Source organism: Mugil cephalus, chromosome 16 (genome assembly GCF_022458985.1).
Source record: "Mugil cephalus isolate CIBA_MC_2020 chromosome 16, CIBA_Mcephalus_1.1, whole genome shotgun sequence".
NCBI classification, from domain to species: domain Eukaryota; kingdom Metazoa; phylum Chordata; class Actinopteri; order Mugiliformes; family Mugilidae; genus Mugil; species Mugil cephalus.
In genome coordinates this window covers 13,756,400-13,821,666 of record NC_061785.1, presented here as the reverse complement: position 1 = coordinate 13,821,666, position 65,267 = coordinate 13,756,400, and the positions used below count along the sequence as shown (strand labels likewise).

Sequence of the window (65,267 nt, the reverse complement as noted above, 5' to 3'; positions counted from 1 at the left end):
CCCTCTGTAGCTGTAGCCACTGAGCCAAAGCAGTTCATTGTGTCCCATTTGAATACAGTGTGTTGCGGTTTTCCACCAAGTGATAATCATCCAGCCAATTAAAATTAGTTTGACAAAGGTATCCCTCAGGGATCAGTTGAGGGCCCATTGCTCTTTACTTACACACATCTAGTTGATTGGCAGATCAAGAAGCAACGCAAACCTCAGACACAGAAATGGCAAAAACTATGAAAAAAGAAGTGACTGCAGGTTCAGTGCTAGGCTACTTTCTCCCTTTTTTCTTCAGTCTTCTTCAGCGAAAGAACGGCTGATAGAAAGATTACATTGAACGGTTCACGTGTTATCCTATCCTGATCCGCACTGATTTCCCCATAGTGACTGCGCAAGCCTTGCATTTCTTTTTCATTTGAGCTGACTTTCCTCCTCACTTCTACGACACACACTTGCACTAAGAGTAAGGAAGAGATCTGCACAGAAAACCACTAGCCTCAGTCTGCTGTTCATTGTTCCGATTATAGCACCTTGAATAAAGACGGCGTACATCAATCATTCATGCTTCAGTGACTTGCACCACTCCGGCTGACGTTTATGCAAACTTGTCGCATTATATTGCGGCGCAGAAACAAGTACACAGTTTAATTACGGCAGCTCATAAAAACTGTGTCATGGAAATGTAACATCGTTCTCAGGGTAATTTGAAGTGCGGAGGGACAGGAGGAGGGAGAGGGGCCGGTGGCGAACACTGACTTAGTGTGTTGATGATATGCGTTACATCTCAAGCAGTCAGTCAAAATTAGCATACATCATCATATTGCATACACAACAGTATATCACGGCCACTCAAGGACATTGTTTTCATTTCTGCTCAGGCAGACGACGCTGAAAGCAGTTCTCATCTGCACTAAGAACGCGTGATAACCATGCGGCACTTAGCGTGACGTTCTGAGTTCTGTGAAAAAAAACCAAAACAAAACAAAAAAAAAACATTTCTGCCGTAATTAGGATGTACAAAGCGGTAGCAGTTGCCTCTTTAAACCAGCAAATGTGTGAAAATAATCTCACTGGCGGTGGAGTTCATTAGAAATTGCTCCCTGGAGGACACAACACAATTCAGCAGCAACAAAGCCGCCAAAACACACCTCTACAATAGAGCTTCAACAGGAGCTAATCGTTATGACCTCCATGAATTTAATGCTTTATTAGCAGCGATTGCACAAAACAGGATAGCTGAATTTTCATCTGTAGTCTCAGAGATGGCTGCAGAGCTATGTACTTTCACAGTCTAAGCAAAATAAAATAGAATAGCCTCAAAAAAAACAAAAAAAAATCAAAATAAACTGTGATAAAGTTGACATTTATACCGGCAGTACCGTATGTGTATGGTCTATGGTCGATACTCTGTGGAAGAGTATTGTGGCTTAATTAATAATTAATATTGAAATTGTATACAACTGCACTGTGACTGTTGCATGTCAACAGTGGTGTGGATATTGTCACACATTGTTGCCTTGTCTGCTGAGGGAGGGAGGGACTATTTCAACTTTTTTCTCAAAAATTTTGAGAATTTCAACTTTTTCTCAAAAATTTTGAGAATTTCAACTTTTTTCAAGTGCATGAGGAAAAAAATACAGTGGGGGAAATAAGTATTTGATCCCCTGCTGAATTTGTAAGTTTGCCCACTTCCATAGAAATGATCAGACTCTGGTTTTTATGGTTGTTTACTGGTTATGGGTATAGATAGAATATCAATCGAAAATGCATAAAAAACACACAATCTAAAAGTTATAAATTGTTATGTATTTTATTAAGGGAAATAAGTATTTGATCCCCAACAATTCACTTAGAATTCAGGCTCCTACAGATTGGCTGGTGCGCATGTGGCACACAGCTGTGCTCAGTCAACTAATTACCAATACTCCTGATCTTAACTCGTCATGTATATAAAGCACACCTGCTCTAAGAATCAGTTTCTTACATTCCAACTTCTACAGCACCATGGGCAAGACCAAAGAGCTGTCAAAAGATGTCAGGGACAAGATTGTAGACCTGCACAAGGCTGGTATAGGTTACAAAACCATCAGCAAAAGGCTTGGTGAGAAGGTGACAACTATTGGTGCCATTATTCGCAAGTGGAAGACCCATAAAAGGACCGTCAACTGTCCTCGGTCTGGAGCTCCCCACAAAATCTCGCCTCATGGAGTGAGGATGATGATGAGAAAGGTGAGGGAGCAGCCTAAAACAACACGGCAGGAGCTTGTTAATGATCTGGAAGCAGTTGGGACCTCCGTCACCAAGAAAACAGTTGGCAACACACTGCGCCGTTATGGATTGAACTCTTGCAGTGCCCGCAAGGTCCCCCTGCTCAAGAAGGCACATGTACAGGCCCGCCTTAAGTTTGCCAGTGAACATCTAAATGACTCAGAGAAGGCTTGGGAGAAAGTGCTGTGGTCTGACGAAACCAAAGTTGAGCTATTTGGCATTAACTCGACCCGCCGTGTTTGGAGGATGAAAAAACGTGAGTATGACCCAAAGAACACCATACCCACGGTTAAGCATGGAGGTGGAAACATCATGTTTTGGGGCTGTTTTTCAGCAAAGGGTACAGGGCAACTTCACCGCATTATGGGGCCAATGAATGCAGCCATGTACTGTAACATCTTGGACAAAAACCTTCTTTCCTCAGCAAGAACACTGAAGATGCCTCGTGGGTGGGTTTTCCAACATGACAATGACCCAAAACATACTGCCAGGACAACAAAGGAGTGGCTCAAGAAGAAGCATATTAAGGTCATGGAGTGGCCTAGTCAGTCTCCAGACCTTAACGCGATCGAAAACCTGTGGAGGGAGCTGAAGCTCCGAGTTTCCAAGAGGCAGCCAAGAAACTTGAAGGATTTAGAGACTGTCTGTAAAGATGAATGGGCCAAAATCCCTCCTGCGCTGTGTGCAAACCTGGTGACCAACTACAAGAAACGTCTCATCGCTGTGCTTGCCAACAAAGGTTTCTCTACAAAGTACTGACTTGTGTTGTGCTTGGGGATCAAATACTTATTTCCCTTAATAAAATACATAACAATTTATAACTTTTAGATTGTGTGTTTTTTATGCATTTTCGACTGATATTCTGTCTATACCCATAACCAGTAAACAACCATAAAAACCAGAGTCTGATCATTTCTATGGAAGTGGGCAAACTTACAAATTCAGCAGGGGATCAAATACTTATTTCCCCCACTGTACATCCTCTAATTTTTTTTTTTTTTTTTTCTCTTGGGTGACCCTAATACCCTTCTGTACAATTAAGACTATATACACACTGAGAAATAATGACAGAAAAAGATAGAGGTGATACCAATGAGGGAGGAGTCTAACGACAGGAAGTAAAACTACCTGAAAGAGTAAGGGACCGTTAAAATGAAACGGGAACACCAAGAAAAACCAAGCATAATGCAAACTATAATTAAACTGTTTAAAGTTCTTTATCATCACATTTAGATACGTGGTATTAAAGATCTTCTTTTGTCCACTGACCAGAAAGTGTTAGCAGATGAATTAATGCACATTAAACCTGATATACCAGACAAACATAGAATCATGATAAAATAAAATAAAATAAAATAAAATAAAATAAAATAAAATAAAAAATAAATAAAATAAAATAAAATAAAATAAAATAAAATACAGAACAATAGCATCTCTCTGTTGAAAACATGTGAGGTAAAAATAGGCACGTGTTTCATATTTGATCTTAAGATTAGCATGACCCGCAGCGTAACTTACGAACTAATTGGCAGTCTTTGTGATATTAAAAGTGGTAAAACTGGTAAAAGTCAGATTGAATAGGAGCTACAGGGGTAGATCATTAATGGCTTATTCTTCTAATAATGAAAATAAACAGAACAATCCTGAAATATTTATATAGAATATAATATATAAATACGGGTTTATATCCTCCATTGCTTTGATATAATTCTGTTCTCCTCACATTTTTCGTACCCGGTCTTATTGTTATGGCTGGAGGGAGATCCAATTACCGTTAACAGGACTCAGATAATGTGGGAGGTCTGTAAGAAAAGATCAGAAAAAATGATCTAAATGTAAATTCTGACGTGATGCTTAGTACGTAAGGATTCTAACTATGTCCACAGAGAATTGGTGTGCCCCCCCCCCATCCCCCATTGAAGATCAGCTTGAAGGCCCTTTCTTTTCAAAACATCAACTGATATATCGGGCATGGTCCTCAGAGAATCTGACAGCAGGAGGAGATAAGAAACAGAAATGGAGTTCGAAAGCGGGGCAGTGGGTGGGTGAGGGGCGCCTCACTTTATACAAACTTTTTTTCCCCCTTTGCGTCACTTTCTCCTTCAGTTTTCTTTGTTTAAAATCACCCTTTACACATGCGCGGCACGCAAAGGAATATGTTTGGTTCATAAGCTGAACCAAAAGAGCAGTGCTGTAAGTCAAGGTTTTACATGACAGCCAGTGTTTGGAGAGGGGGTGGGTGGTGCTGCATTAATGATAAATCGGTGCACCTGCTGCAAGGCATCCATCCATCCATTAGCTATAAACAGCTTATCCTTAGAGGGGGGTGGGTGGTGTTGGTGGTGGTGGCTGGAGCCTATCCCAGCTATCGTCAGGTTAGAGGGCTAATGCAGGAAGACAAACACCCATTCACACTCACGCCTACGACCAATTTGAAGTCCCCACTCCATTTAACGAACGTGTATTTGGAATGCGGGTGGAAACCCACGCAACAGTTGGAGGCGTTGAAACACAATCCCTTTGGCCTGAGCAGCGGGCTTTTAATTACTGCCAGCAGTGCAACTTTCCAGATGGCCTACAATCATTCATCTGAGTAACAGACTGATTAGTGAACAAGTTCCTGGAAGTTCCAACTCTAAAGAGACACAAAATGACCCCGAAGAGACACAAAATAACCACAGTAACACACCAAAGAGGAACAAAATATCAAAGAAACACAAAATGAGCAAAGGACCACCAAAGAGACACACAGGAAAGACGTACGAATTGATGCCAAAAAGAAACCTCATTCAAGCTAAAGAACCACAATGACACCAAAGAGTGAAAACACTATATGGTGTTTTCACTCTTTGGTGTCATTGTGGTGAAGATGGTCGCCATGTTTCAAGTATAGACTGTGTAAAGATGGACAGTGTGCCTCCACTTCCTTGCATTGGCCAAACTAACGCTATTTTTCCTGGGGATACGTCATCTTCAGATTTTTGAGCCAATTTTTAAAAAAAATGTACAACTCTCCTGGCCCTTCGTTTGTTCGTCCAGAAATTTGACACTTTAACATGCATTAACATTGTATTAACTAAAAGTACGTAAAGTGTTTTTTGGGGAAAAAAAAAAAAAAAGATGAATTTTGGTGCTTTAGTTTGGTGGAGCTCATCCATCTTTGAATACAGTCTATGCAACGACGGGACAGTTGACTCAGCGTAGAAGAAGAGCAATGGCATGAACGCGTGGCTCACTAGCTGCCTCATCTCGTGCTTTTTTCAGTGCAGCTTAATGTCAGATCAACGAGACTAAATGTGTTGGCATGCAGGTAGGGTAGGGATGTCTGATTAGTGTAGTTTAGTCTAACTTCCTCCAACAAGTCTGATGTTTTGTGGGAAAAGAAAATCTCCGAAGCCACTGGGGCGCCGCAGAACAGCTGGAGAGAGAAGTGCTTTACCACAGACACACTGCGAAAATGTGAAATTTCTAGTGTGTGTTACATAGTTACTGGCTATTATTGTGCCAATCTAAGTTTTGGTAGTCCGGTTTCACCACTGGAGTTGGGGCAATGCCTTACAAAGGGGACTAAGGAAGGAATCCTTTTGTGCCCTATTCAAACACAGTGTTCAGATGCAGTGACAATCAGTGTCTATCCATATGCCAACGACTACTGCTGACCCCCCCAGCTTGCAATAATATGTTTCTATCACTCGTAACCTGTTGTTTTCAATGTCTGGGGCAGCCATTTAACTAATGATCAAGACATTCCTTTTTACGGCTGAATGCGGCGGCCATGGTTTGTCCGTGAGTTTTGCATGTTTTTCTGAAACTTCTCTGGTTTCACATCACCGACAAGGTAATGGACATTTGTGCTGCTTTGAAAGACACACACAAACACACAAGGAGTTGAGAACAGGAAACTGGAGAAGGACGGAAGAAATATACAAGGATAACAGGCAACGTGCAAAAGGAAAGGCACAGCTATATATACACCCACATGGGCAGTAAGTAATCAGGGCGGAGCACACCAGGAGAAACCCATAAAGCAATCAAGGGAAAACACAGGGAGAAACAAAAAAAACAGGAAACCGAGGGATTTAACAAAATAAAATGGGAAACTCACGAAAAACATGATCACGGAAAAATACGGACACAGAATCATGACTATCATCAAAATTGGATTTGCTTCATCTAAAAAATGAACTGAATGTGATGATTGCGAGTAGCCCACGTATTTCATATTAACGCTAAAGTAGCACCCATCTAGTGGCCCCTGGTGGTATTGCTACCCGAGTTAAAAAGTAAAAACAGTTGTTCAATGCAATTTGACAACGTCAAGCTAACCTGCTGTTAATTTACATTTTAAATTTGAATGGATCACTTTAGACATCATCACAACGTTTTCCATCATCGCCAGCATTGATCCCTGCACAGCGATGGTGCCTTGGTGCTGTTCAAGGCCTCAACCAGCAAGCATACTAGCTCAAAAACATTCATTTTGTCTTCTTTAAACTTTCAATAATTAGGTTATTGAAAGACAAAAGGGATAGGTACAATCCTGTAGGCGTGGAGGAGAGAGTCCTGTAGCAGAGCATGAATGCTCACTCATCCCGACTCATGGTCCGGTCCGCCTGCTTCCTGATCTCGACGGCCTCCGTAATCCAGTGTCCAGGTCACGGTATATCCAACAAAAACCCCCAAAAGCTTCAAGTTTCTTCAAGATATTTCGTCATTTATCCAAGTGGCTTTGTCAGGTCTTAAACACTGGTTGAGAGTCTTTGGGTGTTAGTAGATTGCAGACCACTGTTAGAAATTTTAGAAGTCATGTTGCCCTTGTTTCATTATTTTTTTCACATACTTTTGGCTCAGACAATATTTGTAAAAGGTCCAACAACCTTTTCTGTCCTGCTGAATCTCCATCAATGAGTACAGTCTAAGAGGTATTGATTTCTCTCTCTCTTTTTTATCCATTTTCCCATAAAATCTTTATGTATGGTGCAGCTGTAGACTAGTGCCAATGTTGGCGTACATGGTGCGGCATGTGTATTCGTGAGCATGGCTGTGGTATATATCAGAAAGGTCCAAAGGGATAACATGTGATTCATGAGTGCACATGGTTATATTTTTCCTTCACAGTTATTATTTCCTTCTCCCAGACGTACACCAAACCTCACACCTTCCCTACCCGCTTTAAATAAAACCATCGTCACAATACACAGCGTAACTGGCCAAGTCCCCTTCACATGTTACATTCCACACATTATCCACAGCCAAGGTGAGTATTTAAATCAATGAGGTGCACTAGAGCAGCTCTCCTTTTTTTTTTTTTTTTATACCGGGTCTCTCCCTCAAGGAGAAAACTGTGGAAAGGAAGCTGAAACATGAAAAGAATGGTAATGACACCGCATTCAGTACAAAGCGGGTGATAGACGGCACATGGACACACACACAAATGTCCACTCGCTTCTTCATCCTTGCTTTTTATCACCGTGGATGTAGAAGGGATGCCAGGTCTGCAGGTTTTTTTTTGTTTTTTTTTTAAATCTCCAAACTGTAAGAAAGTTAATTCACCTGCCCCGACGCTGTTACTCCTCGCTCTCTGTAAAACCATAAAATAACCGATTCAAGATTGTAATTGAAAAAAATACTACTGAAAAAGAAGTAATTATGCCGACACTGAAACAACCTGAGCAGCGTGGCCGTCGTATCTGCGTGGACTTTGGGGTTCTTGTTCCATGAAATTCAAACGCAGGACTCGGATGTGCTGTAAAGCTTATTTCTGTTTTATTATTCTGTCTGCTTGGCACAAACAGGGGCTGTGCCACTTCAAACAGAATTCGATTTACTTTCATACATAATGCAGTTATTTAAATACAGAAATCATCACTGATTTATCTGGCGCAGATAAATGACGAGCACGGCTCTGTGATTAACTTAATGTTAAGATCCTGAGGAGGCGCGCGGCACACTACTCCAGACTTGATAATTGGACTAAATAGTTCTGGTACTGTAATTAATTACTGCTATTCATATAGGTCAGTACTGGTGAATGAATATTCATGTGAAGCCTGGTGACAGTAAATTAACAGATAGAAACACAAAGCCTGGGTCTCTCAGGATCCTGGTTTTCATTAGTCATTGTACAATTCATTATAATGAGAAAAAAGAAAATGTATACGGAGAATAAATGGAGTTCAGTTTTATGTACTCCACCATAAGAGGCCCATTATTCGATGTTTAATATAATCCTGTCATACTGTATGAGTTAATTTCTTTTGCCTTACTTTCCTCATACTCCCAGTGGAACCTGTTCACTTCTATAATCTGTCCTCATTCACTAGTGGGCCATATTAACCCACCACAAGTTTATTTTACTTGTCAAAATGCTGAGTGTAATTTATACCATGTATTAGAGAGACAATGTTCTCACTTGTATATCCAAAACAAAACTGAACTTGTTTCACCACTCATCCATTCAGAGAGACTGGTGGGGGGTTGGGGTTGTAACAGAAGCCATTTGGACAATTTACACCAAAATCCAAAGTCCATTCACTGATGAGTCACAAATGTAGGTGGTCATAATGTCAATCAATGTATGTTTAGTTTTTTGCAAGTAAAAGAAATAAAGTAAAAATGTTTGGGCTGGTCCGGGCTCATTTAGACATTCATTCTGATCTTTTTTTAAGCTGATTTGTGGAAAAACTAGCCTCCTACTAACTATCTTACTTTATGAAACAGCACTCTATCTGCTCACAGGCCTACATGTCTCCAACTGGCTTCGTAGTAGCTCGACGTGAGTAGGCGCGGTGGTTCATGGCTGTCGTTTGTTGCTGGATTATTTCTTTGCTTTTATTACATCGCTTTTAATGACAGGATACGGTAGAGTAGGCAATCTGGGTGGTCAGAGCGCTAAGCAAAATGTTGATCTTATCTTCTGGGCGGTTTCGTATCCACTTTGCTGGAATCGCTTGCATTTGGCAACATGATCGTGCACTTACTGCTCCAAAAACAAATATATTTGTCGAAAAAGTGTTTTTTGTTTGCTTATAGTAATTTATTCTTTGCATGATGATGATCAACACACTCAGCATAGAGGCACAAATACAACTCCGTGGGTTAGAGGTGTCTGACGAGGGTCTTAGCGTACAATTTAAACCTTTTTTCAGTCATTTCTTCAATAAACAGCAATAAACAACGGTGTTACTGTTCAGTGCACTCGGCTTCAATTTAACTAAAGTAAGCACACTTAAATAGAGCAATGAGATCTGCTTGAAAATCCTTTCCACGACCTGCATGCACAAAGTCACGTCAGCTGATCTTCCCTCATTAGAATCCGAACAATCTGTACCATCTTCTTTCCAAACAATTTAGTTCGTAACCTCGCTTTGACCTCATCGCTGACAGGGAGCACAGACAAGAAGTCATCACTGTGCACGCTTGCTCCCTGCGGGGCCACACCTGCAAGCTAACGACTCCAGATTATTGCGTGGCTGTCTCCGTGTTCATGCCTTATTGATCACGCTTAACCATCCTTGTCCTCCTTTGAATAGCTAATCAGCTGTCTGCACAAGTTAATACATAACTTAAGCCTCACTGTGGGACTAATCCAACTTTTCCCTGCTTCGTACGGCTTAATTTTTCATTCCATGTCAAATTAAATTATGAAGCGCAGCGTTTACGCATTTTTGTCATGATGAAAACTCCTGTCAATTACAAACCAGACGTATGTAGTGTAACTGTGACAGTATAATGACAGGGTGTGTATTTGCTGTCAGGGTCTTCTTTCCACACTATTGATCGCATCACACCCACACACTGCTAGGACACTGTGCTCATTTTAACAGGCCGCTGAGGCAGCTAGCTGATGTGAAGGAAATAGGACAGAGAGGCAAATAATCACTACTGAACTCCCACTTTTCACTGCGTTATGCTAATCATAGTCATAACTATTTTAACGCTGACGATCTACCATTTTATACACGCAGACCATGATGAAACCTCATTTTACTCTCTAAACAATACCTTCACACAAGGTGAAGAAGAGATCACCGCCCCATTGTTAATCACACAATATGTAATTATATATGCTTAAAGTTTTTTGTCTTCAGGGTGAAACTGAGAAACTGGAACAACATTTGCAACTAATAATATGAATTAACAAAAGTTGGGTTTGGGTTTGTCTCATTAGAAGCTGCAGCAGAGGTCAACTACTGCTATGTTTGGTTGGTTATTTAGGTGTTTTATTCCGCAGAATTTACACCGTCCTCTTTATATTTGCAAAGCCCAGTATGCTGCAATGCAAGTCCTTGTTGCTACTGTTTCCCAGAGTCAGTTGTAAAGCGGAGGATATTTGTCAAAGTATAAGAAGCAAAATAATACTGAACAAATTAGGCAAAAAATGAATTAGATGGAACCTTTGGAAATCAGAACTATGGTGAAATGTTGAAGCTAAGCCTCAATATTTAATACAGATAAATGGAAAATGTAAATAACTGTTCTAATTTAAAATTTAAAAATATATATATAAAAATGTCTAATCAACCAAGGATTCAGGGATAATACAAATAAAATTTTTACAATGTTGTATTCCACCTTGGGCAAAAATAAAAAAATCGAGACAACTCAACGCTACGTTCTTGTGAATGGTTTTATGTTTGGTCAAAGTTTTTGGGTAAAAATGAGTGTGTTCACACTGCAAACGGACCTCTCCAGGGACCAATTGCAAGTGGACTGAGACCACCCTCCTTAACCGGACTCAGTTAATTTGCAAAGTGTGATTGCTGTTTTCAGACCAGTCTAAATAAACCGACCTGAGGGGGAAGCAACCTTTGTGTGAAAGCATCCTTATGCTATAGGTGAAACAGATCATGGGACTACACTGGTCATTAGAAAACAGAAAAACAGAAAAAACACAACATGTTCTGTTTCTAAAGTTTTAAACTAATGCATCATTATTAAGTCATGTGTCTTTCTTGGACACAGAGTCAAAACTATGGCCCCTCACGTTGGACACCATTACTAATTGTCCCCGTCTTGCAGGAGTTACTTGGTATGGTGAATTTACCATATTTATGAAAAGTAATGACCCCAAACTCAGACGGGACAAGGTAACTGTCAGTGATGCCAGAGCACCAGGGCAAGACTCTGACTTCCAGTGGCTGAATGGCATCTAGTGTCTTTCTTCTGACAGTTGTTGCGCTCCAGTGGGTGAAGATACATGCTTTATGTCGGGGTTCCCACCCTCTGTCTCACCATTTGACACTTCTGTGGATACAAGGTACTCATGTTTGACAAGGTGCTGGAGCTGTGGTACACCTGCCATCAACAGCTTTCCTAGGCCCATGGACATACGATATGTGGCTGGTAACGTCAACCATATTGGCTACTTGTGTGGCAACATACCTGGTTGTCTATCCAGATATGGGGGCTGAGAATGGCTGTCACTGGGCTGTAGTTGGTGGAGATGTTTTTGACAACGCTGGCACAGTACTACTGTGCAACATCGTCACAGGTTAGCCAAGGTCCTTCATTTCCATGGGATGGTGGTGACATGTTTTTAACCCTCTCTTTGGCGTCTCACCTGGCACCCCAAAGCCCAGTGGCAGCCAAGCTTGTCTGAAAAAGGGATGACTGGGATGACACCTGCGTAGGGCACTCCACCATACAACATTTCCCAAAATAGGGCTGCAACCAGGTTTCATCAACAGTGGCTTTTGGGACAAGGCAAGGATTCTCCATACTGTCTTCTTCTATGGATCATGCCATGTACTCTCATTTTCTTAGTCTGTAAAGACCAGATTGACTGATGTTCATGGTAGAAAAAAATAGGCAAAAAATAACAAGAAAGAGTAAAAAGCAATGGGGGAAATTCTAACCTATCATTTCAGCAAGATTCTGTATAATTAATTCATTTATTTTAGCTGATTCAGAATTTTAACTGCTGTGAACTTATTCTAGCTAAGTTTTGTTATTCCAGCAGTTATTGTTGTCACATTTAGCACAGGAACATGACTACCTTAAATGAGACAGGTGCAGGGAGTGTACGTCTATGAAAAGACTTCTACACATAAGATAGTACGTACGATTTTCATATAAAATTGTTCCTGTAATGGAAAAGGAGGGCCTGAGGCTGCATTGTGCAAACCTGTGAATCATATTTTCAAGCTTTCTACGCGCTGAACTTCTGAACTCAACACCTACAGAAAGTGACTGAGAATGTCGACTTTTTATCAAGCTGCTGGCGGCCGGCTGGCAAAACGCTGCCATACATTATGCAGCGATATTACGTTTGACCCCATGATACACACCATTAAGCATTCCAAGCACCGCCACATCAGATTTATGATGAATGACAGAGACTGTGGAGGTAATCGAGGGACATTTTGATATTTGGTGCAAATATTCTGCAGTTCTGCTTGTGATGCATGTGATCCATTCATTCATCATTTCCTGTCAACTAAGAACCTTAAGAGAAACTTCTACTTCCTTTTCTCTAAATCAGGGTTTCTAAACCTCCAACAGGGTCTCAACAGGGGGGGGGGATTGTTTTCTTACATTACATTTCCCGCACTGGTAGTGTCATTTGCCCTAGAATACATTTTATGTGTCACATGAGTTTTTGGTTGGTCACGCACACCCAAGAAAACTCCACTATGCTGTATTTGTGCCAGAATATGACCTGGTATCATCAAATCATTTATGACAAGCCTTTCAAGTCATATTTTATGGTTTCACTATGGTTTTACTTGAGTACGCCACAGCTACTACTAAGGCCCCGACAGGTTCACATGAACCTGCCAGAACTGATCTGTCGATCCCTCCTCTTATATTAGACACAGATAACACCAGTATACACTGCGTCTACTGGTATATGTGTGACTAAAAATGTACTGACACATAGTGACATAGGTGTTGGAGACTGTGGGAGTTGAAGAGGTTTGGGGACTTTTGCAAAACATGCAACTGCAAATAATAATTAAAGAAAAAGACAAACCTCTTATATGTCTAAGGGAAAAATACGAGGCTGATATGTCATAGTATGTACCCCAAAAATAGCTCGATGGAAAAGCATTTGTCTGCTTATGTAAATACCTTAAACAAACCGCCCACACTATCTCCTGATAAAAAGGGACTTGATGTTTCACAGCCTCATGAACATCATTAAAAAAAATCTGAATATTTTAGCTCCTCTTGCCTACAAAGCCATTATAATCATTCTCTGTACTGGCTGCTTTAAGACCAAACTGTGATATCAGTTTTCTCGTCTAACATTTCATGATCATCAGTGTTAGTTTGAAAAGTTAATTTTTAGCAAAGTCACCCCTTTTGTAAGTGATGGTCCGACCTGCACAGGAGAAATAAGCAGTCATGAGGCTTAAACTTCTCAAGTACACGTATTGTGTAAGATGAGCCATTGCAGCATGCTTGTGCTTGTCTGTTCTTCTCTCGTTAAAATATGTGAATGATGCAAAGCGGTGTCAAAAAGTGTAATTGCATACGTGCACACTCTCCATATTTGCAATCATTGCGGGGCAATGATTTGCAATCCAAGGGGACTGATTAAACCAGTGGGTTGATGTCATACTGACATTACAAACTGTGCCTTCAGATAATTGTTGCCTTCACACTGTAAGGCGCGCAGAATAGCAATGACAGGGACAAACAAAGCATCCATGTCGGCCAAGCTCCTACAGGTAATTGGTGGGGAGAATTAAGAACTATGTCACGAACAGAGAACTGAATGATTACAACCCAAAAATACAACCCTCATAGGAACATGATGCAAATTCAGTGCTTGAAAAACAAACAAACATATCAAAATGGGTGTTTATGTAAATGTCAAACACAAGTTAAGCATTGGTTTAATTATTTGAATAGATCAACCAGCACAATAGCAAACTGACAAATTTCACTATTGAGATGTCTAAAGCAAATTAATGAATGTATGATATGATAGCTCATTGGCCACACCTGTTACACAACAATATTTGTTTTTGACTTTTTTCCATCACAGTAATGGAACTAAAATTAAATGAATATATGTAACTATGACAAAACCAAATTTCATACTGAGCTGAGAAAACGTTGGTGAAGGAAAGTCGATCTTTGTTGAAAAGCAGGAGGTAGAATATAATTTCAGGTGTAATGGGCAGGGGGAGGAAAATTAGCCATCATTCAGGCACAATAGCAATTTGAATCTATCAATCTATCAAGCAGGTGTAGAAATATTTCTCAGCATATGGGAAGATTTGGCCCATTGTTGGTGCTAGATGACAAGTCAGAGCACCACCGAAGGTTGCGAAAGCAAAACCCTCTAGTTAATATCTGTAACGGTTTCCACTTGCGTTTGCAATTTCTCTTTCCGCTGTCAAGACATTTCCTTAAAAAGTAAAAGTGCAACCTCATGATGGGGCAGGAGGTGTCGTCAGCACCTTGGGGCTGCTGCAGCTCAGTGGGATGGTGTGTTCACCACAAACCAGAAGGTCAGCGGTTCAGTCCATGTGGTGCATGGACCACATGTCAAAGTATGCTAGAGCAAGACACTGGATGATTGTATGAATGTGTGTGAACAAATGGGTAGCTGTGTCGCTGGGACTGTAAAGAGCATTGTGTACCAATAGGAAGGAAACACTACACATATGCAAGATCACTTACCAATGATGGACCAACATGAAAAGTCAGAAGATCGCTTTCACACCTCCCCAAGAAAAGCATGACATGATGACATGGAAACTGCCCAATGTTAACCTCACGGTGGCCTTAGGATACATCATCTGAGTACAATGAAGATTTCATGCTAATCTATCAAGCATGCGTAGAAATACAGTAAGTATTTTCTCACCCATCCTCATATCTGAATTCAGGAATTCCCATCACTTCCATGGTCACAGGTATAAAATCAAGCACCTAGAAATGCAGACTGCTACAAACATTTCTGAAAGAATTGGTCGCTCTCAGGAGCTCAGCGACTTCCACGTAAAATTACAGACCAACGTCAGCAGATGTTGAAACGTCTAGTGCTCAGAGGTCGCCAACTTTCTGCAGAGTCGGTCGCTACAGACCTCCAAACTTCATGTGGCCTTCACATTAGATCAAGAATAGTGCGTAGAAAGCTTTGTGGAATAGCCGAGCAGCTGCATCCAAGCCGTAGCATCAGATCCAAGTGTCAAAGTGTCAGATGCAGTGGTGTTAAGCACGACACCGCTGGACTCTAGAGCAGCGGAGATGTCCTCTGGAGTTACGAATCACGCTTCTCCATCTGGCAATCTGATGAACCCCTTCTTGCTCCAACATGACGGAGCACCAGTCATAAAAGCAAGGTCCATAAAGACGTGGATGAGTGAGTTTGGTATAGAAGAACTTGACTGGCTTCCAGGTTGAGTCCTGACCTCAACCTTACAGAACACCTTTGAATCAGTGTCTAAACTCACTAATGAGCTTCTGGAAGAATGGTCAAAAATTCCCATAACACACTCCTAATGGAACCTTCTTCCTGGAAGAGTTGAAGCTGTCATAGCTGCAATGGGTGGGGTGACATCGTATTAAACCCTATAGATAAAGAATGGTATGTCACTTGCGTGTAAAGACAGGTGAGCGAACACTTGTGGCAAAATAGTATATTTCACAAGACAGAGGACAGAAAAACTTGTGGCCTGTTGATAGCGCTACATGAAAAGTCAGGGCATCTCCTAAAGTCAGGAAGATTAAAAAGCAAAAATGCATTCTCACAGAGGCAACAGGAGAAATGACACAGCATCACAAAGTTAGTACAGTTCGTTTTTTCTAGGCCCCAGGGATAATTGCGCAGTATTTCATGTTGATCCAAAGATGTCAAGATAAAGTATTTGAATAATTTCTGTTTGGACCACCACCTGCGAACCACAATATTTTTAGATGATATTATTTCATGCAAAGTATTACATTTGATTTTTTTTTTTATAGTTTTTCATCAAGTTTTGCATGCTCTTGACTCTTGACTGCAGTGATACTGAAATTATTCACAGTGATCACAGGTTCATCCAGAGGACAGTTGCCAGATCAGACGAGTTCATTCTGAGCTGTCGAACTGCAAAACTTCAGCCATACGCGAAGGGATAACACTTTCTACCACCAATTGACCAGCACGGTGTCTGAGTCATTCAGGCCAAATGACAGGTTCACTGACACTCTCTCTGAAGCCAAACTTCAAGCCACTCTTCAAAATAAATCATGTATTCTCTAATGTATTCCATTTCATCACTTATCTGACTCCTAATATTTTCTCTCAGTCTATAATAGAAGGCCTGAAGAGGACTGATAATGCCCTTTGCTTCAATATGAAAAGCTCTCAGCTCAAATATTATTCAGCTTTGCACGGTCTTAGACACTGAGCTTCCAGTGCGTCTGCTTCAGCTGAAGGCTCTATCGCCCATCCTGCATTGATTTTGAGGCAGGGCCGACGCGTTTACCAACCGCAGGGGGGGCTATGAAAAAGCTTCACTCCGTCTCACTGGCATAGAAGTAAGGAAAAAAGAGCAACTTTATATCAGAATAAAGGCGCCAACAGTTTCATTATTTTCTCATTCCATGGAGAAAAGTTAGAGCTTTCGGCCACATAATGAACGTGGTTATAATAGTGGTACAAAAAATCCTTAACTTTTTCATGTTAGCCATTAGAGATGAGCAATTATGAAGAATCAAACTGCTCTCTTTTGAAACATGGCCTGGTTTTGGTGTTTCTAAAGACCTGGAATGTGGTCATTTCCTATTTCCTATTGAGCACAGCAGTTGCCTCTTTCATCCCAGTAAACAATGGTAATTCTGGGGATAGGTCTGATTGCGGACATGAACCCGCTAACAAATAAAGCACAACCAGGCTTCAGGGTCAGAGGATCACAACGGGTTTCCCTGCTGATTGCTATCCAAAGACACTGAAACGTACATTGAACGGGTATAACATTATGATCACCTGCCTATTACTGTGTAGATCTCCTTTGTGCCTCCAAAACAGTTATGACTCATCAGAGAATGAACATGTGTCTTCTGAGGGTGTCCTGGTGTTTGTCGGGCAGGTGGTGTCTGTGGATCAGGCTTGTTCCAGCACATCCCACAGATACTACCCACAAACTATCAGTTTGGGAACTAGTGACCTTATAGGCCAGGTCAACACCATGTGCTGTTTTTCCTGTTTGCTGAGTTGTTCCTAAACCGTTTTTGTGTCTGTGCCTGTGTCAGGCTGTATCCTGCTGGGGATGGCTGGTACATGTCTAAATAACATCCACATGAATGCCAGGTCCAAAAGTTTCCCAGCAGAACACTGTATTGTCACCAGATGGTCATTGGTATTTATGTCTGCACAATGTCTGTTGTGTCTGATCTGTGTCTGTGACGGTCACATCTAGATGGTCTAAAGTTTATGCTGTGAAATTCCAGACTTGGAGAGGAATCCACTGAGCCCGTTTAGATTTAATGTTTAGGGACTGAAGGACATGATTACTGCCTTAAAGCCAATGTGGCCTGCCAGACTATAATGAGCCTTTACAATAAACCAGAATTTGCGTACATAGGACTCTGCACATAAGCATCTGAGCAAGCGGAAGCTATACGCTCCATTTGCAATTGTGATAACAACATTCTTACTGATACAATCAACTCACCCAGCCTCTGGTGAATACATGTCAACACAACTGCCCTGTCCACACCCTCTGTGTAATGAATGAATCTCAGTTCAAAGATACAAAGATACTCAAAGAAGAACACTTAATCTGAACTTTCAACAACAATGACTGGACTGAACCCATTTGACCTCCCGATGAGAATTGTATCCCATGTTTACACAACTACAGAGATGTATGTATGTAACTGCCACTGCTAATTTACCAAAGGGATAGGGGAAATGAAAAACCTTCACCTGGAACAACCTTGGAAATTGACCATCTGGGTGCATAAAGTCGGCAATACAGCACATCTCTGAAGGCAAGAGCCCATTTTTGGTTATGTTGATGAATCAGTCACATTTATACAAATCACATCAAAAATACTTTAGAAGTTTTCTTCAACAAACTGTAATTTTGAAGAGAAACAAATGGACGGATGAACTTTTGACTGGTTCAAGGGAGGAAATCAGGGCCTACATGTGGATGTTAATGTGTCCATTAATCAGACTGAGCTGGGAAAACGCAGGAGAAGAAAGATGATCTTCACTAAGAAACAATATTTGTGATATAATTAACGTCTACAAGTGGAACGTGGGGTGTGTTTCAATAGAGAATCAAAATACCTGCATGCAATTGCATAGTCCTTGCAACAAAATATGTGTTGTCCACATATTTTATCCACAATATCAACACACTGGCGTGACTGGTTTTCAGGTGCTTTGCCGGAATATAGTCGTAGGTCTATATCTGCCCAAGGCAATCACTTCGTGTTAACTGCATTGACATCTGTACTCAATGTGAATGTACAGGTCACAAGAAGTTATTAGGAAAATTGAGTTTATTGCTTTTGCAAACGAATGGCTTATTGGCAACACTGCATTACAGTGCCTATGCTAAGCTAAAGCTAACAGATGCTAATGCCTACGCCGATTTAAAAATACTTTTTCTCACTCATCCAACTCTGGGATCAATACTGGTGAGTGCCTAAATTTCACATAGGGGTGGCATATCTCTTTAAAGCATTGTCCACAAATGCCTTAATCACTGTTAACTAAAAAAAAGGTATTATTATTAGCTGTCCTTCCTATAAAGTTACTCCGCTGTCAATATCTTTCACAATGGCAAAGTCTAAACAGTTTGCTTCTCCAAGGGCAGTCATTTTATTCTGAAGAGTTTCAACCCAATGGCACGCGGACGACGTGCATGACTACATCGACCACATAAAGCCAGACCATTCAACAATTTGACTGGCACAGCAGATCTTTGCCAGAGCATAAATAATTCCCAGTTGAGGCGTTCAAAACCAACTTTCTGCCGTGAAAGCTTTGTTGGCGAGGGAAGGCCTGCCTATCCAGCCTCAATATGTCAGCTCATTCTCTTCAAAGAAAATCAAATGTAGAATGACAGTAGAATTAAATACCCTAGTATCCTATGTCACAACCTAAAAGCTGAGCTCTAATAGGCAGAGAAAAAAATGTGAATGTGTTCTTCTACTAAAGGCTTTATTTTCTAACATAGAAACAGATATTGTAACCTTTCAAGGTTACGCAGTGAATGTAAAGCAATTTCTCTATCACAATAGAAATACTCAACTTTAGTCGAAACTGAAATGTCTCAGTAGATACGGGATGGATTGTCATGACACGTTTAGACATTTATGATCCACCAAGGATGAACCCCAACGGATTTTGTTATATGATGAGCTGACAAAGCTGAAGCAAGTATGAGCGACTGACACAATATCTGACTTCTGTAATAAAAGAGGAATAGTTTGTGTTAATCAAAGATGAAGTTGGACCTGACCACCAGATAACTACACTGGTGTCACAGATATTTGAAGGCCTTCTGATAGTAATGAGATACTGTCGAAGTAAATCACAGACTAAATAATCGCTGATTGCAGCTGAAGGAAAACCGCAGTGAGCATTTACAAATCCACCGCTCTTGCTTGACACTGATCAAGAATGTCAAAGTGAAAATAAATCACGCACTCTTCAGCGGAACGTAATACACAGACTGCATAAACATCAGCTCCCTTTAAAGTCACAACACATTTGACGACACGACATTTTTGACTGCAGTTTCAGTTTTGAAACAACGCGAGAAGACTGGCAAGAAAGACCAAAAAGCAGCTAATCAATTGACGCGTGTTGTCTTGTTCCAAATTCAGAAATTGTAACTCAACTCGTTATTCCAGCGCACATTCATTTTTTTTCCCCAGATATTTTCAGTTTTGCTAACAGGGAGATGATCATCACCCAAGTGGCAGCTGCAGTTTGAAGCAGGGCACATATGCAGCATGTTCCCATCTACCTTCACAAGCCCTCCACATCCTGTCAGATGAATATCCCCTCAGCATGTTGCTGCCACCACCAGGCTTCAAGCTGGAGATCGTGCGTCATTATGACTTTACTCTCGATATGAAACTGAACTCCACTTTCTAAACTGTCTAAAAATCTCCCAGTGTATTCTGGCAGATATCTAGATAGTCTACTTCCGAGGTACGTTTTTTCCCCCTGCCATTTGCCACTTTTCTGAAACAAGGCAACTGGTGCAGAACCCAGACAACTGTCCTCTCAAAACTATTGACAGTGACAGTTGTGGACTATCCTGAGTAACTGGGGGATAGTTTGTTGAACATTTCAGTCTGTATCTTTTAGTTATTTGATCGGAATACATGATATTATACTTATCTCCACTGCATTGGGGTGAGAGCACAAATATAGTCATAAGTCTCCTAGCCCTAGCCCTCCTGGATTTTGTTGAAAGAACCACATAACTTGATTAGATTAACTGTATTTTTAGTTTGTTATGCAACTTCTTTCTTCTTTCTTTAGCTGCATGTGCATTTTTGTGCACAACAGTGTTGAGAAATTCACAAACCATGGCAATAAAACACCATGGACAAGTGAACAAGTGAACGTTTTAAAGGCTTAATTTTTATGTAGCGAAACAGCACAGTCGCCATGGTGACTACAGAGACAAATTTAGCCAAGGAAATTGAGATGGATAACTTCCTTCTCCCACTCAATGTAAGTAGATGCCGTGCGTTTAAAAAGTTAGTACAGAGTGAGCATGCTGTGTGCTTAAGTGTGTTCTTTGATGTGTCCATGGGAGGGTGTTACGGCAGGTTTGTTCCTATAGTGTCATTGTAAGTTGTTAAATTATTGCCAGCAAAGAAATCTATCCCCCTCAGAAGTAAAAACAGCATCAGTTGCCTCAGTGAATGGCAAGAGAGGATATTTAGTTTTCACTGATGCAATAAAAAAATTATGACTTTACACACAAATAAAATCAACAGATGCAGATGCTGGGGTGGATGGATGGGTCAATAAAACAAAAAGGCTACACAATGGGAGATCTCTGTTAATTTTTCAACCTGATGGTAACAAGACCATAATCCTGAGAACAATAGGCTATTTATTTATTTTTTTTAAATGGCTGCTCACTAACGTCTTCAAATCTGGCACAGTGTTGGTTATTACTGTAACCCTTAATACACTACACCTAACAATTTACTTAACCTGATGAAACCTGATGAAAACCGTACAATTTATTTTGTCTTGGGCCTCAATGTAAACCTAGTGTGTAAATATAATAAACATAAAATGCAAGTAAAGCTTTATAGCCTGGTCTGAAGGTATATTTGGGAGCCATTGTTGGAAACAAATTTTCTGAGTTGGTAACATTAATTAAATTAAATTGTTTTCATTCACCATGAACTGCATAATGGTAAAATCATGTTATTCTAATTTGCCTTTTGGCAAACTGCCTAAAATAAAATAGTTATTTAACATTTACCACATTTCAGGTAAACGTAATTAGCATGGAGATAAATGAACGGGTTTATAATTAGGGTATCCCACTAATTAAAAAAACATTTTCACTAATCTCAAAGAGAATAATTACATTTTTTATTAAATACAGAATTCAGCTTATTAAGCTTCAGGGAAGCCAAACCTTGTTGCTACATCACACCTCACAGGTCTTTTTATTTTTATTTTTTTTAATTAGTTAACTTTTGTTTTCTGGACACAACCAGCTGGAGTTGTACAAATGCTAATGACTCATCTAAGAGTCTCCATCAAATCTTCTGACTAAAGGGAAATACTAGTAATTCAAATCTGATCATCCACTCCTAGATGTCAAATGAGGAATCCTATGAGATCCCACAAAAAAATAACTTATGCAGAGGTTTCATATAATTTAGCATTTGATATTTTGGTTAAGATGGCAAATACTTTTGGGGTTTGGGGGTTAGGTGCTTCCTCATGTCACCTCAGACATAGCGGGATGAGTACCTGAGACTTAGAGCCCAATAGTTTGCTTCTTTAACCACTACTCCCAGACTCATTTAAAAGTGAGTCTTAATATAAGTTTTACAAGTAAAAAAAAAAAAGTCAGGTTTTGGGCCGATCGTGAACAAGTTCCACACAGTGCAATAAGTTAGAAATGGATCATTTGGATTAACACAGTTTTTTTACTCAGTTTGTCCAATAAATTATCACTGTCATCTGATATACATACATAATGTGTATTTTAAGCTGCATTTAATTTTTCTCAGTGAACTGAGTAGAATATTACAATATCATAATATGGTAATATATAATATGGTGAAGTCCTTGCCAATACCTAACCCAAGTTTTAGACGTCATGAACTTGAGAACTTTACTTGCCTATCAGGTTTGGAGGAACTGACACCGATCATTATACCTAAATCCAACCAAGTTCAGTTGATTCAGTTTTTATGCTTTCACCTTCACGTTTATTGTATTCTTGAGCAAAGGCTAGCTGAACCTCATGAACCACATGGACCTCATTTTCAGCTGTTGTAACTTAGTCATATTGTTGTTGTTTTCGTAATATTAAACATTTTACAAGGAAAGTGTTCATAATCCCAACACGCTCATCATTTCGTTATGCCTTTCGATGCCTCCTGCATTACATTAGCTTGTTGTTGTTAGCTTGCTAAACTGTTAGCTTTAGCTAAAGCACCATTAAAGCACTTTCTGTACTTAACTTCCAATGTTAAAGTCACAAACTATATACTACCACTGGCTTGGGGCCGGTGATTCAATATCTGCAAGTTTACAGCTTAATTGACTGAATTAAGTGATAGCACAGCATCCTGCTGCTGCTCCTGCTGCTGCTCTCTCTTTATTAGCATCTCATCTGCTAAAATGATTTTTGGTATCAGTCTAATTGATAATTCAGATCGCATCTGTCTGGTCGGTGTTTCCCCTCAGAGTGGCTCGTTATATTCTGAGAATAAATACACACACATCTTTTGGGTACGTTTTTCAGGGATCATTTTGGATCATGACCAATATTTTGAACCTGAATATATATATTCATATTCATATATATGTATATATAATTATTAGTATTATTATTATATATAACTTTATATATAACAGCACTATAAAGGCCAGTTTTGTTATGCTGCTAACATTTACTTCTTCTTTTGTTGTCATTGCAGAGGGGGCTATCATGATGCAAGTGGATCCACTTTCCTACTAGCTGGAAACAATATCTGCTCATGAGGTCAAGTTAATTCATCATCAGGTCAAGAAGCAAAATAATCCAGTTTCATGGTACTCATAGGTGGCAGCATTGATTTTAATTAATTGCAATCAGCCAAAGAAGGAGCACAAAGAATTACTACCAGCCTGATACAACACCGGTTCTGTCCCCACCACAATCCCCATCAACAACACACTTCCTATTTCTGTCACTATGGGCTGTTTGTGCCTGAAGATCGCTATGGAAACTAGACACACAGGGTTGACATGCAGCTAAAACAAACATGCTCATGCAGGTTATCTGGGATACTGTACCTCTGAGGTTATGTAACATCAGAATCCAATCTCCCAAGTTTTCTTGAATAAAAGTGAGTTCAGCAGGAAAGAAAAAAAAGAAAAGACTAAGCAGAAGTCGACTAATGAGCCTGACCACTCAACATCTACATACTCGTATGTTATCACACAATCCGCAAAAGCACCTTGTAAATAATGGATCAAACGCTCGCTCTCATTTCCATCTGTGCTACTGTGAAACTAAGTGTGTGTGTCGAACGCGATCAAACAGCAGGGGTTGTTTCTTCTTGTGAAAAACTCAGAGGAAGCATCGGGTGTGTTGTCATTTTCCATTTTCGTCCGCTGTTTGTACAAAGTCAGTCAGACGACTGTTTTAATTAAAGGACTCTTCATTTTCCTGCTGCGCGGTGAAAGTGTCTTCGTGTCATTGCATGTCCCTTGTGGATAATTTACAGAATGTTTTGCCTCTTGCACTAAGACCATATAGTGGCAGAAAATAGAGTCTGGACTATATTGCACAAAGTCATCTCTGTACATTCTGTGTGCAGGGGCTCTTCTCAATTAGCAATTAGCATTTCTTTAGCAAAATAAAATATCACATGACTCTACTACTTTCCACCTCTCTCTCACCTTTGACATGAAGCACATGATATGTTTACCTCATTCCATTCAAGTTCTACTTTATAAGCACTAAGTTTGTATTTTAAGCCTGTAAGTAGCAAACAAAGCCATCCTCTTTGCCTATGTTGATACGTTGGCTCGATCCTAGGGCATCACAAACATGAAGTCGCTCTACTTCCTGTGCTGTTGGGTTTGAGGGTTGCTTTTTATCATGAATTATTGTTATCAGCATTATAACACAGCCATTAGCAGTTTCAGCAATGCAATGGGGAACTGGATTTAAATATGTGCCTCTACCAAAAAAGAAACTTTAGTCCCTCAGAAAAGGCTGCTGTGAACAAGAAGTACACTAGTAGACTAAATGAAGGTTCCCCAAGGATGGAACCAGCTTATCGGTGCCATTTCATGCATTAAATGACAGATGAGATGATTAAGGTCAGGACTAAGCATGGTACAGATCAACGCGAATGCGCAGTAAGGAAACAATGCATCAAAAACACATTATGAAAAATGATCATGGACAGTTTCTCTCATTGGGCGATTTCTCTATGGCTACAAACTGTCCAGACTGTTCTGATCTAGGTGGTTCTCATGCAAAGATAACTGTCTCTTTTATTTTAACTGCTCTTCTTGAGACAATTTGTATTGTTATTGACGCTATATAAATAAAATTGAATTGAACAGCAGCACAGAACAAAGAGAAGACGACTGAATAGAAGGTTGGTAGGATACTGGACAAACTTTCTGTGCTTGAGACACTGAATAAGGAAATTCATTTTGCCAAAACACGTAGTTACATTTCTGGAGAGGTGCAGGTCAGGTCTGCCATCTGGAACTAGGGCAAGTGATGCACAATGACAAATCAAGCATTAAACAGCTGCAACTGTTCATTTATTCTCTTGAATGCTGCGGCAGCCTGGACTCCTTCCATGGAGAGGGAACTAGTCAGGAACATGCAGGATTTGGCCGAGAGGGTAACTGAAGCTTGGAAAGACACCCAAACCAAAAACGTAAATGTCTTAATTCATAGAGCATTATCAAAACACGGTGTTGCCGCTTTTTGTCGTTGATTTGCTGCACCTTAAAAGAAATAAGATGATCTAAATACAATAAATGACAGGGGTTTGTGATGTCTACTAAAGTTTACATCCAAAGGTGCAGCCATCTAGTGGTCACTGGTGCTATTGCTACTTGAATTTAACATTTAAAAAAATATATTGTTTAACACAACCTGATAATGTATCCTGCTAATTTACCAATTGAATGTGTTAGCTTGACCAATATTGCAGCAGTGGCCCTTTCTGAAAGATTGAGCCGCCACTAATTTGGCCTATTAAGTTTTTTGTTTACTGATACCAGGCTGCTACAGGCTCACTAGGAACTGAGATGGTTCCTATTTTCTCTACTGTCTCCTTACTTTTTTTGTTATCTTATTGTTAAAATAACAGTTTAAATGCATGTGTCCTAACCAGAATTCATCACATCTGAAATGATCCTCAAGACAACCTGTACAGTGAAGCTGGAACCATTTTGATGTTATCTTTCCCTGGCTCTCCCACCTAGGGAGAACTAACTGGCTTGTTTGTTTTTAATAACCTTAGAAACAAGTCATTAGTGAGTGTGGCGAAAGGTCATAAGATGGGTCTGCAACACTTCACGCCGACACAAAGTACAGCGTGGGGCGAGGGTTCTCTGTACGTTCGAAAGGGTGTGCCACACCAAGACAACGGTTGGTAAGTATACACAGTGCTTCTTTTTGCTGCGTATTCCACTTGACTGGCACTAGTTGCACCTGGTAGTGGCTTGGAGTCGACAAAAGCACCCACACAAAGTCGAGAAAGCACAAAAATATGAATAATTTCACAAAGATATAGTCATCTGCAAAGAAAAAACAGCAGACCCACCAATCAGCGTAATTCAAGAGAGACGATCTCTGAGTTGTGGCTCTTAGGAAGCTGTGTAGCCTCCAGCTAGCCAGCTTCCTAGCAGGGCTGAGTGTTTGATTCTGATTCTTTACAGCGTCCCTGTTTTGTTTTGTTTTGTTGTTTATTCAAAATCAATCCATTTCCATATATTTCACTTCTGAAACATGATAACTTAATTATGAGAGAGATTTATTTTCCGAAGATTTGTGTTATTTACACAATATTTCGCCTCCAGCTGGCACATCTTACCTTGCGCAGTTCCTTGCTGTCGTTGTTTTTTACTCCAATCAGCTTTCAGCTGTCAGGGTTGTAGCTTCTGCCATGCTTTTAGATCTCCTACACACGTGGGCTAACCACTTTGAGCGATCTCACGAGATTTGTCATGCAGAGTCGGTCTCGCGATACTACAGCGAGAATTTAAACGAGAAGAATCTGGGAATAGCGTGTGTTTAATTGAGTATTATACAGTCTGTGGTATTTTTTTTAATCGATCTGAGGACTCTATGAATTGATATTGAATCTTTCAAATCAAGATCGAATTGAACTGGATTTAAAAAAAAAAAAAATAAAAAAATTTAAACCCAGTTTGTCCGGTCGGTTTCCTCTTTTGAAAGACAAATACAAACTACTGCCCCCTGCTGGTATGAAGAGCTATCTCGTCTCATAGAGGTGTACAATTCGCATAGTGGATAGCCCTTGGGGGTTTATCAGTATGCAAATTTGTACTTGTGTTCTTGAGAAGTTTAATGTGCTGCTGTCCAAGCACTGTTTCAATTCAAGGTGACCTGTGCATGTGACCAAATACCATCCAAATACCCAGATATGTTCTTCTCCTACCTGTTTTATCAATTGGGAAGTTACTGTTCCAGTTCCAGAATAACTGTCCCTTGTCCTGCAGTGTTTAGTAGTGATGAGCACCCTTTAACTGCAGTTGCTGTGGGTTTTTTTTAAGTCACAGACAAAGATGATATGAGGCAACATCATTACCTTTGTTGCAGGTATGTCAGCTTGGTTAGATTTCTTTAATTTAGATCCACTGTTAATGTAAAAGTTTTGATAATGCAGCTTTAAAATAAACTTTACATTGTTTGGTGACAAAGGAAACACACTCACAAATGCTTTGAACTGTTTTTTTTTTTTGGTGCTAAAAACTGAACATAAAACATAGGTAAGGTAACTTTGAATTCAGATTTGCACTGCCTCTGAGGCCCTACACCTCCAACAAAGGACTCTGTTCTGAGCTGATCTGCATCATGCAAAGGACAAAGGAGACAACAGCACACAACACATCGGGAAGGCTGACACCTCCTCTGTTTTCTACATCTTCTTAAAGATTCAGAGTTCTCTGAATCTAATTGTAAGAATCTCATAAGTATAGAGGGGTGCAAATGTTAACAGCGCAGGTAAGGACTTCAATTTTACGTTTGAAACTATGCCATGTGGCATCTCGAGGGATGAGGAGCGTGTGTGTTTCTATGCGAGAAGGGAGGCTGCACTGGAAACAGACTTTACAAAATCCCACTCTGTTAACTTCCACCTCTTTTATCCCCTTCCTCGTCCTTTCCCACTGCAGTCACAGTCCAACGTTACCCAGCTAATAACTGCTGTATTTCCAGCCAGATTGCTGCTGCTGCTGCTGCTGCTGCTGAGTCTTTTTTTGCTACGGGGATGGATGGTACAGCATCAGAGCTGAACTCTGAGCTTAATCAGCCATGGATGGATGAGTCCGAGAACACGAACCCTGTCTGGGAAAGATTATAGGGTCATCACTGCTGGCTCAGAACGCACTTATCGATTTGGGAAGACAAGAGGGGCTCCAAGAGAGCAACACCCAACTATAAAGTGTGTGTGTTAGTCACAACTTTGTGAATAATGGGAGATAAACATATTTAGCTCTTTTGCTTCCAAATACTTGACGCTTAAAATCCCAAACAAATTAATACTGGCAACCAAATACTTCTATCTAATGAAAGCAGGGGGTATTTTATTTCTTTTATAAGCCCTTGAAGATAAAAGACAACAGAAGAGAGCTTTACATGAGCAGGCTTGCAGTATTAAAACACCTGTGAAAGCTCAAAATTTTGAGGTGACCTTCCTGCATAAACCCATCCCAGTCACGAACGTGTTAATTAATGTGATAATAACTTTCAAGACCAAGAAAGAAAGAACGAAAGAAAGAGGACTTAATTGAATTTGTGGTACAAAGTCAGTGTGCCGGCGCCGATGACATTTTCTAAACGCGGCCACAGCAAAAGAAGAAGTTAATTATGCGTGCAGGTTGAACTCGACCTTATCTGTCTCATTTGCAGCGAGGATGAAACGGCAAGAGGAGAATTTGAGAAAGCGATTTTTTTTTAAAAAAATAATAATTTGCCCCTCAGGTCTGTGCGTAAAATTACTCATTGTGAGTTTTATTTTTAAAACCAGGCGCAGCACTCGAAGGTGACCGAAGTTTTAATAAAGCGTCTGAATCACTCATCTCGGCGTAAAAAAAAAAAAAAAAAAAAAAAAAAACTCCGTTCGGTGTCCAGACAATCGCGCACTCATCTTTTCTACCTCGGGGGTTGCTTCCCTCCCGTGAGCATTGTGTTTCCAGCTGCGCCATAGGGAGACTTAATGTCTTATTTGTTTTTGATATAAGATGTTCACCGAGGGCTACTGTGGTGACGTCAGGGGCAAAGTGGGGAGCGTGCAGTCAGGCGGTGAGCGCAGAGGCGGATAAGCGACACTCAACCTGTGCCGGTGCGCATCTTTCCAAACTTGCCCGGCGCTGCAGCACGGAGCCAAACGCCCGGTCCCGGAGGTTCTTCGGAGCGCACCATGAATAACAAGTCTTTGAACCTGAACGCGAGTCCCCCGCGGGTCTCCGGGAGCGTGGACCACGAGCTCGTCATCACCTCCACTTTCGGGACGCTCCTCTCCGTCGTCTATATTATCGGAGTGTCCGGGAATGTGTACACGCTGGTGGTGATGTGTCACTCCATCCGCTTCGCCACTTCCATGTACATCTCCATCATCAACCTGGCTCTGGCGGACCTGCTCTACCTCTCCACCATCCCGTTCGTCGTGTCTACCTACTTCCTAAAGGACTGGTACTTCGGGGACGTCGGGTGCCGCATCCTGCTCAGTCTGGACCTCCTCACCATGCACGCCAGCATCTTCACTCTCACGGTCATGTGCACGGAGCGCTACCTGGCCGTCACCCAGCCGCTGGACACGGTGAGGCGCTCCAAGAGTTACCGCAAAGCCCTGGCGTGGGGGGTATGGCTGCTCTCTTTGGTGCTCACTTTGCCCATGATGATAATGGTCACTCAGACCACCAAGAACACACCGGATGGGGGCGTAAAGAGGATGTGCGCGCCCACCTGGGCACCCCTGGCTTACAAAGTGTACGTGACCGTCCTATTTGGCACCAGCATCATGGCCCCGGGGCTCGTCATCGGTTACCTGTACGTCAAGTTGGCCCGCACGTACTTAGAGTCCCAGCGCAACTCCGTGATCAGCAAAGGGGGCAAGCGTTCGCCGAAGCAGAAAGTTCTGATCATGATTTTCACCATCGTGCTGGTGTTCTGGGCGTGCTTCCTTCCCTTCTGGATTTGGCAGCTGCTGCCCCTGTACCACACCAAGCCGCTGAGCTTGGCCTCGCAGACGCACACCTGCATCAACTACCTGGTGGCGAGTCTCACGTACAGCAACAGCTGCATCAACCCGTTCCTCTACACGCTCCTCACCAAGAACTACAGGGAGTACCTAAAGAACAGGCACAGGAGCTTCTACAGGTACACGTCCTCGTTTAAGCAGCGGCCGCCCAGCCTCTACTCCTGGGGGAAGTCTGCGTCCTCCAGCAATCAGTTCGAGTTCAACTCAGAGACGCTGGTCATGGGGGCACTCAAGTGACTAGCGGTCCGTGCGGGAGAGAGGAGAAAGTTTCTGGAAGCGGAACCACAGTAGGTAGGTGGAAACTTCTGTATCCCACGCAGGCACGCTCCGTGCGTAAAACGCGCGCCCTTGTGACAAAATGCAGGAGTGTGCCATTTATATTTCATGGTGGGCTGTTATTATTATTTTTAGCATTGCTGCCCTGTGGATACAGTGTACACTTGTTGCCAGAGAGAATTATAATGATATTCCAGCCGTGTCTGAGCGTTTTCGTCCTAAATCCCACAGAGCCCCATTAGCACTCTGACATCTCTCTGCTGCGCTCAGCGGAGAAATTGATCCTGCAGTGCTGTGTTAAACACAAGGCCAACGTGCTAATTACACAAGCTGAAATCTCTGTAAGACACAGAAGTGATGCGCGTGGTTTTCTTTTCTTTTTAACAATCAGCGCACAGTCAAGCAGAATTTGATATCAGTGAGCAGCAGTGAGCTCTGTTTAGATCAATGATTTATTTTCACAAGAAAACATGTAAAGGAAAAAAATCATGGCCGGATCAGTCTGCTGCAGGGCACACACTGACCACCCCCAACTACTGCCAAGGCTGGACTGCTAACTAAGCTAACCAAGCAACTGCTGCCCAGGGCCTCAAGGGGCCTTGTGTGTTTGTTTTGGATAAACTTGGCCCTGCCTATTCCCAAAGGCCTGCTTTAGAACATCAGGCCTTAGTGCACCTCCATCCCTGGCTCTATCGGACAAAGCAGGCCCCCTGAGTACCAGGTTTACCTCATACTGTTGGAGATGCTGTGCTTCAGAATGATCCGGTTCTCTGCTTGATGAGAGTTGTTCTTTTTCTGTCGTTGTGCCAAAATCTCAGTGTCAAGTGTTTCCCACAGGTTGAGGATTAACGATGAGCCTCACAGGCTCAGAGCTGATGTTCTTATAGTTAAAGCAGCTCAGGTGTTCCAGCCCTGGGACACTTCACTAGCGTATTGCGAGGTTTGTTATGCTTGTAGCATTTATATATTTTCTCCCTTTTATTCGTTTTCTGTTCCTGTAATAAGTGCAATTCGGAGATTGGCTTCACAGAGGGTCTTTCACACAATGTGTACAAAATGTTTTTCAGACCATTGTTTATCTATCTGAATCGTGCCAAAAAAAAAAGTCACCAATAAATGTTAAGTTCAGTGTTCCATGAATTGGGTTCAAGATAACTTTATTTACATAGTTCAGATTCAATAGAATTCATACAAGGGGTAAAGTCAAGGTACCAAACTTCCTGCAGTGCAGGTGTAACCTTTTATAATTCAGTGTTACTAAACACAAGCGCAAGATGGACTGGTCAGTGAATGAGCGTGCAAGCGTGCGATTGTTGTCACAGTTTGTGACAGGGAGAAATATGGGATGAGTGTTGGAGCCGATCATTTTGAGAGAGCAACAGCCAACGGGAAACAGTTACCAAGCAATGGTGTAACTTCATCACTCAGGCAGGCAGAATCAGACACTGGCGCTGCTACTGCTGACGTCCAGACAAGAAGAAAAATGAACAATGAAGGTAAGATCTGTCTTCATTTAAAGAGCCTCAAATCCCATCGTTCCATATTACGTAGGAAACCACTGTAGAAGAACATCAACTCTTAGAAGGACTGAAAGTCAGGCCTCTATTTTGGTTTACATCTGGCCTTTACAGTCACATAGAGAGAAAATATATAAATGCTGCAAGTACAAACTCATTTCGCAATTATCAGAACCGCTGCTTACCGTTGAACTAATAAGCTGTCCAGTCTCTGGGAGAGTGTAATTATATTCCTCCGCCACCGTGTTTCGGAGTGCAACCTGTGCTCCCATGCAGGGGGTTCAAACACACAGCCTGTGGGCCAAAACAGGCTCCCCAGAGGGTCCGGTGTGGCCTGCAGGAAGGAAAGTGCAAAAACTAGAAAAGGAAATCAGTAAAAAATTAAATAAATGTAACTGCTATTCCTAATTCTCCCACTAGGAGTGGTTTTGTGACAGGATAGTTTATTAAATATAAACATTTTCTTAATGTACTTTTTTGCACTGAAACAAAGGGGAAATAATAAGTTATTTTCAAGCTATTATGCTCTAATTGTGGTTCGGCTCCATTGCAATCAAATTGAGCCGTATATGATTCCTGAACTAAAATGAGTTTGACGCACCTTATTTAGATGGTTATGCATAAACTGCAGCAATTCTGGTTCCAGTCTTGGCAGGGGACTCCTGTTGTCCTAACTTTCTAACTGATAGGCCTATTGAAAAGGAATAAAGCACCATGGGAGCGCAGCATTAAATAATAAGCTTTTACAAAAGCCCATTACAAATGAGAACTATTTTAGGCAGTTAATAAGCCTATGTTAGCTAATAATGTGCAAATGCCTTAACAAATATGTAATTTAAGAAATTAGAGTAATCGACTGACATGGATTGAGGACGGGGCTTTTAATGTCCCCTGGGGTCTGCCCTGTTAGTGATTCGTACATGTGCGGCCCCTTTACGTTTTATGAACCATCCCTTCCCTGATTATAGCTCATTATAATCATAATCAGCAGTAGCATGGTGACTAAAGCCAGGTGGGCGTTTTGCTTTTTGACTGAATTTACCCTGCTGGATATAATCTGAGTCCACATCTGGACTCTGGCAGAAGATGTGTGGGGAGAAAAAAAGAAAAAGAAAAAAAAAAATCCACCTGCATGGCCAATTACTTCTACTGAATTTTCATGCATCCACCCTCAGAGGCAAATTTGCTTCTACTAGGCCGTGCCAGAACACCTACTGCTTTAACTGCGCTCTGTGTGCTCCGTTTACTAAACCCAACCAAGGCCCGCGTGCCTGAATCTGGAAAGCTGGAACCTAATCCCACTGGTTTGTTGCATCTCAACAGCTGATCACCTGATGTGCACCCCGTGAGAATTAAGGGAACAAGGTGAGCGGTCAGGTATCTTAATGGCTGACGCGTGAAAGCGCCTCATGTTTTACTTCATAATTCTCTAATTAAGATATAGCACTGAGAGGGAACCTTTTCACTTTAATCTGCCTTATTGGAGTCTTCGGCCACTCCGTCCTCTTTAGATTCACCAGTCACCTAGACTTGAAAACAAACAGTGTGTATAGAGCAAGATGGATGGGGATATTATGCACGGACACGGCGGCTGTGTTCCTCAAACATATACTATGACGGAAAAATGTCCTCGCTGTGTGATTTCCTGCATTTATAAAAATGATCTGAACAATATCAAGAGGTGTGACATTTACCAACTGTTTCCCCCGATGGGATGTGGTCCGTGTGTCCCGAAATTCATTGCAGCCGGCCCCTTGGCGCCGCAGGCACGGTCATGGCATGAGGGAAAATCTTCCTCTTTTTCTTTTTCCCTCCTTTCTCCGTATATAATCTGACAGCAATTCGTAGCACTTGCACTCTGCCTAGACTGGATACATTACGGTCTCCGTGGGACTCGTCAGTCGTATGAGGCCATGCACATCAGAATCATGAGAAATATCTTTGATTCCTTTCCCCTGCCTGCAAAATCCGTTCATCCCTGAGCTCAACTCAAGGCAGTTACTTTTGTTTATTTTTTTTCCTGCCATTTTGCTTTAATCCCAGAAGAGAAACGAGAATAGTAGACAGATGAATATAATAATAATGATGTTGTTGCTACTTTCGCCGATGATGGCGACTGATTGGTGTCTGAGAGGTGACGTTAAAAATCTCCTCCAAATGTCAAACTAACAAACTCTTGAACTTGTTGATTAAAAAAAGCAAAAAGACCTTTCCAAACAAATGTCAAGTACTCGCGTTTTGACCATTCAGTGACAAAATGCATTATTTCTTTAACCCTGTAAGACCTAAACATCTGCCTGCAGATGAAAAAAAAATACTTATGGTATTTGAATTACCGTAACTCACCTTTGGACAAAAATCAAAGTGTGGTTGAACAATGGGAAGTTGCACTTTCTGGGGGGAAAAAAAGCTGCCATTACGGTAATGATGACACACCACTGCTGTCAGCTGCAGGGTGGGGGGCGATGCAAGATCGGTGAGCCCCAGGAAGAGAGAGTTGTTTGGAGGAATTTGTTGGTAAAAACTGAGTTAGTTATACCCTGGAGATGTCACCAAGGTCTTCCAGACAAAAGCAAAACTTCCCAGTGTTCAGCCACTCTTTCATTTTTGTTAATAATCATTTGGTCCTGGGCAAGTGGCATACAGTGAATTTAGATTTTTTTTTTTGTTTTATGAGAGCAGCTTGAACGAACACTCTCCAGAGACATATCCAAACAACCCGTTAAAACTGAAGTCAGAAGAGCAATTTATGTCCGCATTTTACAAGTCAGACTTTCTGTCATGTCAACAGGGCTCTTTCGTGGGCCACACAGTGCATTATAAAATAGTTGAAAAGCTTCATTCCTTGTGACTACCACGCTGACTTTATTGTGTAAAAACAGTGTTACATTCTGCAATGAAAGAGGTGTTAAACCTGATAAAAGACACCATTACCTGTTCAGGAGGCGACCTTTCAATGAAAGAACAAGGTGTCAAAGTGTGTCATCCCCTCAGGCGCAATAAAAAATCCAAATCAGGTGATCTGTCAAACCAAATATGATGAGTTAAGCCAATAGCCCTCTTGTGCTCCTAATCTTAACATTAGTAAAGTTGAGATCCGTGTGCTTGATCTCCATCTAAATATGAGTAGGGGTTTAAGCTTGTGAATGGGGGATATCTGTCTCCTTGTGGAAGTTCTTTTCTTGTTAGTCTGGAGAAAGCAACTTTATAATAAGTCACCCTAAATGAGATATTGGGTTTCTATATTATAAAGACATAGATATCTAGACTGGTCATTTCTCTTTGGAATATTTTGATATATTTTCCTACAGTTGCGTGTGAAATCCTGACACTGGCAGACTCTTCCGAGAGTTTCATTAAACAAGGATTAGTCAAGTCTGCAGAGTCAGACTCCTCACGATGCCTGATGGATGCTGCTGTGTAATGGGGCCAGTTGGCAATCAGTCCCACCAGAGCAATTAATTACACAAAGTGAGACGTTGCATCTTGAGTCTATTATTATTTATTAAGATAACGGAATAAATCTCCTAATTGACGCCAAATCGCTGCCTCTGCCTGACGCATTCCACGTACATGTAGGGCAGTTTACCTGTTAATGAGCGCTCTAATTATCATTTACAAAGTTTTGGCCAGACAAGACAATCAAGTTAAGAGTCACTAATAGCTGTTTATTGCATCACTTCTAGACAAGGCCATGCTGCAAGTAATTTAGGATTAATGTTATGCAGTTTAGCTTACCTAAGCACCAAGTTAGAGAAATTGCTTGGAGCTTTGGTAACAGACATTTATAAAGATGAACAAACTCTTGGTTACACTGCCCGTAACTTAACTGTAGAGTAATTTTGAAGCTCTGTGTGGTGGCTTCGACCACTGCCATCATGGCAGTACCCAAGCCTCTGCTTATTCAGGGCAACGATCAATGTTGCTGCTGGGAAACTTTTGGACCTGACATTCGTGTGGATGTTACCAAAACCTGTACCAGCCACCTAGCCATCTCAAACTGATCAACCTGCAGGACCCAAAGAACCCCTAACAACATTCTGTTGCCACGCACTACAGGACACCCTCAAAAGACCCATGTCCATTCTCTAATGAGTCACAAGGGAGGCACATATTACACAATATTAGGAAGGCGGTCATAATGTTATGCCTGAACGGTATAAGGAATGGATTAACCAGTGAATTTAGCTGCCCTAATATAAGATGCAAATCTTGGCCAGTTTCACCCTCATTCATACCTTGAGACTGGGTATAAATAATGAACTGTGTCACTGTAGAAGCTCCAGGGCTGCGAGCAGCTCTAAAACAGTTTTGGTCTAATCCCATAAGAGACCGATCTCTGAAGGGCAGAGATTTTTGTCCATTTTTTCAATTAAACAAATGAAATGTGTTACACCATTGTTAATGGACATCGTTAAAGCACAGATGAATTAGCCCTACGTTATGATCGGGAAATCGTACCAGGGAATCTTGATGTGAAGTGTGCATTTGTGACTGTGTTTATATGCGGCTCGTATAACAACATGGCACACTTTTTTTAATTGATCATGGCAAAGCACTGGAAAGACCTTGAGATCCGAGAGATGCTCTGCATCTGCGGAGAGGAGGAGATTCGGTGCACTTAAATGTGTAATGATGACGTTGTCAATGCGATGACGTGTGAGAGGGTGGAAAAAAACAGGCATGCAGCTCACAGAGCGGGAGGTCAGATTCAGAACTGCTAGCAATGTGAAAGCACACCAAAGGCAGGTTGACCCAGGTCCGAAAATCCTGTGTCAACCCGGTATTTTCAGTGTGAAAGGGTTATATGAGTCCAGGTCCCCGTCTTTAAGGGTCTTAGATATAGTATGAACCAGATTACTGAATATTGAAGGTCATCTTTATGAGTTTTGGGGAAGTTTACACTCCAGAGACCCCATCCTGTAAAACAAGAACAATGCAGTTTCTTTCATTTTCTCGTCTATGCATTAGATGTTACTATAGGGAAGCAGGATTTTTATCTTTTTATCTAGTATTTTAGGATAATCAGTTATCAGCTGCATACAGCATTTAGGACTTTATGGTTGTTCTTGGCTGAATTTCCTTTCTAGCCAAAGGTGATAAAACATTTTAAGATAGCAAAGCTAACATTTGTGAGCATGAATTGGCTGCCCTGCCTTTGCCTGTGGTGGTTTAAAAAAAAAAAAAAATCCCAAAAATCTGTGTGGAAAGTCTCAACAACCGACCTGTGTGGAAATGTAGTTCTTGAAAAAGCAAGTCATGGCAGGGACTGCAACAACAGTAGCTAACAGCATTTAGAGAGAGGTCAATACTTTCCATTCTCCATGTCCTAGATCATGTGCAGTTTAGTCTAGTGTAAGGAAATCATTAATCTTGACAGCATTAAAGGTGTGTCAATAGACAACAGTGGCCCTTTGAGCTTTATATCTATAGAGACATTTGCTGATCAATACAACACATACATTTTTACATTGACCCGTGTGTACTTTGAAGGTTAAATGTGATTAATATCTGCTTTGATAGGAGCACCACACACATTATCTGATTAGATAAAAACTCTGAACCAGGTGCTGCCACACCTGACAGCAGTGAATGACCTTCACGCTAAAACCTATGCATTGTGTGCGTGGGTCGTAAGTTTACAATTCAGCAGCATCCTTATTTCCCAGAAACTGGCGTTCCTCCCACACAGCTTTCCTGCACACGCAGGCCTCCTACAACGCTCCTGTCATCACTAATGAATATTACAGGTCCCTGCGGAGCTGAGAAGAGCTATACGGTGCTGTGGGTGCAGTAGTTGCAGTGTATGTGTAGTACGTCTCTCTTATATCCAGTCATATATTTTTACAGCCACAGCAGAAATGTTCAAAGGGTCAGATCCTTAATAACACATCACTAAAACCATAGACTGTAATTTCCTTGCTTTGGTCAAGCTGACGCTATTTTGGTCTCGGTTTGGTCTCTTACTGCTCTAACATCCTCATTTTCAGCTGGAAAATATAGGTTTTAAAAAAAGTGGGCTTTTATCAGATAAAAAGGCAGATATTTCACATGGAGACCCATACAGGATTAATTTTCTTTTTAAACAAATCTTTAACTATGCAACAGTTTGCGAGCATGTTTAAGTTTAGGAGCCATCAGTGATAATAAAAAAAAACCTTTTTAAATGGGATTTAACAAAATTTAATGAAAACTTCACTGTAAGATATTACAAAACTCATTTCAAAAGTGAGTGAAAGATTGACAAATTGTATTAAAATTAACATTAGCTTCAATAAAAATGTGGCATGATTTGCACATTCCACATGTGAACTGTAGTAACCTGGGAAAAAGCATGCAACACATTGGATGGTCTTTGAGTGGAAGGAAGTATTTTAAACCGACTTTCATAATAGAGCTGCCTCTCTAAACAAAATGTACCCAAACACTGGCCTGTGTTAAAGAGCCAAAGAAAACAGATATAGCTAAGATTCACTGTGCGACTGTTTATCCATAATCATATGTGGAGCTTTTTTATATAGAGTAAACAGCTGGTTTGCTTTTCGCTGTGTTTACTGAAAAATTGCTCCATGTCATGGAAAGTAATCAGAATTCCATGCCACCAGAATAAACACTGGAGCTCAACCTGCCGCCGAGTCTCGACACATCACGTTATTTCATATATATGAGCTCACAGGACTAGAAACATTTAACACGACTATAAAGCTGAAGATTGAAGTGGCGTATAAAATATACATGAAACGATGGCTTTTAAATTCAATCTTCAGATTCTCTGAGGGAGAAGCGGAGATGGAAACGGTGGACGGTTAAGAGCAGCTGAGTGGAAAATAAGAAAGGCAATGAATTCTGAAACAGACGATAGCGTCTGATCGATCGAGCGTATCCTCGAGTGCTCACGAAGGAAGTGCAGATAAGACTCTGATATCAACAGATTTATACACGTGAATAATATCAGATGATTTAATTAAAATTGGATAGGTAGTTCCTTAGAAGACAAATGAGAATTTTGAGTACTAAAACGAGGCAAAGAAAAAAAAAGAAAAGAGGTTTTTACCTCAAACCGTTCTCGGCAATGACACAAAAGCTTATAGTAGCACAATATAAAGAACAATCACTTTCAGATAAGGAGAGGGTTCTTCTTAGAAGATAAATACCTCTTGGAGATAGCCAGTGCGGGGTTGATTATGCAGATGTTTCATCAGATTTCTAATTCTCTTTCAAGAAGTCTCCTTAAAAATCACAAACACACAATCCCTCTTTGAATCTGTTTCCGCAAAGACGTCCCCTGAATGTTCAAGAAGAGCAGACCCCCTCCCTCGACATTAGTGATTATGATGGTACAAGGGAAAAGGAAGCTGATGTTGAAAATTGAACAAAGGGTCTGGCATAAATAAGGGCACACCCCCATAAAAGACAGGGAGCTTTTTTGTTTTTCTTTTTAGTAAAGGGGACAAAGTCAATATCTGAGAATGAAAAGATCATTCCAGATATTAACTGTGCAGCCTCAGTGTAGAAAGTAAGACCTCTGTGTAGAATCCAACTTTTCTCCTTCCTTCCCCCTTTCTCATCTTTCCCCTTGTTCTTCCTTCCCCTTCCCGTCCCCCTTCCCCCCCTCCTCTCCTCTGTGTCACAGGGCTCCTCCAAGCCGGTGGAAAGCGTGACCATCCTTCGTCCGTGGATGCCTCAGGGCAGGGTGGGGTCAGAGATGGCGTGCGCGGGGTCGCAGGTGAAGGACACGGTGATGGCGTAACGCGTCCCCCACGTTACCCTCTCAACGCGGTGCAGGTTCTCCGAGCCAGAGGAGAAGAAAGAGACCCGTCCTGGGAGAGGGAGGACAGACAGGGACTCTTTAGGAGACAGGGAATCTTAAAAATGGCTTTAAGGACGTTTCACAATTTCAGGCGTCTTCTTTTTAAGACAGAGATGAGTGAATACAGTCCGTGTGTTACATACACAGCTCTGAAAGTGAGAGAAGATTGATATTAAGAAGATATTAAGTACATTACTGTTAAATGCAGAACTGAGATGGCAAAGCTTAGAAAACAACTTGGAGCCAGAGGAGGAAAAGCTTGGCTAAAAACGTCTCATCAGTTTAACCCAGGGGTGTCAAACTGTAGTTTGGGGGCCACATTCAGTCCAGTTTGATCTCAAGGCCAGACCAGCAACATAACAGCATTCTAGCATATTATAAACAGCAACAACTCTAGATTTTTTCCATTTGTTTTAGTGCAAGGAATTAAATTAGTAGAATGTTTACATTTAATAAACTATTCTTGAAAACAATAAATTCAATTTGAGCTCATTGTCGTCTGCTGTTTAGCCCTGAGTCTCAGTGTTGTGTGTTATGTCCACTTCTCTTGGTAAAACAGTGAACAAATTAGGAACAGCAGTTATCTTCATTGAAAGATTGCAGTCTATTATTTGATGGTCACACTTTGCAGATTCATGCTGTGGGCCAGATTTGACTCCTCAGACGTGTATGTTTGACACCTGTGGTTTAACCCATCAATTAAAAGAAATATAAAAAATGGCAGTTGTGTGGCGAAGTGGAGGCTGTTTGTTTATAAATGCTGTTTGCCTATAACGTTGTTCCACTGCACAAATTTCCTCATTTGTACATGAACAGAAGTGGTTTTATATGAATAAATATGGATTAAAAAAAAAAAAAAAAACGTTTGCCTCAGAAACACTTTTTTTTTTTTTTTTTTAACTATAACTACTATTAAGCTAGACGCTCCCCAAAGTCTTAAGAGGCCTCATTTTCCAATTCTAAAATCCCAAATTAAGCCCTTTAAGATGTCTTTTCAGTGTTTAAAATGAAGTGTTAATTACTGTAGTTTCGAGTCGGTATAATCTGATTAACATGACATAGCCAGACTAGCTGTTCTGGCTAAACTGCTGACAAAAATACCTCAAATATGCATGATATCAGTGCTGATTATAAAAATTTAGAGGTGCAGAGGTGTGAGTCTACGTATGTTCAACATTTAACTTCATGTATACGTTAAACAAACCAGCAACACTGAATTAATGAGTGAGATTTAAAGGTGTGAATCTTGAATTGGATTTTTTTTCTTTAAAATTAAGTAAACTCCTGCTGGGCACTTAAAGTAAAGCAGTGATTCCCAACCACTGTGCTGCACAATGTGCCGTGAGAGATCACCAGGTGTGCTGCATGAAATTATGCAGAAAATTATTCATTTAGTCTTTGTTTGTCTGTGCCAGTGGTTCTCATCCTTTTTGGGATCTTGGACCCCCAGCATATTTTTGATGTACGCTGAGGTCTCCCCCCATCTTCAGCGTAGATCAAAAATTAGCTTAGCTTAATTTCAAGTGCTAACCTGAACATGCAAGTTAATGAGTTTCCCACAACACTTTGTTTCACAATAAGAACACTGTGAAGATAGGAATGGTGTTTGCCCACTGAAACAGTAGGGACCTCATTTTGCTCATCATGTTAAGTTTGTATTAACAGCGTCATGTGCAGTAGCAGAGCAACCGTGAGCGAGATCTCTTAATAAAATACAGTCAGTGAAACAGATGTAGAGAAAAAAAAAATCCTGTTACCTTCTGTAGTTTCGGCAGTCTCATTTGAGTTAAGTCATTCTGTTTCTATAAATGTCATATGATTTTTTATTTTTATTTTTTGAAAATTGTATTTTCACGGACCCCTTGCAATTACACCACGAACCACTAGGGGTCTGTGATAGGTAGAACAATTAAATACTCTTAACATCCAGTACATGGCAGAAGGTGGACAGTTAACCTGCCTATCTACCTGCTGTCATTCCAGCAACAGAGTAAGTCATCATACTTCGGGTGAGACAGGTGTTAGTGATGGATAAATACTGGGGGAAAAAAGTACTCAATCTGAACTGGGTCCTGGAGAAAACTTGGACACAGATGAAGGTCTTAGTTTGAGTAGTGGTCAGAAGGAAGCAAAAAAATAAAAAAATAAAAGGCTGAGCTCAAGATGTCTAACAGGGCCAAGGTTCCAAGCAAACAAACCCCACCAAATAGTTTGCTGAACCACATGAACATACTAGGACTACGTGAACATACTGGGGAATATGCAGCTTTATTGAGGGAAACTATAAAGATGAATGAGGGAGCACTCAAAGCTACTGTAGCTGCTGAACTCATCGACAAATTAAAACAGCCACACACCGTAGCAGAGACAATAAAACTACCTGCCTTGAAATAAGCCGGGCTTTTCAAGCATGAAAAAGATCTTAGTGTGCGTCTTTCATCAATCCCTGCGAGAATACGAGCTTTGTGTTCAACTAAACACGCATAGAATTTACACAGAGTAAGTAAATTGCTAGTACATTGAAAGTAGATGATGATTATTTCATTATACATACGTTTTGTGGCATTTGTGTTTGGTGGTGAGCCGTTTAGTAAAATATGTGTCACGGCTCAAGAAAGGCTGGGAAACTTGAACTTAAACACAGACATTAGTGTGGTAATGATATTCTGTTATCACTGGTGGGAAGTTATGTTGAATAATTCATTTAAAAAAGAAGCGCTGCCGGCGTAACTGAAGGGGAACACAACACCAAGGAATGGAAAGGAGCTGGAAGTGCGAGGCGACAGACATACTTGACTAAACAGTATTACGGGATCGTATTTTAGCGAATGCTGAAACGGATTCTTCAGACGGTCTCGTTTAAACCTTTTCACAAAACCCCCTCGGACTAAAGCTCACAGTGCAGTCTGGTGAAGTTGGATTGGTTTAAATGTTCATTTGCTTTGCCAGGTCCACTAATGAGCCATTACCACTGCTAAGACCGACCGGTTCCTTTGAAACCCGACCCGCTCAGCCTCAAACATTCATGTTTAAATAGCTAGTCAGTTAAACTTTTGTTTGGTTGCTAAACTTCAAGCAGTGTGACCTTTTCAGGGTTTATCTCATTGTGTGAATATGTATTTAAAAAGCTGGAATGGTTGTTCCCCAGTCTGTCGGCTATACCGTCGACTTGAGCCCGTGTGTGTGCGAAGTCAAATCCTCATTAGCCGAGGGCGCCGGGGGAAATTAGTGCTCGCTCTTAAACAATGGAATTTACACTGAAAACACAGAGAGCGGGCACATGAGAAGAAAGAGAATAAACGCACAAACAAAGGAGTTGGAACGGCGAGACAATAAGCGGTGGTGCGCTCGGTTTATGTCGCGGAGAAACAAGGGCATTGTTAAGAGCTCAAATTAGCCACGCAGCTTTAGATAGCTTCGGAAATGATAATCTTTGAAAATAATCCCTTGCTTTTTCTTTCTTTTTTTTTTTTACCGTGAACGTTCATACTGTTAAGGACCCCTCATACTCACAAGTCAGCAAATATGATGAGCACCAACACAAAAGAGCAATATTCACAAGGGAATTCAACAGCTCTCACATTAATACAGAAATCATTTCCCTATAGAGGGTACGCATGTGACATCACAGTCAGCGAGGTCGCCGTGGTTACGGCCACTGAGTGGCAAAAAGTGACAGATTAGAATGGAGATTAGCCGCATTAGTTTGAATCATAGGTTTTAATAGCAGCTAAATTAATTTTAAAAAAAGGACAAGAGACGATCTGAAAAGCACTCAGAGATGTATTTTTACAGATGTCTCCGACTGCCAATGAAAAGAGAAGTAAATGGATCGCTGCATTATGAAGAACAACTCATCCAGGCACAGAAACCTGCTGTTGTGGTTCACATTTCGCGTCAGGCAATATTAATGTATGCTGTATTTTTTTATTTTATTTATTTTTTTAATTCATACCTTAAGATTCTTCTTAAGTTACGTTCTGGAGGGCTGTTGAAGTTGTTGTTTTGGTGTATTTGCTGCCACTCAGGGGGGTGTGGCCGCGGGCGGCAGTGACGTCAATGTGTCCCTCTATATAGGACACTACCAGGCAAGGACAGCTAGGTTTTTCCTCATACCGACAAGCCTTTACACATTTTGTTATTTTCTGCAGGCAACACGTGTAGATGATTTTTAATACCTCGATTTAAACAAGCAGATCTTTTTTTTTTTTTTTTGTCTTCCATCACTGCACTGCAATGAAATTGGAAAGATTTCCAGGTACGTGCCTTGAATGCACCATCCAGAGCGCCATGTCTTTACGGCTGGATTTGGTCGATGCCCCACTTGGAGAAAGATAAAAGGCTAAATGCTGTCATCAATCAGCTCACACTGTACAAGCTGACATTGATGCAATGTTTAATTTAGGGCAGCAATGAGGCGCCAATGTAATTAATGCAGTTGATTACGTAAGTATGTAAATTTGCACGGAGGATGTAGATGCACCTCAGTGTTTACATTCACACTTACACGAGAAAGAAAGCACAAAACTGAGTGTCAGAGTGGAGGAATTTTTCAGACACATTTTTGTCTTTATTAGCTTGGTCAGTGCCTGGGGGTCTTAGCTGCAACCTCATCAGCTGTACTACACACAATAACTCCACAAAGACTCCCTAGACCAGATGCTAATGGCTATAAAACTCATACATTCCTATTTATGTGACACTCTAAGTGGGTGTCAGTAACCTTTATCAGACGAACCAGCCTAATTTCCAAATATAATCAACACAAGTAATTGGGAGTTAAATCATACTCAAAGCTATCTACGATAAGATAAATAAGACGGAATAATGTGGTGAGGAACATGTTTCCTAATTAGGTTCCCACTAAGCAAATCCTAGCAGTTGTGATGAATGAGATCGTTGGAAATGTGTTTTATTCATAGATTCCACTATGAAGAGTCATCATGAGAAAATGTTTGAATAAAGGTGCAATGATGAACGAAGGTGGTAAAGACAAATCAGCTACTTAAAGCCACCGCATTAATCTATCAGACTAATCGGAAAAATCAGCTGATTAAGGAAATTAAAAAAAAATGAATCGTAGCAGTCTTCCTTTCAGGATGCAGGCTCTTCATCATTTAATCCCTGCAACTCACCTCATGAATCATTGTGCATACATAGGGAAAGTCAGCTGACGATAAAAATCCATAAATTATACAGTAAATTATCCCACCGTAGAAAACATTGTCTCATAAAGGTATTTTATGTTAATAAAAAAGATAGTCAGGCTCATTGTGACCTGATGTACAGTATGTAGTAATGTGAGTTGCCCCAGACATATCTAAGAGGCTCAGGTTTGCCTTTTGGAAGTCTTAATAATCTTGCTGAGTGGAGACGTTCTCTTAATTCCCCGGAGACAAAGCAGTTCACTCACGTTTTAATAGACTTTGCTTCCCCTGAAAAGGCAGGACGGAGCTTTCAACTCACAGGACAAGTTTGGGTGAACGAGCCCACAAACTCTTGACTCAAGGGGACGAGGATCGGGGCTGTTTATTATTTAAAAAGAACAGACTTTGTTTGGGTGATAGATAACTATTTTAAGAGACTGAATCCCAAAGAGATAAAATAGAAAACAAGTGCTCCGGCGCTTGCTATACACATCCATTAAACATGATAAATAAAAAGAGCATTTCTGAAAATGATGGTGTAATGAATAAAAATAAATAGCCCAAAAACTCAGCTTATTTTAAAGCCATATTTCTATACTCTTGTGATGTATTAAAACTGTCCGGGAGCGTCCCCTCTGCTGCTTCCTGTCAGACCGTAAATTGTACTGTCTTCATTAAAAGTGCATCAAGATGAGGATTTAATGAATGCATCGCATCTCCTTGCAGAAAGGGGGCCACAATACAAAAAAAGAGCTGAGTTACGACCAAAAATAAACTAGCATAATATGCAATGCTGAATTCGAGCTTTAAGCACTGCCTCGCCTGCAGTAGCTTGGTGTGTCGCCACTAGGAGAGGGGAGAGGACTGCTGCCGCTACTTAATAACGGGTTAGGGTTTCCACAGCAGCAACTGTCTCAAGAGAGCAGGAAACTTGAGAAAACTTATTTCCCCCATCACTATTTGCACAAGAAGAATCCAACTTCCACATTAAGTTGGGAGATAGTTTATCCCCAAAGGGGATGCACACATTGAGGGACCAGAAACTTTCGGGAGTGTGGCTGGCAGGACCCAGACTTGCCGCTGCAAACACATTGTTTCGCTTGTTTGAGTCTGGAAATAATCGAGGTGGCGAGACATGTCGTCTATTTCCACTGATGGCTCACAGCAAAGTGGCCGCTGGACTAAAGTCGATCGTACCAGTGCCAAGGCGGTATTTATCTTTCCACTTTTTGCATTCTTTATTTGATATTGGGTCGTTCCACAATATTTCCTTATCCTTTGAGGAATCAAAAATGTTATTTTGTCGTTAAAAGTTGCGCCGAAGCTTGATTTGACAGATGCTGACGGGCTGATCTCAGGCTGCAGACAGAAACACTAGTTATTTTTTAATGCTGACCACACAAGCCTCTAACTGGACTCCGGTAACGTTTGGAGCTACATCTGCATGCCGTCCTACCCGCACATGTGTGAGGCGCCTTGCAAGTGTTTAAAAACGAGCCCATTAACGCAAACAATGATTGGCAACCGCTGCCTTTCTGAGTCTATATCCGGCTCCGCTTATTAACACCGTCACCAGCTAAACAGCATGTCCTGCTCCTCAAGTCGAGCCTCCAGTCTGCTTTTTGCTTCGGATAAACAGCCCCACATGACTGATCCTCCATTAATGAGGTCTTTAACTTCAGAGACCCAACAGGGACGGGCGCGCAATGCTAACAAGGTCCCAAAAGGTGCGTGACTCATCCGATGCCGACGCCAAGTTTGCTGCTGGTGCAGCAGCACCAACGGAGTCACAAGGTGAACAGCTCGTCGACGCGCTGTCCGGTCAGTTTATTGATTGCTCCCACAGCCTGATCATTAATTAGCACAGGATAAGTCACACAGGCTGCGTGGTGTCTCTTGGAACGCGAGATCGATGCTGTGGGGTTTCGTGAAAAATGCGTTCCCAGGTGCAATTACCTGCGTTACATTGAGACTGGCTGCAAATGAAAACCTGGGAGTGGGCTGACGGCAAAGTGAGGCCTTTACAATTTGTATTTAACATGTATGTCTGTAGAGCTGCATGAAGACATTAGAGGATGTCACATCTTGTTTAGAGTTTTTTTTTTTTTTTTTTTTTTTTTTTTTATTACTCTAGGTGGTTTTAGAAAGTTTTATTTAGTTACTTTGTCTGAGCGCACAACGAAAGGTCATCAGTAAGAAATCGACATTTGACAATTATTAAATATAAATGTGCCGCCAAACTCAAACAAGTGCTATTGGCTACATAATAGGAGCTGGATCCATAACAGGAATTTAAATGTCACTCCACATGTGTCCCCAGCCAATACTTCATCCAATCCAGTTGTAGTTTTAAGCTCTGCATGCCAATAAGCACCGACACTATTTGGGGGCACAGTAGAAAAACAGCTGTCTCTAATGGATCTGCACAGCTGTTTCAGGACCACAAACAGATGTTTGCTGTTTGTATTGTGACTTGGGGAAATGCATATTTTGGACCAATCTGCAAAGCGTTAACATTATATAATATTAAGTTATTATTTATGTATTCACCTCTGCCCTGACGCTGGTTCTTTCAGACTCTATGAGAAGCACCTGAACAAAGCTTAGATTACACCCGAACTCTGGAAGTTCCTCACCCATCAGATTATATCAGATGCAGACGTTGTATCAGACTTTAATTGTTGCTGACTGCCTCAAATGAATCCAGACATTCAGCGCCTGTGTATTTGCAGACACCAAAGAATCAAGGCCAGGCTGGTGGTTTTAAGGCAGCACCCCCAGAAAGAGGTTATGCAATTCCCCCTTGGTCGTCTAAGCCGGCCGGTTCACGCCTTCTAGCTCTTCTGACTCGCTCTGTCCTTCAACTGCATCGTTTGTACCTGCCATTCCCAGCCAACACACTATCTCACTATAACAAATCGTCTCGATCTCCTAGCCGTTTTCTGTATCAGCCCGACTCTCATTTTCTATCGGTGACATTTTCCCATTCAGCAAATCCATGTGTCATTTCTCCGCCTCTCGTCTAATCCTCCACAGCATGAGCGGCACTTGTACAACATGTGCTCTCAGTCATTACCATTGTTGACTTTTGCTCTCTTCGGCAGCAAAGTCCTGATTGCCTTCCCTGGTGTTATAATTACACATTTTCCGTTGCCGTCGCCTGAGAGAGCCACGATCATCTTAGCAAACTAATCGCCCGTCCAGATACCGCGACCAGACTCTCGCCAATTCAAAACATGTCAGTCAACTGCCCAGCACGCCATCCCAAAGACTTTCTCAATGAGGTGAGAGTGTGCTTGGAAGAGAAAATAAAATGATCCGAGCTGCTGATGCATTATGCATGACTGTGCGCTATGACTTGATGCACTGCTCCAAGTAAGAATCTCAGTGACAGGTGCAAACACACCGGTTACGTTCACTCGCAGCTTTTTAGATTCTTGAGCACGCCCCACATCCACTGAGAATTGCAAATCTATGAAGAAGGGACCTCGGGGAGAAAGTACTTGTCCTACTTCCCTGTCCTATCCTTCCATCGTCCTTATTCTTCACCCAGCAGGTTTCACAGGGTATAAGATCACACTGATAAATCCTCACTTCGCTGATGCACGATGGCTGCGCTAATCACAGACGCCTGTCACAGGAGACGAGGAGGAAGGCCCTTATCATCGCATGTCCTTCTGTCAACATCCCTTGCTGCTCCAGCATAGGACGCCGTCAGCGGCCCAGGATGCTTCGCTGTGCTTACTGAGAGGATAAGAGGTTTGATGTACCACAGAGAAGACGAAGGGCAGAGGATCTGGAATGGAAGTACGTGACGAAAAAGAAGGAGAACAATTGCTTTTGTTGAACTGCTCTTGATTAAAAGCTGGACCTTCAAAAGATCAAGTGAGGAAAATGACGCCAACAGACACAGCATGGGATGGTTTGCTGTCAGATATAATAGAGAGAAGGTTACACTATCGGGAAGAGGGAACAGCCTCGGGAGATGCTTCCATTTCTGAACAGAAACACGAAGCCTTCAAACATTTAGGGGGTACACTGCTTACACAAGCCATGAATGAAGCAAAGCAGAGAAACTGTGATCCAGAAAGTCTGAGCCAAGGTTCTCAGTCATCCAGGTCATGAAATATCTAACAAACAAAAGCTAAATCAAGTGCAACTGGACTTGTTGGGTTTCTTGAAGACCTTTCGTCACTCCATTCCAAGTAGCGTTTTGGACTGGTGGGGAGTTTAGACTTAACTACCCATCCCATAAACTTTTTGAAAGTCTCTAAAAGCTAGGACCCCCGAGAATTTAAATTTCAGCTGAAACTTTTTGCTATCAAAGCAACATTATGCTAATATTTACTTTATAATAACAGATTCAGAATCATTTTCATAATGCACGGGGAGAATGGCTTCACTTTCATGCACACTTGACAACACAGGTGCCTTGAGCACAATATAACTTATTATTAACTATTTAAGAGCTACAAACCGTCGTACCAAGCTGACCTGGATCATGTTGATTAGTCGGTAGTTGAATTGTGCTGAAAATATCTGTGTATTTGAATGTTTCAGATGTAGTGTGATGCACTCTGCTGTTGATTCAACCTGGCCAGCTGGCAGAAAAGCTGCCGACAGTCGGTTTGCTGCGTCACAGCTTTCACACTTGCCACCTTGACCCACACGTTATATTCCTCAACTTTTCTGAGTTTCGAGTGTGTGTTTTGTGTTGCTCCCTGGCCACAACTGCATGGCAAATGTTGCCTTGGGCAAAGTAATAGTTGAAAAGTTCAGTGAAAGTCCACCGTTTATTGGACGTCTCAAACAAGTTGACGGGTTCATTCTGGCACATTGCTTTGAAGTGACTAGCTCCAAAACCTACCTTGATGTTCCACAAGCTTTCTACAAGATACTTTAGGAAACTGAACCTCCGGGTTATTGTGCAATGAGCTTTCAGCACCGTCCACACATTCAAATATCCATTTATTCCGAGTCTTACCCGTGTGTTATGTGTACATACAGACTGTACTGACACTGATCATCATTATTTCCTGGAAGATCAAGATGTTATGCCTAAGCCTCCAGGTATTAGAAGCGAGATAAACCCTAAATCCCCTGCACCTTCACTGTGCAGTGGCCTGTGCTGCTGATTGCCCACTTACACAGGATTACGCCCCGTTTCGCTACACAATTAAGTGTACTAAAACCACCTCCAGACTCCCTAATGCAGCAATTATTTCAAACACAGCTGTGATAATGACATCCTCTATCTTTCTTGCATCGTTTATTTTAAGTTTTGGTTAATTGGCTTATACAGAGGAAGCAATGTGTTGCTACTGATAGCCTGTGTCAGCGTGACTCTGTTAAAAGCTGACGTGGGAAAAAGGCACAAAGGGACACTGTATTAGGCAGATTAAGTCTTTAGCGTCTGAGGATTACCTGCGCGTGGTTCCACTGTCCGGTTGCCGTTTTGGTCCATGAAGATGAATCTTCCTCCACTGAAGTCAGAGCCGTAGTCAGACAGGTACAGGAGAGAGGTATAATCGAAAGAGCCATAAGTGACCTGGCAGAAAGAGAGAATAGGAGATAGTACGAGTTATGAAATTAGGTCGTACAATGAGGTCTGAGTGGTTGGGTTTTTAAGTATTTGTTCTACCGTAAGGTTAGGTGGCAATCTATGTGAAGAAATTATTTAGTATTAATTTTGTATTATTGGCATTAATTCAACATTAATATGGTGAATATTTGGTTAGTCCAATGTCAGTTTTGGGTTATGTTAGATAAACCATACAGGCTAGGTATGAAGTTTGTAAGGAGTCTGTTTATGCCCCCCTTTTTAGTGTGCAACCTAGTGCTTTGGGAGATTGACCCATTCTGCTGACTAAAAGTCAGGATAGTAGTCTATACTGGATGACTTTTAAATGGTTTAACTCATGATTTCGCCAAAAATAAGTCCTAAATTGCTGGTAATCCTATTGGAATATGGTTCCCTTAAATGCTGCACATATATTACTTACTAAAGTCTGTTAATGTAGGAGTAGAGTAATACTTTATAAACAATGAATTAAGTGTCTACTAATGCTTCATAGTGTGCTGTTATTGGAAAGTGATACACAATACCAATATGTTACCTATCACCAGTGTTTGCAGTGCCAAGTAATATTTCACCAGTTTTGGGAAATAGTAATAATAAAAAAAAAAATAGCCAGTGAATCTGGGGCACAATCTGCTCACCAGGAAATTTTATTTTTGACATGCATATATTTATTTTATAAAGCCCACATGCTTTTCCTGTGTATCAGCGCTGGAGGCTTTTAGATAATTTGTTCAGGTACAATACTGAGCTACAGCAAAAATAATATATCTATATATATATTAAAAAAAACTGTACCAGTGAAAATGTTGGACACAGCTTCTTATTTATGTTCTACATTAAAGTTTAATACTATATGTATGTAAAACTATAAAGGAAAACACATGGAATTAAGTTGTAAACACAAACCAGATGGAACAGCATGTCTGAGCACAATACTGTGGTAGCCATAATCTGAACGAGATACACATGTGAGGCATCTGAGTTACTTTACATGCAAACAAAATTATAGCACAGCTGTTGTCTTTAACTTAAATGCGTGATTTTGTGCGCATCAGTGTAGTAGCTTCGCAAGGCACTGGTAGCGGCTGCTGGCTATCACCGATGCTTAACAATAGAAACTGAAAAATATGTGAATGGGAACAACTTAGCTGAGGGGTAGGGGGGCAGAAGAGAAGCAAACAGATGTAAAGGGGCTTTGTGCATAGCGCTGAGAACCATGAAGGACTATTAAGATAAACTGCACATAGCCTTAAGGAAAAATCAAAGAGGATATTGGAAAGGAACCACAGGTTGCTGCCCTAAGGACTGAACCACAAAGAAAGAAAGAATGAAAGAAAGAGAGAACAGAGGACTGCTGAGACTTTTATGAATCTATGAAACAACTTCAAACCACCAAGGTTCACAAAGCACTCAAAAGTGTTTCCAAATGAGTTCTGTCTTTTCTATAGGGTAAACATTTATCGATTTAAATTAGCCATGTGCATCTTTTAAAGTCTCTCTGTTTGCCTCAGTGTCTCATTTAAATGAGACTGTTTTTTTGTTGAAGCTGCCTAGTGTTAGAATATACTCTGTTATATGTGTGCTGCTGAATAAGGTGTTGGTTTGTGGTCATTCACAGGCAGGCAAACAAGCTGGAAACACATTTTGAAAGTACACTACACTACTATAAGATTTTATTTTTCGTAGAGGCAGCTTTGTTGATCACAGATCTGAGCGCAGGGCACAAGGGAGACCTACACAATATGGTCATAATGTTATGCTTTCTCGGTCTAAATCCATGTGTGTGCTGCTACCTAAAATCGCTGTAAGTAGTATCAGCACTCTAAAAAATACTGAACTAACATAACTACGACTGAGGGCTGTCATGGCTACTATATGAGCATATTAGATACTGTACTACCTATTTTCAGCAGGAAGACGGGACATAAAAACAACACATTTGACATTAGTATCAACAATAATTCGGTTTCATTTCGTAGACCAGGTATGCTTCTGCCATTAATGAGATAACATTCGCGGCGTTCATCACCATCACACTACAACAACTGCTATGAATGCATATCAGCAATCTGATCGATGGAGGGAAAATTCACCACCAACGGCGTCAGAGGCCATTTACATTTAAATGAGGGCTGGGTTAGTCAATTAGCCCCAAGATGGCGGCAGAGACAGATGGGGAAGAGAAGTGGTTCTGTTCTGATTACATTTTTTCCAGCTGTCAAGGGCCAGCAGGAGAGGACGATGTGATTAATACGGCCGCAAATGTCACATTAAATGTTAGCGAACAACAAGGATGAAAAGACGGCAAACGACAAATACATTCCACCAGCAAAGTCAACACGGACCAAACTCTTTGTGACTGACCTTTTCTCTCATTAAGCAAGAGGAGTATAGATCAGTTTGAGACAAACACTATATCGATATTATGTGTAATGGTCAATAACAATGGGTTCTGGTCTATAGTTTACCATTTACCCAACGTCGCATTTTCCTCCTTTAAATTAACTTAAACTTTCATTGAAACTTTCACCTCAACAGGAACTCATTTGTCTGAATTCTCTGCTTCTCTCAATCTAAAGGTTCATTGAAGGTTCTGCGGGACATAGACGCCATAACCTACGCACAGAGCCAACGCTTGTCGGTCTGACTCGCTCTGTAAAACCTCCACCCAGTCGGCGCTGTGTCTTTTTTGCCGGCCGGGTTCAATTTTTGTTTCTTCCTGCTTGTCTTTCGCATCAGTTAACCTTTCCTTGATGCGTTCCATCTTTTATCGATCAATTCAAAAATTGAGATTGAGTAGCAGCTGAAAATATTAAAGTTTAAATACGCTACGACCAACGAGCCAATCACAGCTCTTGTGGTCTGAGTCGCTGCAATGCGTAGTTACATTTCTTGGGGAGGTTGATGCAGAAGACTAAGCCGATTGTAACTGCAAATAATAAAATGAAAAATAAGAGCAATCTTTTAGTACGGCGGAAACAGATGATTATTTTTTAATTTAATTTATTTATTCATTTAATTTTCTCTTAGTTTCCCTAATTCCTAATTAGTCAAATAATCAGAGTAATCAAATAGGGACTTGTTCAATTAGTTCATCTTTTGGTTAATTGTTAAATTATAACAGAATTTTTCTTAATTAATTTTATTCAAACATGCTGATAACATATTTAACACGACATCTACGAACAAAAATCCCATGTCCCACTTGTTCACAAAATTCACTAGAGTTCAAAACAAAAGTTCTATTGTTGAGTGTCTTGCGCTGATTGTAATTGGAAATGCATCTGTACTGTCCTGTACAGAGTCATCATATATATCCACATTAAACTCATGTGCACGTCTATGTGAAAGGAAATGTAGCAGACACAAGGAGAACCTGTAAACTCCCAGAGCAACCAGGTTAGAACCCAGGACCTTCAAGCTGTATCAGTCTATATGTGCACAAATAAACATGCTTACAGCCTGGTACCACAAAACTGTTTTGATCTCTATACAATTTCCACATTCATGACTACTGCATGTGTCAACTCTCGTATAACTCACTCATCTAAATTATATCAAGGCGTAAAATTATGCAAAATCAATAGAAACGACGCTCCAAAGGACAGACGGGTGCTGCCGAAGGTTACTAGCTTGCTACTCACCACCTCGTCTCCCAGGAGTTAGTCTGAGTCAGACACAGCCAAAGCCACTACAGTTCTCCTCTTCACTGTAAATAGTGCTGCATTTATTTATACACATGAAATGAATCTGGAACAACTGCCAGATGTGGTGTGTTGAAGATGGAAAGTTATCGGGTAGAAGGACTGACGTTTCATCCAGTGCTGCTTTGATGTTGCAAAGACCTGCTCTGTAAGAAATCCTCCACGGGGAGTGCCAGCAGGCTACTAATCAGATTCTTGATGTTTCCACAGCCACTTATCAAAGCAAAGGAGCACTTACCAAGAGGATTTTGACTGGAATCAACGGACACCCAAAACACACGAAGTTTTCATTTACTGATTTACTTTCTGAGCAGGAAAACGAATCTTGTGTTAATCCTTCGCCCCAAATCAATAATTCTGTTACTGTCTTTGGATAAGGCTTCTAGCATCAACCAAATCTTCTGCACTGATTTCCTCGCAGTGCTCCTTTTGAACGGTGGACAATCGTGCTCTTAAAATGTCTTCATGTTTTATAAAACTGTGGCAAATTTCCTGAATATTTCATATCGTCCTTGGTAGCCATTACCGGGATGTGACCGACCAGATCTGAGTTGATTTCTTGGGGTTACAAGTAATCACAAGACAGACAACACCCCCTACGTTCACACACACAACCTTTATCTACAGACGAGCCCAACCTCGTTGCAGAATTTCTGCAGCTTGTCTGAAGTTGAAGTTCTCAGTCAATACGCAAACCTTCTCTCACAGAAGTGAGATTTGAAAGCAGATCGACCGATACACCTAGGGCTTTGCTTTCAGGTTCATCCGGTATTAAAGCTATCGAGATGTAGGCAGACTTCATCTCAGCCTTGTCATTAGGGAGTCACCGATTGATTTTTTTTTTTTTTTTTTGGCTTCCAATACCGGTTCTAAAACTTCTAACGTCTATACAGCTCCACATTATGTTTAATGAAGTCAGAATTGCTCACTACTCAGACACCGATCGGAGGCCCAGTTATCCGTACAACTGGCTCGGCTTATGAAGCAGCTCACCTTATCAATGTGTGGATGCCAGTACTCGTCGTGCTGGGTCTTTGCCGCTGTGCTGTTGATTCTGGAGAAGAAGGTGGGCTTGGTGAGGTACATCAGGGCTGGGTCCAAACCGAACGTCTCAGCGATGACTGCCTGGATTCGGTTTCGCACATTTCTAACAATGGAAAGAAAAAAAAAAAAAGAAACAGGACGTGTCAGGCTGACAACTCCAGTTTCATTCTTTGAAGCAGAATGATTTCAAAATTACTGCATTATGACAGATAAAAAAGCAAACAGCTTAAACGGAGTAAATGGTTTGTGACAGTATTGATTTGGATGAGATCTGGTGACTGTGGAGGCCGTTGGAGCACAGTGAACTCAATGTCACGTTCAAGAAACCAGTTTGAGATGATATGAGCTTTGCGACCTGGTGCATTATCCTGCTGGAAGTAGCCGTCAGAATATGGTACACTAGGGTCATAAAGGGATGGACAACTCTTGTATATAGTATTCTGCATTCCTTGTAAGAGTAGTTATTTGAGTTACTGTTGCCTTTCTATCATCTCCAACCAGTCTGCCCATTCTCCTCTGACCTCTCACATCAACAAAGCACTTTCATCCACACAACTGCCGCTCACTGGATATTTTCTCTTTTTCAGACCATTCTCTATAAACCCTAGAGATGGTTGAGTGTGAAAATCCCAGTAGATCACGTTCAAAGTCACATAAATCCACTTTCTTCTCCATTCTGATGCTTGGTTTGAACTTCAGCAAGTTGTCTTGATCACTTCTACGTGTCTAAATGCACTGAATTTCAGCCATGTGATTGGCTATTTGTGTTAACAAACGATTGAAAAGAGGTACCTAATAAAGTGGCCATTAAGAAATCTGAAGAGGTTTAAAAGAAAAATCCATTCATATATTTTGTATATTGGTGATACAAAACTTTTTCAAATAAAAGAGAATCTCACAAAATGCATTTTAATAAGGAATTAAACTGGATGCCACTCTGCACCATCTTTTTCCTGTGAGTCACTTCTCAAAAAAAATATTTTTTTTTTCTCCCCCCACTTTGGAACTTAACTCTAACAAAGTACGATAAACGCGTGACTGATTTTTAATCATGGTTCCTTAGTCACCTGTAAAGCTGGAAATCCTCTTGCGTGAACACATCCCCGATCTGTTCCCCAAAATACCTGCCGCCGCATCCCCGTCCCCGCCGCAGACAGGCAGTTCCAGCCGCAGACAATCAGAGACACATGAGCACGCAGACACAAGCACCGAGGGGGCGAGAGAGAGGAGAGGAAATGGGATCTATTAGCATAAATTAACGTCTCACAACAACAACACGGCACACCATTACCCAAACGGGTGTGCCGAGGAGAAGAGCCAGATTCTAAACATTTCACAGCTTCACAAGAGGAAGTCCCCGGTGGGCAAGGGGAAGGCGAAAGGTTGGTTGCCGGCATCGCCGCTTCCTGATTAACATCAGCCAGATGGTTCCCGAGGGTCCCGATGTCAGGCACCTGCCCGGGGACGAGAGAGACACGGGAGGCAACTGTGGAAGAGATGAGTGAAGGGAGAAGGTAGAGAAGGACAGAGGAGGAGGAGCAGGTGATCTAAATAACAGTGGGGCTCTGCCAGCGGTGATGAATGAGGGTCGTGCGGGTCACTGGACCCAGAGAAGACGGCTCACAAAAGACCGGCTTCAACAAGAATGATGACCAGCTCCATACTGTGCTGGACGACATCCGTGCAATCACAGACAGTAACAACAGTATAGGCGCAGAGAAGGACACAGAAAGACACGGTGTACTTTCCCCACCTGTATATGTTGACAAACTGTTTGCCCATCGACAGCGCTCCAGAGTGCAGGTCCAGTATGGAGGCCTGCAGCAGTGGAAAGAAAAACAGGAATTAGCGCAAATGAAAAAAGAAAAAAAAATATCGACCGCGCCAACGATTGCCACCTGTTGACGCACACTGGTACACGCACGTACGCCGTGATTGTTTCAAGGTTCAGCGCTGATCCCTCTGTTGCCTTTTTTTTTTTGTTCCTGTGGCATTCTCCACATGCCCTTTACTTGTTATTGCTTGTCAACCCCTTTGGGACGCCGCTCTGAAAATTTTCTCAGAAGTCTCCCCCGTTGCTTCCCCTTGGTTCACTTAAGTGACCTGACACTTCATAAACAGTTACTCTACTGGCTGAGGACCAGGCCCGATGGGGACAGAGAGCATTAGCGGGGCACGCCATGGACATCGAGACGAGAGTGTGACTCCCAGGTTTGTCGCACGGAGCGAGTGGTACAGTCAGACCTCTGGTTATTGAGCCAGACTGCCATCTAGTGCTCAGACAGCTCCTAACAACAAAGAATCTAAACGCCACCAAACATAGTATGGATAAAACATGGGTTTCAGGACTGATATGAGAGCTTATATTAATCTATTTAAGCTCTATTAGTATGAACCACACTGATAAACCGGGTGATTTAACTGCAAGAGTACACATTCATATAATACTAAAACTACTGAGAAAAGTAGATGTGGTTCAGAAATTGGTACATAAGCTCTTTAAATGTCTGAGGACACCAAAATTGTAGAGGGGACAACATTCATTTGAGACTATTGGTGTAAAGTAGCAAAAAACAATTATAGATTCTGGCAAGAAAGTCCGTCTTTAATTCTTTCTTTCAGATAAAGACTGGTATAAAGACGTAAGATTGAAGAAAATGATCACCCAACCTACAATGGACTTGAGTTACAGTGGAACCATCTGAATTTCCAACCATCCCCACAAATAACCACTGCCAACTTCAGTACGTTCATTGTTGCCCTTTCTGATATTCCTCTTTCCTCTTTTTTTTTTTTTTTATTTTTATTTTATTTGGGAGGGGCGGGTTACGTAAAGCCAGACTTGGCCGGGCGGCTTCTTCCATACATGAGCGGATTTGCGCACGACGAAATATATTGGCAGGCTTTTCTACTTCTTCGCAGCGAGAAGAAAGGCACCTTTGTTCGACTGAACAACCAGGAAAAGCCTGTGAAAGAAAAAGACAACGGTGTGCCAAACGGCTTAACGAGACCAGGAGGGAGACTGGAAATACAGTAAAGACGTGGTGCCGTACACTAAACGAGCGCGCGCTTTGCTCTCCTGCAATACACCCACAGGTGCAGACGTGAACGCAATTTTGCTGCAGACGGCTCAGATAGCGAAGTGTATAGAAACAAACAGTAAAGGGTAATGAAGTCCATAGAATAAAAATACTGCAATGGATCATTGCACTTGTCAGCAAATTACAAACTATTTGCTGAAGTCTTATGGTCCGAAGTATAAAGCTGTTTCTGGCTGTTCTGCACCTGTCCTCAGGCTGCTGCACACTCCTGTGGGAGGCCAGCGCACAGAACTGTCCATGATGTGGATGTGTGCAGTCTCTGACGATGTTTTCCGCTCGCGACAGGGACCCGCGTCCTCGACGGAAGGAAGAGAGAAGCGCTGATAATCCTCCCTGCCGTCCTCACCACTCTCTGGAGGGCCTTCCAGTCTGCAGCCGCACAGCTGCCCGCACCACAGAGAGACTCAGCCCCGAGGAGAGCTGGGTACTCAGGGTGACGACTGAGGAGCGCAGACCGGAGCCTGTCACAGAGGAAGTCCAGGACCCCGGTTGCACAAGACGGCGTCGCAGCCCACGGCTACCAGTTTGCTTCCCAGATGGTGGGGAATGATGGCGTTGGACTGCCGAACTGACACCAACAAACTGCATGCACACATGAGTGTTGTTCTCCTCCAGGTGGTTAAGGCTCAGGTGGAGCGCAGATGAAACTGAATCCTCCGTGGGGCGGTCTGGACGGGAAGCGAGCTGGAACTGGCCGCGTGTGGAGGGGAGGTGGGAGGTTGCGTGCTGCTTTATCAGCCCCTCGAAGCGCTTCGTCATTATGCGAGTAGGCGCTACGGGCCGATAGTCATTAAGGCTGGTTGCTGAGGACTTTTTGGGCGCTGGCATGATAGCGGCCTGCTTGGAACGGGATGCTTCGGTGCCCTGGTTCGGGGAGGTGTTATAAAACGTTTCTAAATTAGCTCCAAACACGCTGGCGTAGACTTTATTCCCACACGGCCCTCTGGGATATGTAGTTATAGATAGTGGAGTTAATAAACTATTTAATTCAGGTTTAGAATTTAATTCATTTTACTTTTAAAAGGTTCTAGACGAGATTTAACAAACTTCTTTAAAGAAAGACACGTCTGAACTTCAACTAACGCTTCGTCTGCAAGTGTGAGTACTGGGTGTTCCTGAATGCACCACCGCTAAGAGTTCAGTTGTTTTCAGCGGACAGTATCACAAGCCAGACGAAGCCAGACGAATGTCCTTGCCCACAAATCTTTTGAACCTGAACCTTCTGAAAGTGGTTCTCTGTCTTGAGCACCACTAGCACACCATGGAGAGGTCCGCGGGCTCCCAGCTAAGCGTAGAGCTCAAAACTTACAAAGAAAAGAAAGTACGACTAGGAAAGAACGCGAAAAAGAAAACCCTAACCCTAACCTCCTAACGAGGAGAAACCACAGCGTGTTGTGCGTCCCATATTTTTTGGCTTCTGACAACCTGAAACATAACAAGTTAAGACGCCACTCGGAGACGGCACCAGGTCAGGCTGGTTTCCTCCAGCAAAAAAACGGAATAACTGTTCTGGACAAAACTTCAATTTATTGATATATACTTACGCCTCCCTCTGATCCAGCCAGCGCCAGCCCCCTCTCAGCCAGCCTGTGTGCCAGAGACAAAGGCATTAAAAAAATGTTGCGTTGGTGAATGGAAAAGCTTCAGAGCGAGAAAAACGAGATAAGACACGATGCTCTCCGTGTGAGACTGTTTACCTCCTGAGAACCTGAGCCTCCTCCCTCGTCACCACGCCGTCTGTGACTGCGCGGCCACACTTCTGAGGGGTGCATCCTAGGCGGGAGACACGACACCGAGAGAGGACTTTAAAGGAAACGGTCTCCATAGAAGAGAGATAAGGTTCCTTACAGAGAAGCCAAGTGCAATGAGTTCGCTTTGCATTAAAGCTACAGAATTCAGTTCATCTCCCTCCAACTTCTTGCAGATTATCATTTTTTATTTCATTTTTTTTGCTCGAAGCCTAAGCCTCCCGCTGAGTTTTCCTTAGAGACTGGGGATGCACAGCCTGTGCTTCTGGCAGCAATCGCGTTATTAAGACAAATTTTGAATTTGTACTTGTTCTTTCTGCCAAGACTGGGATCAAAACTGTTTTCACTTGAGATTAGGCAGACAGCTGCATTAGAATAAGTAATGCAGTCCGTGATGAGGAACATGGATTCCTAATAGGACAATGAAAGGAAAAACATGCAAGCTAGAGGACAGTCTTCTTTGAGAAGATTATTCCCTTGGTTCTTATTTAGAAAACTGTAATGAACAGGGAAAATGTGTGAATATTTCTGTCCAAGTAGAAGCCTGCCTTTGTCTTCTGTCAGCCATCTGACCACGGTCAACGTGCCCAGCTCAGGGCTATGACTCACCAAGATGACAGTCGGCCAGTATCGGGACATCGGTGTGGGTCTGCAGTAGGGATGTCACGATTACTCGATTTCACGATTAATCGCACTACGATTAATTGATCGTAACGTTTCCTGAATACCGTCAGAAAATATTATGCCCCTTGCAAAAGTGATTCTAAATCTCCGTGGGATTATTTCCTGGTTAAAGGTTAAATAATAAATAAAAGTGACTCAACTGGTGCTTCACAGGTCTGTTTTCAATGGGGTTGCAGGCCTTTGCCTGGGCAAAAAGGTTAAGAAAAAAAATCAACACTGTCATCGACTCACACTCCTTAACAGTCGGTGGTGGATGACGCCCGCCATTTCACACCAGGGAACAAGATCTACAACGTTTGTTTACATCTGCTAATTTAGCAGCAAAATGCAGGTATGACTCATGGGACATGGATTTTCTTATATTAAGGACAAAAGCATCAGTGTGTTTTGTCAAGGTGTTGGCACATCAAAGTACAGTGTTTTTCAGTATTTACCTACTGATGAGGTAATCAGAAAAAATTTAACCTTGTACACTTGAATAATTCTGAGTTGCACCTTTTGTTTGATTTATTTTGCGTTTGTGGACAAAAACGGCCACTGGAGAAACTGTAGAGGAGTGTTGGTCGTCATAAATTCAGTAAGTTAGGATTCTCAGCTATAGCTACATAATTTGATGTTTTTTTTATATTCAATAGTTGCACTTTTTCATTTCAGGAATTTTGCATGAAAACACCAACTGAGTGTTAAAATGTCTGTTAATGAAATGATAATCATGTCAGTTTTGTGATTTATGCTTGAAGAAGTGACGAAATAGTTTTAACAGGATATTGTTATATATTCAATTAGTGGATCCTCAGCTAAACCCACATATTTATATAGAGAGTCTTTTTAAAACTACTTCTTAGTAGTTGGACTTTTTATTTTGTGTTTGTGTCTGATAAAAAAAAGGCTGAAGTTGCTAAAGTGAAGAATTTTAGTGTGAATTAAAATGCAGTTAATTGAGCGTGAAAGAGAATAGTTCTCTCTCCAGCATCGCCACTCGCAGGTTGTTTTGCTTTATCTTTACAGTTGTTTGTTTTTCCGTGTTTTCCTATTGTGATATTCAATTCTACCACTGCAGGTTCAAACTGCACATTCTTTTCATTCAATAAATTTTAGAAGTCAGACCGGCTGAGAACCGCTTTACTGCCTTAGAGGATAACTATTAACAGGCCACTCTGTTCAGCAAAGCGATGCAGGGGAAGAGAAACGAAAGTGACAAACACAGGAAAACAACTAAATGAAAAAGGGGATAAGCACGAAAGATCTTCTCGATTTTCCGACCTAATCCCATATTCACGTCTCAGTGCAGAAATATTTTCAGCACGTGGCCCCGGCCCTTTCAATTTCTCTGTTTGAATCACGACTGCCATCTGCTGGTATGGACAATTATTTTGGGTTTTATCTTTGTGGTGTGATGAAATGCAAATATTTGCTCTAGAGGACATGACACCACAATCTGCCTTTATAGCTGCTGGTTCTTTAAAGTAACTTCAGTACAACTAGGCTTCTGCTCACTCTATTATGGAAAAAGGCAAAAGTCACTGTATCACTGATTAATTATTTACATTTATTTATTTATTCACTGGCTCTTTGTCTGGCATGGCCACGCTCATTCTCATCAGTAATGGAGGTTGGTAACACACCATCTAGCTTTTATTATTCCTTTTTCCTCGCCACCGTCGCCTTCAGTCTTGCTCTGGAGGTTTCAGGCCTGTTTTTGTAAAGCATCTTGTGACAATTTGTATTGTTATTGATACTGTATAACTAAAACTTAATTCAAAATTAAATTGAATTGTGTGTTTCAACCGATAATACCTCTGTGCACAACTGGATAGACCTACCTACAACCAATCAGAGAAGTATGTGACGTTAAGTGATTAAGGCGTTCTCAACAAATGGCCTAATTGCCGTTACCTGTCCCACCCTTAAAATGATTTGGCTGTCAATATGTTAGGATGCAACAGCAGACACTCAACAGCTCAGTACAGTCAGCTTGTTGTACATAAAACATATACGACTACGTCGCTGTTACTCTCCTGTCTCACCTAAAACTGTTTGATTGGCTCAGAGATGAATAATCCGTTCCCAAGTAAGAGGCTCCAGACCAACTTTCAGCCACAAAACATTTGTAGGACAGGAAGTTGGTCCGGCTTTCAGGGTGATCAGCTCCAGCTTCTCAGTTTTGAGAATTTGATTATTTTTTTGCTTGTGCTTTGGCTTTTTGTTTTTTATATATCTAAGACACATGGTCACATTTGATGCACTATTCACTCTGACCGGTTCTGTTCTAGTTGGTTATTGGCTCTGCTCTGGTTTCACAAAATACCTCAATAAATCTAAAGCAGAAGGAGACTGATTGCTGAGTGAGGTGGAGGCACAAACCTGAAATGCACTTGATATCCCTTCATTTCCTTTTTGGCCTTGTCATTTGAAAGCACATATTCAGTGGAACCACTGGTCAAACATATGCTCCTGCTGTACTGCAAGAGATTCTGATACACTAGACTTGTGTGCTGATGCCATCTAGTGGACTTATGCGGTTTCATAGTCAAAACCTTCAAGATATTATTTGTATTTAGTTTTTTTTTTTTAATTACATGAAAATATAATAACTTAGCCTCTGGGCTCTAGTTTTCATATTTATAATGCTAATAGGCGAAACAGAGGTCACACCAGAAACGTGCCACTAGTCAAACAAGTTTTTTATCAAGGAGGTTTGGCCTTAAATCACCTGAGTCACGTTTACACAACTGAGAGATTAGCTGACAAAGTTCGCCGCCTCACCTGGATAGCGTTTGTAGTTTTCGTAGTCCTCCGAGCACTGCACAGTGTAGACCCTGGGCTCAGGAGAAACCAGCTCCCTTTGGCTGACCAGAGTTTCTGTAACGTCGCCGTCCAGGGAAATCACGTAGAGCCACGCGGCCGCCCCGCACACGGACAAAGCAACCAGCACCAAGGCCACAAGTCCACGGTAACCGCGCCACGAAGACCCCTGTCTCAGAGCATTGCCTCTGAGCAAAACGAAGGAAAAAAGGTACAGATCAGCCTCAATTTGACCTGCAGGAAAGGAGATCCCTGTTAAAATCACAAATAAAAGCAGAGCACATTCCGGTACTCATTTCACCTAAATAATTATTTCATTTACGAAGAAAAGATCTGCACGTTTGTTTTAGGAGGAAAAATAGTCATGAAATTAGCACTGTCACTTAGTATGAATATTGAATATAAGTAAATGTATTATCCCAATAAACTACCACATATGGCAGGCGAACAGTGCACACACACGCGCTAACCAACTCAGTTTTAAGTCCTTAACCTTTTATCAGTCCAGTCTTTTTGCAAAAAAAAGCCTATTTAGGACATACACAAAGTAAACTCAAAGTAAACTGAATGATGTTCATGAACACTTTGGAGCTCATGAATGGTCTTGGTCCCTTTCTATCACAAAAGTCAGAATCGCGTAATCAAAGTTGGCACACAGTTAAAAAATAGGAAGTTGTTGGGTTCGCCTGAATGTCTTTCTTGAAAAGTAAAAAACGTGTTGGTTGTGTCGTCTGCGCTGGTTGAATCCTCGAATGACTTTCATCAATGAAATCAGAAGAAAGGTGCACATTGCGTGCGGCCTTTGCTCAAACGCAACTTGTGTATAGAGCTCTGACTGGGTCAAAAAGCCACTGCTGTCCCCTGTACGACACGAACATCTGTGTCCTGTTCAGCAACACCTCCACACGGCAAGCCGGGTCTATTTCTGGGCCTGCAACGCTGCGTGGTGATGTCTTCTAACATTCAATGGCAGACACATCTCGCAGATGCCTATTAATAAATGCGTGATGTGACATAAAAACAGTGTGTAGATGGCACGTTTTGCAGCAACCACCTCAAAGCTGTGAGATGAAGCTGACACCCGGTATACAGAGGAAATAAGTGCATGAATAAAGATAGATATGGAGACATTTAAGCCATTCATGATATTTCCAGACTAAAATACCAACATACGTTTCTTATTTATACAATTCACTGTTAAATATGAATCCATGATAGTATATCAGCAATTGTGAATTTAATTTTAAATAAAGATGGGTACACTGAGATGCATCTGCAACAGGGTGAAGAAAATCACAACTTAAGCATTAGGAGGCGTTTTGTTCAGACTACAGCTTTATTTGTGCCATTAGTTGAACATTAGCCTATCGTGCCATCAGCTACCTGTAAGGGTAATACCCTCCTCACAGCACCTGAGAGGCAAACACTTCCCTTTCCACCCCGTTCTGCTCCGCGCAGCCAGGTTAATAGCGTCGCATTATCAGCTTACCTTTTAATTTTCTTTTCTATCTCAGAAGCATTCGGGCCCTTCGGGTTTCTCAGTCGCACTAGAGCCATCTCGCCGCAAAACAGCTGCTACGTCACATCTAGAAAGTTGCTTGCATTTGACTGACCAACAAATCAACCCCACACCCGCCAACCGCTTGTGTTACCACCACCATGCTTTAGTCCCTCCACTTCCTGGTGGCCGCGTAGCCTCTCAGGAAGAGAAAGCATCGTTTTGATTGGACCACGGTCCGGGTTCGATTGCTTTCCACTACAGCTCAGGGATGTATCGATCCGATACCAAGTAAATACTGGGCCGGCGTTGCCGATACAAATGCCGATACCTTTTGTAGAGCAACACGTCATCATTTATTAAAGGCAGGGTATGTAAAATATGCTGCACCCCCTCCAGTGGCGGAGCTACATGGTGGCCCCAGTCAAACCACTGGCCACCCCACGGCTGCGGG

General features: G+C 41.6%; 2 protein-coding genes across 3 annotated transcripts; one reads left to right on the top strand and one right to left on the bottom strand.

The window, feature by feature from the left end:
- Positions 1–28,800: 28,800 nt before the first annotated feature.
- LOC125022551 (urotensin-2 receptor) lies at positions 28,801–39,468 on the top strand. The gene is made up of 2 exons (XM_047609277.1): positions 28,801–30,189; positions 39,325–39,468. The coding sequence occupies exon 1, from the start codon at positions 29,059–29,061 to the stop codon at positions 30,133–30,135; it is 1,077 nt and encodes a 358-aa protein (XP_047465233.1). The 5' UTR covers positions 28,801–29,058; the 3' UTR covers positions 30,136–30,189; positions 39,325–39,468.
- Positions 37,859–65,007, bottom strand: uts2r2 (urotensin-2 receptor 2). 2 transcript variants are annotated; one of them, XM_047609278.1, is made up of 9 exons: positions 64,805–65,006; positions 63,277–63,503; positions 59,776–59,851; positions 59,623–59,665; positions 56,731–56,795; positions 56,045–56,101; positions 54,927–55,080; positions 50,073–50,196; positions 37,859–39,511 (listed from the first exon to the last, which is right to left on the bottom strand). In XM_047609278.1, the coding sequence occupies exons 1-9, from the start codon at positions 64,870–64,872 to the stop codon at positions 39,375–39,377; spliced, it is 951 nt and encodes a 316-aa protein (XP_047465234.1). In that variant the 5' UTR covers positions 64,873–65,006; the 3' UTR covers positions 37,859–39,374. The 2 variants fall into 2 exon arrangements, with proteins under 2 accessions (XP_047465234.1, XP_047465235.1); XM_047609279.1 differs by lacking the exon at positions 56,045–56,101 and having other exon boundaries at positions 64,805–65,007.
- Positions 65,008–65,267: the final 260 nt, after the last annotated feature.

Bases quoted from the DNA above. Each gene is read 5' to 3' on its own strand.
- uts2r2 (XM_047609278.1), bottom strand. From the start codon at position 64,872: ATGGCTCTAGTGCGACTGAGAAACCCGAAGGGCCCGAATGCTTCTGAG. The intron at 63,504-64,804 runs GTAAGCTGATAA...CGTTTTGCTCAG, and splicing joins ATAGAAAAGAAAATTAAAAG to AGGCAATGCTCTGAGACAGG. The intron at 56,102-56,730 runs GTGGGGAAAGTA...ATGCGGCGGCAG, and splicing joins CAGTTTGTCAACATATACAG to GTATTTTGGGGAACAGATCG.
- LOC125022551 (XM_047609277.1), top strand. From the start codon at position 29,059: ATGAATAACAAGTCTTTGAACCTGAACGCGAGTCCCCCGCGGGTCTCC.